The sequence below is a fragment of the Actinia tenebrosa genome, unplaced genomic scaffold (genome assembly GCF_029948245.1).
Source record: "Actinia tenebrosa isolate PJP-AT-01 unplaced genomic scaffold, QUT_ActTen_1.0 PGA_scaffold17__23_contigs__length_9995812, whole genome shotgun sequence".
NCBI classification, from domain to species: domain Eukaryota; kingdom Metazoa; phylum Cnidaria; class Anthozoa; order Actiniaria; family Actiniidae; genus Actinia; species Actinia tenebrosa.
The window spans coordinates 9,808,901-9,869,848 of NW_028292577.1; the positions used below are offsets into that span (position 1 = coordinate 9,808,901).

Consider the following 60,948-nt stretch of genomic DNA (forward strand, 5'->3'; position numbering starts at 1 on the left):
TGTCACGGGGATGTCCGTGAATTTGAACTACTCGGGAAAGAAGTTAATCCTTTGTAGTATTTGCATTGGCGCGAGCAGGTACATGCTAACGTAGGATTTCGTTTTCTGCGAACGACAACGGGAATACTGCAGCCCATGCGTACGAAAACGAATAACAGGGAGCCTACACATTTTTCCGTAGAGCCGCCAACGAGTAGCAACGAAAATCTTACGACTTGGACTTTTCACATGGTTGCTAACTGCCATGGAAAGGTAAAGCTGCAAATGCGTGTAGATGACACCGGGATCGTTTGCGTGAATAGCATAGAAGATCAAAGAGATGCGACTTATAATCACGCAACCATTAGCACCCTTACGGTGTTGAGTCTTTAAATATATGAATCCACATGTAAAGGAGGATTCGTTTTTCTTTCTTCTTGAGGAAACCTTGTCCTATGGTGATGTATGGTATGATACCGGTATACAGGTAAAGGTTGGAGGCCTTGGTATGATCATATGCACCATTAACATTAGTGCGCTTAATGACTGCAATGCTGGGTTTAGAATCGTCGATGAGAATGACCATCCATTGCTACCCTACAGAGAAAGAGATGATAATAGACATTCGACGCATTTTACGTTTGAATCTCCGCAGACGTCATTCGAGAACAAGTCGCTGGTGACTTTTCACATGATAGCCAACTGTCAACACGCGAGGCTACATATTCGCCCAAGCGATCGTATCTCTGATCGCCAACTCGGTGCGGTTGGAATGAATACTAGTTATGGGAATGATGTTAGTCCACAGGATGCTATTTGGAATCATAAGTCTATTTCTACTATGACTGCCATACCCTTGATACCAAATTATCAAGGCGGCGCGAATACTATCTTTACTTATCCCCAGTCGAGGACACCTCGGATTCCCGACGACGATAAGCCACCAGTAACGTACCCAGATAAGATTAACCCTTCATCTTCTTCAAGAGTACCACGCCAATAGCTACTACCAAGATCCAAACGTTATTCCCCACGAACTTCAATAGTTCTCCGCCGGCCCTAAGTGCCAAGGAAACAACTGAACCCAGCAGCCCAGGTAAACCGGCTGCCATCTTTTTCCTAAGGCCGTTAGTCCATTACCTAATTTTTTTACGCCTGCGCCTGTAGCCTTAAGCGCGGTCATAATAACACCTACTACGCTTGAAATAGCGACCGCGAATGCCAGTGGAATACCATACTTCAAAAGGGCTCTTTTTACCTTTTCCTTGGTGGTAAGCCCCAATTCTCTTTCCAGGTTTTCCTTTTGCGCATGTAATTCTGCAAGGCGCTCCTGAAGGGTTTCTACTTCCTTTTGGGCTGCTTCCCTTTCCTCTTCGGAGCGAGTTTGATCCGCAACTATTTCCTGCTGCCGCTCTATTTGTCCCTCCAGGTCTTCGATAGCCTGATCTCTTTGCCGGATTTGCTCTTCTTTAGTATTGATTTCAGCAACCAACTGCCGTCGTTCCTCTAAAGAGTTAGCTATGGTGGTACGTAAGTTCTTAGCTTCTTCCTTGTTTATGTCTAGGTCTTGCAAGGCAAGTTCGAAGGCCTTTTGAGCTTGGTCCCTATCACGTAGGGCTTTGTTTCTTTGTTCTCTAATTTCCATTATTCTTTGGTTTTTGTCGTCAACTTCTCTCTTTTGAGCATCAAGGAGTAGTTGGTTTTGTCGCATATAATCTGCTTCCCTTTCCTCCAACGTTTCTTGTAGTCCCTCAACACGCTTTTCTAGCGCGACCTTTTCATTCAGGGTTTCCAACCTTTCTAACATACTTCTAGTGGCACGCTGGAAGCCTTTTAATCTCGCCACGTCACCCCTAACATCACCATCTTTATCAAAAAGGGGTTGTGGTTTCGTCCAGCGGTCTTTGTCAGGATATCTCAGGTCCTGGACGCTTATGAGGACTTTGTTTCCGCGTTCTGTGAGCCTTACGTCGTCAGCATCGAAACGGGAATAACGCTCATTTAGCTCTTGCATTGCCCACTCTACAGTTTCCCGCGCGGTTGCTTCACCCATGTTTTGAAGCTCCAAGTACTCAGGGATGGGTTTGCCGTGGTGTCTTGATTGCCACATGCGATTTAAGGTGGCCTTGGCGCTTTTCCATCTACTACCATATTTATCGTGTAAGGCTGCGTCGTAGATTAAGGGGTCGGTTTCCAGGCCTTTAGTCCATGCGTCGTATTCTTCGTCGTTAATATCGACTTGACCTTCTTCAGTGGTGGGATCAAAATCTGTTCCTTCTACTTCCATTATATATGATAAGCTCAAAGTTAAACCCTAATATACTACCTAAGCAGGTTGGTGGACTGAAAGCAGAACGCACCTTTCATCGGGTTACCTTTACCCCCAGCAGCGCTAAACCTGGAGAAACGCTGTACGTAGGTGTTCCCCGACTAACAGATAACCTAGTATTAGTTCCTGGTACCTTGGCGTTAAGGTTTGATTTGACGGTGCAACCTACCGTCGCAGATGAAAGGATTATCGTTAACAATCTTGGTCGCAACATTGTTTCAAAGATGCGAGTAAAGTTTGCCGGGGAATCCCTCTTAGACTTAAACAACTATGACTTATACACCACTTACAAAGATCTGTGGTTGACTGCATTCGAAAGGGCACAAAAGATAGAGCAGGGTATTGGTAGCACAATCTTACGTAAGGTTAGGACTCCCACAAAGACACAACCTACTGACGGCAGCGGAGAAACCGCAGTGGCAGATGCAAAGGCCATTAAGACAGCCTATGGTACTAAATACGTAATACCATTGGACTTTGAGGCTATTACCAGCCACGGAGTTTATTATCCTAGACAGTTGAGTGAGTTGCAGTTTGAAGTGACCTTAGCCAACATAACTAACATCATTGGCGGGTTAAGCACTGCGTTGTCGGGAAGTATTCCTCCATATGCCATTACCAACCTGGAATTGCAGTATGAAACCATACATTCCGAAGATTTAGCACGCAGCGCTGGCATGGAATACAGCTCCGGAAAGGCTTTCTTGTACGACCACGCGGTAATGTACAAAACCTTTAGTTTCCTGGATAAGACAGACGCGGTAATTACTCAGAGCATTAATTTACCACGTCGTAGTCTTACAGGGCTGATGTTGGTATTTATCAAACCTTATGAAGCCGGTAAGCGCGACTCTGAAGCCTTTCATAACCCCAACATCACCAACGTCGGGATTAGCATCAATGGAGTTCCAAATAAGGTGTATTCGCAGGGAATGAAGCCCTCAGACATCTATAGGGAAATAAAAAGAAAGTTTGGGGATCAAGTTGCACCCGGCGAGTTCTTTACCGATAAGTATGCATTGTGGATTGACATGCGAACCACCAACGACGAGGATTTACATGGGCAGGGATTGCGTCTGGTAAATACCCAGGACGGCATTACCCTGGAAATCAAGCGTGACCCAAACACTAGTGCAGGCGACTCAGACAAGATCAACGCATACATCTTTGTGGTGTCTGACGCGCAACTGAGTGTAGAAATGAATCAACTAAAGAGTGTTGCATATTAATGCGCTGCGCTCCCTCATCCAAGAAAGGATAAAAATATCCCTTACGTATATAATGCTTCGCGTATTCAAAAACAACAACACCAAACTGCAATGCATAGTGCAAGGCGATAAACTTTACTTCAAAGCGAAGTCCGTGGCTGATGCCTTAGGATACGTAAATTCCAGAAAAGCGGTGTCCGATCACGTATCAGGGGAAAACAAGGTAACTTTGGGATCTATAAAGGGTGTAAATCTGACTGACACCCTTAATGCACAACCACATTCCGTTTACATCACTGAAATGGGTCTTTATGAGTTAATATTTGGATCTGAAAAGTCCGTAGCTAAGGAGTTCAGAAAATGGGTGTTAGGCGATGTTCTCCCTACCCTCAGGAAAACAGGTAAGTATGAAATAGAGCGTCGCTTTGACAGTCCTAATAAGTTAATATTCAAAATAGAAAATGAATTTGACCTGCATAAGAAGGTTGTAAACTACATACGTCGATTTCACCCTATCCTACTGCTGGCACCAGGTCTTGGAGAACTACAGGACTCAGCTAGAAAAAGAATAGTATGTTGGCAGAAAGGTTACCAGGCAGGTCAGCCTGACATCTTAGTTCTCAATGCACATAAAAAATATAATGGGTTATGCTTGGAGTTGAAGACACCTAAGGGTAACGGCGTATTATCCTTAAAACAAGAGGCATTACTCGCACAATACGAAGCAAATGGTTACCTAACTATGGTGTGTAACGATTACGACCTTATATGTAGGGAGATCGACCATTACGCGGAAGGCATTCGCATCCCCTGTCCTTGGTGCATTAAGGCTTTTAAGACACAGGATGCGTTAAGGACTCACCAAAGAATATTTCATAGATATAATGATAGTTGAACAGACACACTGGCGTGAATTAGTCCAAGGCATTTCATACAGAATAAAAAATTATGTTGTGTTCGAAGACATTAGCCGTTTAAGGTTGGTCTTGGAACACGACGGTAAAGAGTGCACACTGTGGGCACCGGACTGCGTGCGGTATGTCCTTCAAGGTGAGGAATTCACACACATACGCAGCTATGGTAAGGTCAGCGGTCGATGGAAGTTCGACGTTGAAAGGAAGGTAGATGCTAATCCTCTGTGTGATTAGAAGTCATCCTCATGGGCGGTTAAGTATTGGTCTGCTACGGCGGACCTCATTTTTTCTGTTATGTTGTAAGCGGATATGGTAATTAAGACACCACCTATGAAAGCTGCTGCTGCAAACATATATTAATGTAATTTCTGCTTATCCCTTAAATTCTGTTTAATGTAGCGGCGAAACGACACCATGTAGTCTTTGAATGTGCCTACGGGCTCCACTTTGGGGTACAGACACGCCCAAATGTGTTGGCCGCTACGTTGACAACCACAACGATCGCAAAGAGCCTCCCAGTACTCCTGGTTCTCCCAAGGAGTGCCTTCGTATTGGTCGAAGTTCATGAAGAGCTCGTCCACCTCTTTTTTATGTCTCGTTAGGCGCCTTGCAGTTTCCTCGGGGCAACAGCGCGATGCTACGTCACCGTGTTCCTCACAGGTAATTTCAACCAAGCGATAGGGGCGACAACGATGTACATGCCAATCGTCTTTAATGTCGCTGTCGCAGCGTGGGCAAATTCCCTTAAGACAAACACGGTGGTGGACATGGTAGTTCAAAGACTGGACACTGCTTAGGTGCTTATTACAGTTACCGCAAAGAGTGTTATCGTCTCGGGTGCGTTTGCAGACGGCATTGTCAATGTGGTACTTCAACGCCTGTGAACTGCTAAAGACCCGGCTACAAATATCGCAAATAGTGGTAGCTTTAGGGCGCCTGCAGACGTTCCTTTCGACATGGTATTGGAGTCTTTGTCGGCTACAAAAAGATCGATTGCATTCGTTACAGTTCATTATAACAAGGGAAAATAAATGCTTAATAGGCGGTCCTTAGTAATTTATAACCTTGCAAAAGAGTTTCAAACCAGATCTTAATCTTAATTATGTTTCTTTGTTGATGTTAGTCATCAGCAATAAATATTAAAGAAAATTAAGGTAGTCCTTAGAAGCACCATGTAAATATTAAAGAAAATTAAGACCATCTTACAGATTCTCTTTATGGGTGTCAGCTAAAGTTTGCTGTGCTTTAGGATTTGTGGGACACCAATGCCTGACAAAGGATCCTTCAGGGAATACCTTATTACAATGAAGGCAGGTGTATTTTTTACACGGTTTGGGTATCGGCGTTTTGGGAGGGATTATGCAGTCGGCAGGTAGTTCACATGTAATACAATCCATATATTGAAGGTCTTACAGCCAATCTAAGTGATGGTTTAACTCGCTTTGGGTTTCGAATGCTTGTCCACACTCCATGCAAATGTAATCCATATACTTACATAGGATATTGCATAAAGTCCTTAACGGACTCCTTAGCCCACGTCGCTATCGTTATCAGCGCACCAAACCGTTCTGCACGCTTCAGACTGCACATTTCATCGTACAATTCCTGCACGCGCTCTTTTAACCGGTCTATCTCCTCCCTTTGCATTTCTATGGTATCTTTTTTATCCTTTGCGTCGGCGGTAATCCTTCTTACTGCTTCCACTGGCTCCATATATATGAACCCAGATCACATACCTTGTAATGCTCTGATAGTAGGGCCCACCGGCTGTGGAAAGACCCAATTCGTCGTGGAGCAGCTATTAGGACCTTTTAGATACCGCTTTGACTACATAGTGCTGCTTTGTCCCACCTACGTGAATAACCGCACCTGGGAAGGTATAGGAGTGAAAGATGACGACTTCTTCGTAGATATTTTAGATCCTAATGAGTTATCCAGCCATTTGAAGTTCTGGCACAAGCAATTCCCTAAAGATACACAGACTTTACTCATACTGGATGACATTGCCTGCGGGGACGACGTAAAAAAGCGCACCTCCGAATTAGTGAAGCTCGCTTTCAGCGGCAGACATGATAATATTAGCGTTTGGTTGCTCTCGCAGCAGCTTACCAGTGTCTCTAAGCCCTTTAGGGAAAACATAGGCTCCCTAGTCGTATTTTATACTCCGAGCAAGTCTGACCTGGAAACCATCTTAAGCGACTACGGCGGTGAAATAAGCAAGGAACAGTTACATGGATGCATGCGGCAATTAAAGACGCATCAACATTCCAAGATGATATTCACTTTAAGGTTTCCTTATTCAATAAAGAGCTTTAACTCCTAATGTATATGGAGATCGAGAAGCTCTTAGATGAAGACCCCACACAGCTAGACGAAAGTAACCTCAAGGAACAACTCAACATCCTTGTGTCTTCGGGGAAGTGTAAAGAAATGATAGGCAAGGAACTTACCCATGAGCAAGTTAACAAGTTGTCAGAAGAGGAAGTCAAAAAGTTCCATAAGAGGTACGAGTCCGCCCTTGCAAGTAAGACCACCGACGCCGTCGCAGACTCCGCTATCCGACTTGCGACTAAATTACTTGGACTTGCACTGCCCATAGACGATGTGGAGCAACTGCGTAAGGACATAAGAGATGACTATGTTATTACCCAAGAACTTAAAATAACCTGCGGGTGGTTGTCTTTGAAGTGCGGTAAGTTAATGGCAGTAGCCTCTGCGGCTTTGCACGTAGCTCAGCACGTTGACTTGAAAGAGGTACTAGGTTCCTTTGGAACATCTTGGAAGGACTTCAAGAAGGACAGAGAAGTCGAAAAGGTCTTTCAGGCAGCACTTGCTGATAATCAAGTCACCTCAAGTACTTAGTCAAGTCATTGTCAAGTCGTCTTAAGTACTTAGTCAAGTCGTCCTTAAGTCGTCTTAAGTACTTAGTCAAGTCGTCTTAAGTCATTCTCAAGTACTTAGTCAAGTCATCGTTAAGTCGTCTTAAGTACTTAGTTAAGTCATCCTTAAGTCATTGTCAAGTCGTCCTTAAGTACTTGATCAAGTCATCCTTAAGTCATTGTCAAGTCACCGTCAAGTTACTTGTCAAGTCCTTCAAGTCCTTAGATATAAGATGAGTGACACCGAAGAACAACCTCAGGAGCAGAAGATTACCAAGCCTAAATCTGCAGGCAGAGTTGCCGCGGGAAAGAAGCTCGCGGAGATGAACAGAAAGAATAAAGCTAAAAAAGAAGAAAAGGTGGAGGACAAAAGCGAATCCTTTTGGAATCCCGGCTATGTCATCGGCGCGTTAGGAATTGCTATAGCAGCAGGCAGCTTTTACTTACAATGGCGGAATATGAAGCCAGAAGTAAAGTGGGAGGCCCCAACATATCACGCACCTGTGGAGGTCAGAAAAAACAAAATCCCTGAAATGGAATGACCTTCTCGCTTTGTAATATAATGTCGACTGCATTGTTGAAAACTGTTGAAGAGGCAGCTATCATTACTTCCATCGTTGCGGGTATTGGTTGGGTAGGTAAGAAAGTGCTCAAAGAAGACTTTACTGAAGACCCAAGCAAGAGCTTCGCTAATTTCGCTAAAATGACCGCTGCCGTTGGCGGGGCTATCTTGCTAAAGAATTACCTACGAAAGGAAAAGTACCTGCCTAACATATAATGGTTAGCTTAGTCGCAGGTGGAGTTATTGCAGCTTTAGCATTTACAGGAGCTAATTATGGCGGTAGATATCTGGATAAATTAGTTAGCGGCGATAAAAACGCAGAATCTAACGCCGAAAGAAAAAGGCACGACTTAGCGCTGGAGAAATATCAGCGAGACGTGGCGGCTTGGAATAAAAAAAGACAAGCCTACAGGGATTGGTTGGATAAGAATTACCAAGACAAAATGCAGGCGGATAAGAACTTCGAAAACACAGACTACGCCTTCAAACTTTATTCGCAGGCGCACCCAACAGTGGTGTTAAAGAAGCCTGACTTTAAGAATTACTACCAGCCTTCTAAGAAACAAAAAAATAGTGAGTTGGTCTTCGTAGGAGTCGCAGGGCTGGCAGGAGGCGTGGCCTTGACGTATCTAATATAATGATCGTCTTTTTGGAAAGCGACAAGAATGACTTTACCACTTATCTGAATCCTCCCATCCGCGCGGAAAGGGTTCGGTTGGTTAGTTGCTCTTTGTACAATTCTTGGTATAATTTAATTGATGGCTTTGTCGTTGACAATGCCGCCAAACCAAAAATACCAGATTCCCAATACACACCTATAACACTGGCTAAGGAGCTAGCAAAGCATGGATATACTCTTACCACAGGATTACCCCATGAAATGACATTTAAGAAAAATAATGGAAGCGTCAATTTAAAGGACAGTTCATTGGTAGAACTCCTGGGTCTTACTAGTACCACGATAAATAGCGGCAGTACATATGATGTAAAATGGAAAGTTGCATCCTCTTACGAAGTCTATTGCGATTTAGTCCATAGTTACAACAATGGAGAAAAGTCTTCTCTTATGTCCAAGTTTCTACCCAAAGGTAATCCATTTGACCTGGTAGAATACACTCCCATTTCTTTAAGCTATGATTTGTCTAATTTGGTAGAAAGCATAAACATCACCATTAAAGTGGACGGAAAGACGGTGGATTTTAACGGACGTAAGATCAATCTTGTTTTGGAATTCATATAATGGGCCGCGTAGAGGACAAACTTAAAAGGATTTACTATGGGCCTGAAGGCTATTGGAAAGGAGCGTCGGCCATCAAGAAACTCGCGACCGCGGCCAGGGTATCAGAAGAAACGGCTAAGAACTGGCTAAGAAAACAAACCCTCTGGCAGGTTTATCTTCCCGTGCCCAAGTACATTCCCAGGCCCAGCTTTACCGTAAATACCCCTAATGAAGTTCATCAGGCGGATTTGCTCTTCTTACCACATGACAAGGTGAGAAGAAAGACCTATAGGTACGCTTTGACCGTAGTTGATATCGCAAGCAGATACAAGGACGCCGAACCCATAATCAGCAAGGATTCTGGGGAAGTCGCAGAAGCCCTAGGTAGGATTTATAAGCGCGTCTTGAAATGGCCTAAGCTGCTGCAAGTGGATGCGGGAACGGAGTTCATGGGCGTGGTTACTAAGACCCTGAAAGACCACGACACTAAAATTAGGAGAGCCAAAGCTGAGTACCACAGGGGTCAGAGCATTGTTGAAAGATTTAATAAGACCTTGGCCGAGCGTCTCTTTGGATACCAGTATTGGAAAGAGCTGGAAGATCCCTCCAAACGCAACAGGGAATGGACTCAGAGGCTCCCCCAGGTCGTCGCGGCTTTGAACAACGAGGCGGCCAGGGCTACGGAAATAAAACCCAAGGATGCCATAAAAAAGAAGCACGTGGAACACAAGTCCTACGTCAGAAGTTCGAGGGCGGTCTTCCCCCAGGAGAAGAGATTAGGAAACGTCACGGTACGATATCTCTACGGACCGGGTGAATTAGAAGGAGGATCCAAAAGAGCTACGGATCCTAATTGGTCTTTGGAAACTTACCAGATCCGAAGTGCGCTAGCTAAGAAGGGTCAGCCCATCTTGTATTATCTTCACGATGGCCCCACACGTGGGTTCGTCATGGAAGAACTGCTTATCGTGTGATGTCCGAATGCTATCGTATGAATACCATCATCACACATCCACCTCTTACCGTCAAATGCAGACAGTGACACCTTCTCCTGCGTAACGTTATGTATCTGATGACCATAGCTGCGCAGGCTGTTCATCTTATGTCGCTGTTCCTTACGCGTACGCAGTACCTTCAAGTAGGACTCGTGCGTAATGTCCTTCTTAACCACGTATTTTTTTACGCCTTTGGCTTTCTTTTCTACACCATCCAGCTTTAGCACGCTGTACATCTTAGGTTTCAGACCCACGTATTCCACGATGGGTTTTCCTTTCATCTCATCCTTCATTTTTCCGATTACTTTCTTGTTTTTAGGGGAGTAAAGAAAGTGGTCGCGTGGGTAATCACTGGTGTCATATTCGTTGATGTCGGGAACACAGTCTTCGTAAATGTCTTCCGTCTGCACCTCTAGTATCAAGGAATCGGTGTCGGTGTATAAGAGGCGGCACTTATCACCGTATTTCGGTTTTAGCTTGTCGTAGTAAAACTCATACATAAGCAGCTTTGATAGGTCTAACACTGTAAACCCCGTGTATACGGGTTTATTCAGGAATAGATTCGCTTTCTTCATGTGAATCACGTAGAAGTTTAACATTTCTACGTATCTAACGAATCCAGGCTGTGATACGTATGCTTCTGCTTCCTCTCTGGTGCTGGCTATCTTTATGCTTACGCGCTTGCGGATGTTCTCCATTGTCTTACCAAATACGCTATTGTTCATTAGTTTAAACAGGTTCTTTTCGAAGTCATTCTTTGCCTGCGTACGCTTTTGTGTGTTAAAGTCAATATAGGAGCGCATCCATGGTTCCTGCGTAAACTTCAAAACGCGATGGATCTTCTTCACGCGTAAGCCATGGCGCACGTAGAACTGCAGGTTGCGGTAATGCACCACGTACTTTTTCTTATCCATCAGGTTCATCGTTAGCTTCCTGTAGGGTTTGTAGCCAGGGCACATTTCCCTCTGCAGCGGACTCAGCTGCTTAAATGGTATTTCTATTGCTTCTGGTGCTAAGGGGAACTCATTGTGCGCGTCGTGCAAGTGCTCTGGGTATTCCAGATCCACCTCCAGCACGTAACCTTTGTCGTCTTCTTTACCTACATTTAGGTAAAACTCTATGGGCTTTATGTTGTCCCATTCGAAGTCGCGTACAGGTAAGTACTGCGACATTGCCCAACCGTAGAGGTTGTTTGCGTCTAAGTAGAAGATGTATGTGGTTGGCTTCTCCGGGTCGTACTCCACCGTGGGATTGTTCGCGCGGGCGTATCGTCTGCTGGGCCCGCAAACACCGCCGCGGATACCGTCTTCCATAAAGCGGTACATGTCGTATTCCGTTAGGAAATCCAGTTGCGCATTTGTCTTCTTTAGAAGCGCACTCCAACTAAGCCCAGGAGCCGTGTAGAAGTTCGCTGGATCCAACCCGTAGTATTCCATTGCCATCTTTCGAAAGCTTTGGAAAACATCCGCGAGCAGCACTACGTCTGAACGTAGGTAGATGTCGTGGTAGTCTCCCATATTTTCACAGGAGTGCTTTTCCCACACATCTAACGCATGCTGGTACTCCTCGTCCTTTATACCAGACTCGTTTAGGGTGCTGTAGAATCTCTCTTTGGGTGGTAGGGGCTCTTCGAATCGCTCCCAGGAGTCCATGTATTCGTATGGGTAGACTCCTTTCCTTTCCGCGCCGTATTGACTGGAAATGGGGAACTCCGTGTTGTATTTAACCAAGTTTGCTAAGGAGTCCGCCATGAACTGCTGCGAGTCTAAGAACTTCAGCTTACCCACAGTTACGGACATGTACCTTTCTTTGTTGTTGGGTATGCACTTTACTTCGGAGCCGTCCGTTCCTTGTAAAAGTAAGTGACTGTCGTAACCCCTTAAATTATGAAAGAATACGGGTATTTCCATTTCTGGGTCTACTTTGAAGTTTATGTTGCATTTCCAATGAGCCGCTCCTCTGTATTTACCCGTGATGTGGCAGTGATCTCTAACCTTATCCACATAGAAATCCTCAACGAATGCTTTGTGGCAGTGAATGCAATGCGTGGAGGGCTTTCCCGGCTTCTCGCCCTTCTTAGCATACTTCCCGCATTTAAAATGAGCTTCTCCTAAATACTTTCCATCTTCGTCCCACGCTTTCTTGGCTCGTCTTCCAAACTGAAGAAGCGTATGTTGACAAATGTGGCATTTCTTTGCCTTGGTAAAAGCCTCCTGGTTTTCTTTGGTAAATACCATCTTCTTTGGGTGTCTTAATTGTTCTCTAATCTTCCCCTCCTCTTCTCGCAATGCTTCTAGAAACTCATTAGCTGCGTTCTTACCTCGGTAAATTACAGGAGGGTTAGCCTTACCGTCTGATCTGACTACTATGTAACCAAAGGAGCAAATCTCGTGTAATCCCACCTTATTCGTGGCACCACTTTTCTGCTCTTCCTTAGTTATCAACGCTTCAAAGTCTGCATATATCACGTAAGGCACCTGCATCTGCTTTTGATGGTCTGAGTAGGATAGGTTCTTATCTGTAGGCATCTGGATCCGTTGCGCCACTTCTTCTACTCCGCGACATATTTCATCATGATCCTTTAGAGCTTTAACGCTGGTAAAGGATAATAAGCAGCAATCGCAGAAGTATTTCTTACCTTTGTGTTTGGTGTGTCTGTAAAACAGTCTGCTAATATGTTTAACCCACGAATAATGTCCGCCGTGGTAGAAAAGGTGTATTCGTTCTCCTTTACTCTTTGACAACACTAGTGGTACTATCGTTTGGTCTCTGACTCCATAAACGTTAATTGCTAGGTCATTCTCCTGCTCAAATATGGGGATGTCTATCAACTGCATGGGAAATTCCACACCATCCCACTCTAAATCGTCTGTGGGATACTTACTTATCCTACATGGATCCTTATCTACTGGATACAGTGCGGATCGTATTGCCCACATAAAGCAGCGGTTGTCGTCATTTTTTACGTTGACTATGGCTTTCTTCCTTTCTACCCACACCGGCAGGGGCACGTAACTTCCTCCTCGTATTGGTACGTACCTTGCCATGCTAACCTCCATACCTTCTACCTCCTCCACTGTCCAACCTGATCCTTCTTTCGTGTAGTTAGACAGCGACTCCATTATTGCTTCTAAGGCTTCGCTGAGTGACCTATCCAAATTCGTGGACTCTAATATAACCAGCGACTTTGATCGCAGCATTGCTGTCGTCGTTACCTCATCTTTTGATAGACTCACTTCTACCATTATGCTTGCTTTCAGGGCTCCTAATTCTTCTATACCTTTTCGAAGCGTTCTCTTGACCTTCCTTTCTGACTGACGCCAAAACTGTCTAACATCAATCTCACCGTTACCGGGTATTGACACCGTTTCGAAATTGCTTTGGGATTCCATCTATATAATAGGAAATATCTTATACCTAATTCCAGACCCTTTTCAGATCATCGTAGTCATACTCACAATCCTGACAATGCCAAAACAATTTAACCTTAGTCTCAAACTTCTTACCACATCCACAATCATAGCTGCTCATACATTTCGACTTCATCTTCAAATGCTTCTTTAAGTCCACTTCTTTCTTAAAAGTTCTCTTACAATCTTCGCACTCCATATATAGACTAACATATCTTACATAGACGCGGGATGCGGGTAATCGCGGTACGAATCTCAGGAGGTACTTTAGGCGGGTAATCCTCCGGTGGTCGTTGCGCTGGAACCCTCAGCACGGGATGCGGGTAAAACTGGTGTAAATCTCAGGAGGTACTTTAGGCGGGTAATCCTCCGGTGGTCGTTGCGCTAGAACCCCCATCCCCTATACTACTAAAGAGTGTGTAGGGCGTAACCATAGGTGTACATGCTAATGGGAGGAGCTAAGTAGCTTACTTGTAAATTCAAAGCATACCATCATCTTTAGAAAACAGAGTAAAAATTGGCAACATCACCAGTGACTGGAAAACAGTAAATCGTGGATGTCCCCAGGGTTCTGCCTTAGGACCAGCCATGTGGAACATATTTCAAAATGACTTGTTTTATGAAAAGATAACATCACAACTCTCGATGTACGCGGATGACCATCAACTTTATACCTCACACCTTAAAGTGGAAGAAGTAATTAATACATTGGAACAAGACGGAACGACCACAGCTAAGTGGTATAGAGGGAACTATCTTGAAGGTAATTTAAGTAAATATAAAGTGATGGTGATGACGAGAAAGAAACAGGACCAGGACATAAGAGATACAGTTATAGGTAACATAAGCACAGTTCAAGAAGACAAATTCAAGTTGTTAGGAGTCATCTTGGACAAGGATATAATTTTCACTGACCATATATCAGCTATTTGCACCACAACAAGCAAGAAGGTAGGAATCCTAACGAGACTACGCAAGTTAATACCCATCCATGCAAAACTACAGATTTACAAGTCTGCAATCTTACCACACTTCAACTACTGCAGCTTGGTCTGGCACTTTTGCAAAGCCAGTGACAGAAGTAAATTAGAACGCATTAATCATAGAGGATTAAGGGCTGTTTACTGCGACTACGAATCATCCTATGAAGAACTATTGAAGAGAGCAAAGCTCACCACGCTGTACAATAGAAGGCTACAGAACATTGCAGTATTCATGTACAAGATCAAAAACAGACTGCTACCTCAAACTATGATTGATCTATTTAATTCTCCCTCTCATAAGTATAATTTAAGGAACACAGATTTTTCTATTACTAGTCATAATACAGTTAAGTATGGGAGGAATAGTCTTAGGTATTTTGGACCATACTTGTGGTCTAAGCTCAATACATCACTAAGGTCATCATCATCCCTTCAGGCTTTCAAAAAAGGTATTAGGAAGCTGGATCTGACCGATCTGACAAATAAATTTTAGTATATTATATTTATATTATATTTATATTTATATAGTCATATTTCATTCCGATAATAACATTACATTATATTCAGATAGTTATAAATTATAATTATATATATAGTCATATAGTATTTTATATTTTGTTTTATTTTATTTTATTTTATTTTATTTTATTTTATTTTATTTTATTATTATTATTATTATTATTTTTTTTTTTTTTTAATATTTTATTTTACTTTATTTATTTATTATTTATATATATATATATATATATATTTAATTCATTCAATTATTTACTTAATCATTTATTTATCTATTTCTCTATTTTTTTTTTTTTTGTCTCCCCGATTAGTAGGGCACTTGTGCCCGGCTAGAAGATTTGAGACTTTAATAAAGTTATTATTATTATTATTATTATTATTATTATATCTAAACTTGTGCGTGATGGCAGCTTTACTGAAATCTTATATCGATATTTTCAATAACTAATTGATCGTTCTTTATCTTGTTTTCATACGATAAGAAATAGTAATTAGAAAACTGATGTCTAGCTTAGTCTGTAAAAACATTAATTTTCTCTCTCATAACACTTTATAATGTATATATACATATATTTTTGGACCATATGAGAAAAGAATTTTTGCCAAATTCTGCCCTCAAAATGGTATTATTTATATGTTTTCCTGAGGAGATTAACTTTTTTTTTCTCTTTTTACATGCACCAATGATATTTTTGATCTACACAGCTATTTTACTATTCAGTATTATTACGTAATTAACACATCGCACAAAAGAGGAAAACCAAAGTTGCGATTTAAAAAGATGATTCTTTTTAAGAAAAAAAATGGGGATAAAATGGAGTGCTGATAAATGTGTGACAAGTGTAACGCAGCTTTACGAAACAGCGTGACCAACTCTACTTTTCGTTCGTTTGGTTTTCAGACAGAGAAAAATAGAAAAATCGATATTCGAAGCCTTCAAAGTATTAGAAAACTCCTTCATCGAAGAACAATAACTTATTAAATATTTCCTTTGTATAAGAATAATTTTCTTTGTCAGTAATAAACGTTCTTAAAAATTTTTTTTAGCTTATTATTGAGTTCTTCAAGAACATGTAAAACTACACGAATATTTTGTTTAATCATACTAGTTGGAAAAGCAGAATAAATAGCGAATATTTGGTGTAATATGCATTCCTATTCATATTTCATTCAACATTAAAATAAATCATTTAAATAAATATTAAAACTACCGAGTGAAAGTTTTCTTTGATTTGCCGATAGGACCCGATAGGAGGCGTACAAAACCGTGTTTTTTTCCTTCTAGAAAGTAAAAATATACAAATCTGGTTTGCTAAAAAATCACCTGAATTCCTGAAGAATACTTCTTGGTCCATATTTGACAACATAAAAATGTTTTTGCTGTGGTTCTTAGCTTTAAATTTGTCCCAAATATCGTCCCATGCAACGCGATGTGCATTTATGCATTTGTGAGTTTTTCTTTGAAATTCAGCGGGAGCCCTGTGTTAGACATCCACGTGGTATGTAAGAACGGAAGTGACGTATCAAGGCAATCGTACTAATAAAATAAATCCATGAAAAAGTTTTTGAGCCACTATTTCAGTGCTGATGCTAATCTGGAATAAAAAAGGGGTGTCTCTGGGTCGGCTTTGAGATATTCACGATGAAACATAAGCATATCAACAACTTTTGAAGAAAAAGAAATGTTTACGAAAACAATTAAAAACGTAACTGCTGTAATCAAGCTATTCATTATCAACATCACTACACCACCACCTTCAACATTATTAACATCATAATCACCAACACTATCATCACTACTACATCACTACTACGAACACCACCTACATCATTATCAAAATCATTGCCATCAACACCATCATCACTGTTATTCATCATCATCATCAACATCACTACTACTACCATCATTATCAACATCATTACCAGCAACACCATCATCACTGTTATTCATCATCATCATCCCCACTACCACCACCTTCATCATTATCAACAGCACGATCATCACTAGATCTAGACCATACCATCTTTATTGAAATACAAACACAATATTAAAATCTACATTTGGCAATTCCTATTGAATATTCCCTTATTATTGTCGTATCCTATTCAAAAAGCGAATAACATTGTTTGATATCAATGTTTAATAAACTGGCATGTCCCTTACAAGACCTTTTAAGATTATGACATGCGGGAAGGATCTTGTCATCTTCGATGCTATAAGAACTCAAATTATATTAAACAGCTTGGGCTTTTGTAATTTAGCAAAATAAAAGTAAATTTGACTGAAAATTAAATTATAAGAAATAATTCGAATAAAACAACTCGTACTGAGGAAAATACAAAAACGTAATGTTAAAAATAAGCTATCGAACGAAGGATTAAATATGAACGAATTTGAAAAAACGACAAAAGAGAAAGAATGAATGAAAGAATGAATGAATGAAAGAAAGAAAGAAAGAAAGAAAGAAAGAAAGAAAGAAAGAAAGAAAGAAAGAAAGAATGAAAGAATGAAAGAAAGGAAGAAAGAAGAGAATGACTCACCCCAACTGACCAAAAAAGCAAAAGGGCCGCCACCGAAGAAGAAGAAAACCTCCCCAGACCGCCTCCTCCGCCTCCGGCGAAGGAAAGGCACCTTGAGTAATAAATGAATAAAGAAGGCAATCAATAAAAGAAATAATGAGTCGCAAAGAAGTCCTTACGATCGTTACTTCAACCAGACAATCTGTTTTAACAGATTTTTCGAAAATTCATTAAACATAACGAAAGAAAAAAAATCTATTTGAATCAGCAGGACGTACAATCACACCAAGTGATTAAAGAAATTGATGGATCAGCAAATGGGTACCTCGTGGTCAGAGATGAATACAAAAAGGTCTTGAACATAAACCACAATTGTAAATAAAACCAAGTCATTAGAATGTTAAGCACAAACCACACATTATTTGATTCATAATTTAGGCAGCTCTCACTATTCGTTGTTTCATAACAGGAAGTAAAGAACACAGTCGGGGTTTTATTTCATTGTTTTTAAGAGGAAAAGCGCTGTATGGAATGCTTAACTAGAAATTCTATTACTTTTAGAGCGAATTCTTTCAGTCAACGATGCTAAATTGAAAAGGAGAACTTTAGATTTTTTCGATTTCTCTCAGCTGGCGACGGGTATTTAAGATCATTACGCATGTCTCTTTATCTCAATATCTTGAGAACTGGACCTATGTTTACAAATTTTCTCGCTGAGTCTACTAAGTTAATCTATATGGCCGATTCCATTTCAACGTTATTATATTCATCAATATGTATGATTCTCTCGCCACCAAAATTGACCCTCGGTTTTCGCGGTCGTATAACAGGTTCTATATTAAGTTCTAAATCTTTTTCTCCTTCCTTTGCTTCCTTAAGATATTCCATTTGGCAGATTCGCCTCCATGATTTCAGTCTTTGTCTGTTGGGTTTCCCGACACTTTCGGCATTCCAGGCTTCAGCACGTATAAGAGCAGTGTTACTCCACGGCTGCCCACGATAGAAAACCTCATCGCGCGCGTTAGGGTCATTTCTTCGTCGAAAAGCACCTGTCCTTTTTGTATAAGCGTTACGCTTTTTCTTAGTATAGTTTTTAAAGTGCTTTTTTGAGGTATTGGTATGGAATATGCAAAGTCGGCTCCGACAGGTACCGCAAGGGAGAAGCGCGAGGATGTCTTTGCAGTATCGCGAGTGAAGAAAAACAAAAATAAAAGGATTGATGGCGGAATTAGAGTACGTCAAGATATTGCAAAACACGAGAATAGTACCAAAATGTTTGTAGTGGGAACCAGACCCATAGTCGTGCCAAATCCACATGATATGGTAAGGTACCATACACAGCCCAAACACAACAACCGCAAGAACAAATATCTTGACAATTCTCATGTTTCTCTGAGCCCTTGCCTTGATAAGATGTTTTTTCCCCTGGCTTGGTACCTCGCCAATAGCTTTCCTAATGCGCTCAATGTCCTTCCAAAGCTTCGAGCTGATGGTTACATAGTTAGCAGTAATCGCAAACAAGGGCAACAGAAAAATTACAATGAATAAAGACAGCGTATAGGCCTTGGCGTAGGTGTTTTCTGGCCAGTGTTCTTGGCAATCACTCGAGTTATTAGTGTACCCAACATCGAGTATTGCGATGTACGGCGCCACTAGAAACACGCTGAATACCCATAGAATCAAAATCACGATAAACACTCTCCAGATCTTGACTTTAGGTTTAAAAGGTCGTATAATTGTCCTCCGGCGTTCTAGGCTCATGCATAGTAAAGTATAGACCGATACAGATATCAGTATAGTCTGTAGAGGATAGACCACTTTACAAAGAATGGATCCAAATGGCCAATTTCCAGTCAAAACTTCCACAAAGTCAAACGGGATGCTGATCATGCAAGTTGCTAGATCTGTAGCTGCGAGGTTCAGGATGAAGCAGTCGATGATACGAAGTCTTGAGCGCCGACGAACAGCAACACAGATTAACGTGTTTCCAATGAGCCCAAACGCGATGATAAGCGGGAAACACATGAGTTGGACAACACTTACATCGAAACTCTCCTCAGAATCTGAGGCAGTTTGGTTTAACATGGCAGTAAAATCTACTCGAGGAGGATTTGACCAGTTGGCTGTCATATTTGCTATACTTCTTGTTTTCTCTCGCGGCATGTAACTTTAAGAAAAGTCCTTCTCAAGTGTCCAGGGTTTCGTCTTTCTATTGGATTTTTAAGCTCGCACAAACCAACACACTATTATCTTATTTTGGAGGAGACCGTCTTTAGAAAACTGCGCGCTCTCATGAATTTTATGCTTGTCAAACAAATCAACACTAACCATTGCCTGGAAGAGATTGTCTTTTGAACTGCGCTCTTCGCTTGAATCTTATGCTTGTCGTACAAAACAACGTAGACCATTGCTTGAAAGAGACCGTCTTATAAAAACTGTGCTCTCCTCTTGAACTTTATGGTTGTCGCACAAATTAACATAAACCATTGGTTGGTAGAGACCGTCTTATAAAAACTCTGCTCTCCACATTACACATCACTATTAAGTCAAGAAATAATTTACCAACCATATATAGCCGCTTGATGATAATGCTAATCGCTCTGCGACGGTTTGTAATTTCATAAAAGTTAAATTTCTCTTAGAATCAGATGATCAAGATCCGTCAAGTACTTGTGCAACTGCTAGCCGCTCGAATGATAGCTGTAAATGAAAGAAAAGGAGAGAAAAACCAGTTAAAAATGTGTGGGTGGAAAAAGAACATGTTGATCAAATCAATTTTTTGTTCAGTTCTACGTCGATTAGGGTCGTCGGAACCACCAGCCCACGCAAGATAATGTCAAAAAAATATAACCAAAAATTCTTTCTTTCACATTAATTCTGAATTCTCGCCAGTCTTGAAAGTCAAGAAAGGATTTATGCCGCAGGAAACGACGGAAAAGCTTAAGTAAAAGAAATTGGTCTCGCATGCATTTGAAATTTGAGTCCACTAACTTGAAAGCAATACTTACCGCAGCTTTTACTATAAGTCTGTTTTATTTATCTCGAGAATTGGAACCGCACGCGCTTTTATATTTCCAGGACAAATATCTAATGTTTATTTCTCAATTAGTTTTCTCTTTACAATTTCGCTTGAAGAAACCGTGACTGGAATTTAATCATTTTCGATAAAAAGAGGCGCTAAAACAATGATTCAGAAAACGAAAAGCGCCGAACGATGATAAGATTGAAATATGGAGAGGGGAGGGGGGCTATTGTTGAAAAGATCAAGTCCTTTTCATTAAAACTACATGTTTTAAGACGCTACAAAATGTAATCTGTTTAAAACCTCATTTTCTCTTCACCTTCAAATTTTTCTAACCAGAGTATGCCCCCAGGCTTGATACTCAGGTTAAAATTTCTCCATCTCCCAATAATTGTACAAGTAAGATTTCTGTCTCAACTTTCTCTGATTACCTTCATCTGTTGTGTTAGAGTCTAAAACGTCTATCAAGTCATTTTAGAGTACAAAGGAACGAGTCACCGAAAGAAGTCTTAAGGAAATCCGAAACTTAACAGTTATTCTTTCTTTTTTTTTTGTTTTGAATAGGATTTAAAACTGCCTGTCACATTTAGTTGGGGTGTAATCAAAGGTTGTTGTACTACTACAATTGCAATTATAAGTTGGAAACTGAGTACTTTAATGACTTAGTCGTTTGATCAATGGGAGTTATCATCAGAATGAACAGAAATTGGCCTGTTGTTTAAAAGGAATTTTTAATTTTCAACTGTACCACATATTCTCTTTAAGAATGAATTTCCTTGGCTCGTAAAAAAGTTAATAGACAATGGTTTCGTTGGTTTTTTTTTTTTTTGATGTACCTTGACGTACTGTAAGTCACTGATGAGCCTATATCAGATAACTTTAGATGAGTAAAACAGACAAATAATTGGTCGCTTTCAATCACGTGACTTTTTTGGAGTTGACTGGGGGGCAAACAAGCGGTTGACTGAGGGGCAACTAGCGGATATTAAGTCGGAACATGTCAAAATAAGTCCTCAAACTATTGTATTTGACTATTTCTACGACAGGAAACCAGAAAAAAAGAGATCAAAACAACCTCCAAGATTCTACAAGCCATTATAAATACAGCTCTTACCGTAGTTGGAAAGAGAATGTTAAAATTAGTTGAACTGTGAAGTTTGGAATAAGTAAGTTCAAAACTCGTTAGTTAAGATATGGTCTTTGAAAAGTGTGAATGTTTTTGCTGGTATGCATTATATCTTGCCTACCAACGAATGTTTTTCATATAAAATTTCGATATTTGAAAAATCATATCTTTATCTCACTTAGGGACGGACCATTAGACAATTGAGGAGGGGGTTGCGTAAATCCCCAAAAATATATCGAGCAAGAACTTCACCTACTAAAAAAATATCGCGCAACCTCTCCTTTCCGAGTAAAGAAATATCGAGCAAACACAAAACAAAATTGCTTGCAGGGGTTGTTACAAAAAAAAATCGTGCAACATAAATTCCTGCAACCTCCCCCTCGATTATCTAATGGACCATCCCTTGCTCTTACGAAGGACTAACGTCCGAACGTCAGTTTCACAAAGCTTTTTACGGTTATCCAATTCATCTACAAGTTCCTACTGTCATATCTTTATAGTACTGTTTTTCGATTTGGACCAGGAAGTCGTTTTCGCCTACGACTGACTTCCACTACCTTAGTACTATTACAGGGATCTGATCAATGTCCTCCCTGACCATTCAAAATCGTAAGAACAAAACAAGTCAATATCGCCCACGTCCCCTCTTCCCTAACTAGCTATATCAGCGCGATACCACTCATACCATCTCAAAAACTCACCTACTTATAAATTGTATTTACTGCAATTAATATTTTTTTTGTGGGCGAACGTTTCTTTACTTATAGTACACTAAACAAAATTACTCGACTCTGATTGGTCGAGAGGAGTACAATTATAGCGTTAATTGTACTCCGTACGAGTACCGAATTAAGTCGCTATGGCAACACGGCCAAAACAATGTCAAAACAATTATTTTCTATCATTTTGTACTTAAAAAACATAAATAAAATTTTAAGCCGTAAGAACTAATCTTTTTTATGCATTTCAGTTGCGCGATGGACTGAAAATCGGCCGCCAAATAGACAAAGGTGAACGGCGTCGCTTCGCATTTTTTGCTGAAATTTTGTTGAGTGAACTATAAACAAAAAATCGCACGATCTTCTCGAGATCGTGCGATTTCCTATACAAATACAAATTATTGAATAAAATTTGTTTGTATGCAACTTCATATATAAATCAAACGATCACCGGCACCACAGTACAACATTTTGTTGCCAAGCAACCAAAAATCAGCTTATTTCTTGAAATTTTAACTCCTAGAAAATGTGATAAGCCTCCTCCCACAAAATATCTGGGCCAAACTGATTAATCCGTGAAACACTAATTACTAAATAGTACAAAATAGTGCTAATTAAACAATAGAAAACAATGGAGTTTGCATGAAATTGTGCTGCTTAGTATTACTAAAGTTTCACGGTTATATTGTTCGCTCTCTATTTGTGTTTACTTTTTTGTAAATAGTAGATATTAGATAAAATGTGTTTGTACACAGCCTTTATAAATGAAAAACATCAAAGGAAACCGCCAGGAACAAAAAAGATTTTTTCTCAGCAACCAAAAATTTAATTAATAAATGGTTTTATTTCAATTTTTTTATTTTGGGATCTTTATTTTTTTAGAAAATGTGACCTGGTTGGGTCCAAGTTCAAGCTAACTAACAAATCAAATTGGAAAGTTAAAGTTAAGAAAATATTTTGGAATCTTTAATTTTTTAGACAATATGACCTGGTTGGGTCCAAGTTCAAGCTAACTAAAAAATCAAATTGGAAAGTTAAAGTTAAGAAAATATATATAAATAATATTTCGGTCTCGAAAATTAGCGTTAAATTAAACTAGGACTGGTCTTAAGCTTTGTACGGTTTTTTTTTTTTGGGTTTGTTTTATTGAAAAGCATGGCTTTAAAAGAGGTAATAAAGACTTAGGTGTAAAAACATTAAGACAAATTAGGTCTAAAATAATAAGACTGTTATATATCCTTAATCTCTTAAAATAAAAAGAGAAAAAAATTCCACCTTAAACGGTAATAATAACGACTGAAAACATCTGCTTCGGAAAGGTAGTGTATTTTATACTACGTATGCGCATGCTCCGCTCTAAAAAGCACAAAGAGTAAATGTACATGTTGAAAATACGGCTGGTCTTAAAGAGAATATAAAACCGGATCGCAGTAAAATGAAGATATGGAGAGACTAGGCAGGAGAGAGAAAGGAAGGAAGAAAGAAAGAAAGAAAGAGAGAGAGAGAGAGAGAGAGAGTGAGTGAGTGAGTGATACTTTATTTATACTCGAAAAAAATTCTATCAATATAAAAATTGCTTTACAAGAATGTCGAGTTAAATAAGAATACAATTTAGACAGCTAAAAAAGTTTATGAGAGTCCAACAGAAGAAAGCTTTCTTTTAAATTCCCTTATACTTCTAGCTGACTTAATATCTGAAGGCAAAGAGTTCCATGCTTTTGCACCTTCATAGGAGAACGCACGTTTGAGGTACTCAGTGTTTGGTTTCGATAATTTTAAACACTTTTCTCCCTTCCGCAAATTATATTTTGTAGTTTGATACTCAAAGCGGTCTCTTAAACTTTGAGGTGCAAGAGCATTCAAAGTCTTGTACATTATTGTGGCTTTATGTTTCTTCCGCCTGTTTTGAAGATTTTCCCATCCTAGAGACATTAAAATGTCGCGCGACCTAGTTTCATAATTACTCTTAGTTATAATTCGGCCTGCGCGATTTTGCATTTTTTGGAGTCTGTCAGCTGATGTTTTTGGTAAATTATCCCAAACCACATCGCAGTAGTCAAACCAAGGAGTTATCAGCGAATTATATATTGCAATCGCCGTCTCCTGGGGGACGTAATCACGAACCTGTCTAAGGCCAGCCAGGCCTGATGAAACTTTTTTACATATATGATCGACATGGTCAGCCCAGGACAGGCGTTGGTCGATTACAACCCCCAGGGTTTTGGCTGTTTGGACACGTGCGATTTGTTTACCTTCAAGGTAAACATGTGGTTTGGAACTTATTTGACGTAATTTGTCGTCAGACCCAATAAACATATATTCAGTCTTTGTTGAATTAAGGCTTAATCTATTTGCCATCAACCAGTTGGATATGCTAATAATATCAGAATTGATCTGCTCAGATAAAGATTTTACGGAAGTATTACAAGCCGTGAGGCTTGTGTCGTCCGCGTACATTCTTGTACTTGAAAAATGTACACTATTTGGTAAATCATTAATATACAATATGAATAATAATGGACCTAGGATTGACCCTTGGGGAATTCCACAAAGGGTTTGTTTTATAGTAGATAATGTATTATTCACGTTGCATCTCTGTCTTCGCTCAGTTAGAGAGAGAGAGAGAGAGAGAGAGAGAGAGAGAGAGAGAGAGAGAGAGAGAGAGAGAGAGAGAGAGAGAGAGAGAGAATGAATGAATGAATGAATGAATGAATGCACCTTTATTTGAGGACGATAGTTTCATAAGTGTCATACACTTCTTTACATGAAAGTCGTACTTCATAAGAAAGAGATTTACATATAATATGTGATATATTTAAAAATGAATTAAATAATATGAACTATATATATAGCTATTAAAATGCGTATAAATGATAAATATAAAGTGACTAGGTACTATCCGACTGCCAATTAGACAAATTCTTATTAAAAACTAACCTAGAGGATGAAGTTCGGATATGTGAAGGAATAGAATTCCATAATTTAGCTCCTCTGTAAGAGAAACTTTTTTTAAGGAATTCAGTCCTTGGAATGGTTTGAATTTCTAATTTATCTTCGATATTTCTCAATTTAGATTTATAAGCATTTGAATCCTTACTTTTTGAGAAAAGATCTTGTAAATAAGATGGAGTATTGTCATGCAAAATATCATACATCATGAGAGAAAGGCGCTTTTCGCGTCTTATAGCCAAGCGGTCCCAATTCAATTGTTGCAAGATGTCTGCTGACCTTATGTCATAGCCCTGAAAGGTTATGATTCGGGCAGCTCTGTTCTGCAACTTTTGAAGTCGGTCTGCTTGGCCTTTGTTTAAATTACTCCAAACAAGATCACAGTAATCAAATAACGGTTGAATAAGAGCCTTATACATAAGTATTAAGGTATCAAGAGGGACAAAATCTCTGGCTTGTTTTAAACCATTAATGGAAGAGCCAGTTTTCTTACATAAGTTTTCAATATGAACATCCCAAGTTAGGTTTTGATCTAAATATACACCAAGGTGTTTTGAAGAGGTTACCCTCTTTACCTCTTGATCCTTAATCATGATATGCGAAGAAATTCCCAAATTTGAAAGCTGAAAATTTGATCCAATTAACATATATTCAGATTTTACTACATTCAAACTCAGCTTATTAGCCAATAGCCAGTCACTGACACACAGTAAATCTAAATTCACTTTATCATAGAGTTCAGTAGTTGAGAGAGAGAGAGAGAGAGAGATCGCCGATTATATTAGCCACCAAGTCCGTTTGGAGGGATGCGATCTTTTTAGTCTAAAGTTTGACAATACTAAAGTTCCAGTATAGTGATAAGATTTCGAAATCTAGATTTCAGTCTATGAGCGATGGCAACGAATTTCCGAGTCAGAATCGTAAGAAAGACACTCGGGAAAGGAGGACAAAAGCGACAAGTGATAATATCAAAATAGGAAATAACACCGTTCGAGGAAAAAAGAAACAGGCGCATTTGATTATGGTGGTTTAATGCTAAGTGGGTACTGAGCATGAGTGGTATTAAGGCCCCGTCCACACGTATCCGGAAATTTTTGTATCCGCAAATTATTTTTTGCGGATACGAAAATGTTTGCGTCCACACGCAGCGTATTCGAATCATTTTCACCGTCCACACGTATCCGTTTTCGTAAAATTTGCGGATACGGACACAAAAATTTGCGGACACGTGTGGACGCAACCCGTATCCGCAAAAAATAAAAAAATAAAAAAATAAAAATTGCGGATACAAAAATTTCCGGATCCGTGTGGACGGGGCCTAAACCACTTTCGTCAAATGCAAGTAGTATTTTTCATCGATTCTTCGAGAACAATGGTAGTATGTCACATTATTAATACATCTATATACCGCATCGATATAAAATACGAGTTTCTGAAGTGAAAAATTGATCCATCTTTTCATTTGAAACTACGACACAAGGTATGAAGTTCCCGGATGTGTGCTGTTAATACTCCAGTTTCGAGTTCTCTTTGCTCAGCCTTAGTCTCGGATCGAACCCTAAAACGACCTCTGGGCTGATCTAAGTCTGGGCACGGCTATCTCACAGATCAAACCCTGAAACAACCTCTGGGCTAATCTAAGTCAGGGCATGGCTATCTCACAGATCAAACCCTGAAACAACCTCTGGGCTGATCAAAGTTACGGCATTGCTAACTCACAGATAGAACCCTGAAACAACCTCTGGGCTGATCTAAGTCAGGGCACAGCTAAATCGCAGATCAAACCCTAAAACAATCTCTGGGCTGATCTAAGTCAGGGCATGGCTATCTCACAGATAGAACCATGCAACAACCTCTGGGCAGATCAAAGTCAGGGCATGGCTAACTCACAAATCAAACCCTGAAACAACCTCTGGGCTGATCTACGTCAGGACACGGCTAACTCACAGATCGAGCACTAGGTATTAATTTCACATTTAATGACTGTGAAAAGGATCTTGAACAAAACATACTTTTAATAAATTACCAAAGAAAGATGAGTGAAGACACAAAGCGGACCACAGACTTCCGACTGAGAGAGAAAGATAATGAAGAGTTAAGAGCGACATTAGATTGAGTGGCGTCTTTTTGGAGTCTACTTTCCTGCTGTTAAAAATAGCAATTGATTCAGCAAAAGTTCTAGAAATTAGCAGAATTTAGTAGAATTTGAATTTAGTTTATAAAATAATTGGGATACTACGCGCGCTATGATTGGTCGAAAACCATGTTTGATGAGAGTATCAAAACACGCTATCGTCATTTTTAATCTATCGCGAGCACTCATTGGTCAGTTTGAATAAGACGGCACGTAGGGAGAATTTACTTAGACTTTGCTCTTTTTCGATCTTTTCGCGCGTTTGTTATTTTATAAAACAAATCAAAAACAGTTTTCTGTGTTTGATACTCTGATCAAAACACTTGGGATGTTGGGAGAACACTCGAGAAGCTGGAAACCACTCCGCTACGCGTCGTGGTTTCCTACGCTCCTCTCGTGTTCTCCCAACATCCCGCGTGTTTTGATCAGAGTATCAAACACGGAAAACTGTTTTTGATCTGTTAATTAAAACATGTTTATAGACGTCTGCCATATTTATGATGATTTTAAAAGGGAGTGAAATTTTTGGCCATAAAGTCAGTCGTCATCACTTTAAAATAAATAAGCAAAATAATAATCATGACATTTTATCAGATACTTTTGAATTAGTTAAACAAAAAAACAAAAAAAACAACAAACAAGCAAAAAACAAACAAAAAAAAAACAAAAACCAAAAAAAAATACCATAGCTAGAAAGAACACGCTAAAATTAATGAGAAATGTGAAGTTTGAAGGAAAAAATTTCAACACTTGTGAAGATAAGATTTTTGAAAATTGTGAATTTTCTAAGAAAATATTTGCTGGTAGTGCTCTGCTTCCATTTCGATTTTTTGAAAATTTACAACTTCGATATTTCAGTTAAACTTACTTCTTTCAAACTTCACAGTTTTACTAATTTGAACATACTGTTTCCACTCCATGGTAAGTTCAGTTAAACGCAAAACATTCAAACAAGCAAAATTAAAAATTAAAAAAACAAAAACAAAAAAAACAAAAAACAAAACCAACAACAACAACAACACACACACACACACACAAAATGAATCCCACAAATTGTCGAAATGTTTCCAAAAAAGCAATATCACCGAGATAATACTGATCATATACTAATTATCTACTAATGATCGGTAAAATAATTCTGTCTTCTAACCGTTTCGTTCTACATTCTTCAAGTTCATTTTCATTGTCGCCATGCTGAATTCTTTGGTTACCTTCACTATGTCCTCCAACATGGCGGCCATGGATTTCAAGGATAAAAAACACTTGGTACAGATTACGAACCATGATAAATTTTATTTACAAAGCAAGAAAGCTCGATCAGCAAAAGCTGAATAAGAGACTATCAAAAAAGTCAAAATAAGCGCTTAGTCATGGGTTCAACGAAGAGTTTTGAAGAGCAGAATAAATATTGAGCCGGATACTACGCTATTAGAGCTGATTTTAAATCAGTTCTTGATGGAGTTTGATATATGTTATCTTGTTTGAGTGGATTTTGTGTCCGCAAGAAAAAAATCATGAATTTCTGCTTCATTTAAAAAATAAATATTTACAGAAAAAAAGATAAACTCTGAAAATGAGTACAAACAAATAAATATGATAAAAAATGATAAAGACTATCTTATATTCCCTGAAGGAATTTTATCTTAACTTAAGAGAAAATTAAAAAAAGAATTAAAAAAAAAAGGTATTCTTAATTTTGTTTGTTTTGTTTTGATACTTCATAAAATGAATTTATAAAAATGTTTAAATATTTATTCACAGAACTTCTTAGCCGGCCTAAATATTACTTAACTGTCGTATCCTTTCACAATAACAAACATTAGAATATTCAAAAAACAAATACTTTTTTCTATTAACAAATATGTGCAAAACAATTTTTTTAATCGTATTTCTAGCCAACTAATGTTCGGCATCTTCAAACGGCCCTTCTTTAGAAATGAAACTAAATTTTTACCGAGTTTTTTTGAATAAAATATTTTTCAAGATTGAAGGAATTGGGTTATATCCGATATATGATTTATGATTTATTTTTATGATTTTAATTTTCAAATAGATAGCGATGTATATAAGAAGAGATAAACAGCTAACAACTAACAGCTAACCTCTTTTACTCCGACGAAGGACTAGCGTCCGAAACGTCAGTACGTTTTTTCATCTTTTCACGGTGTATAATGTACCTTTTCATCATTACTGTTTCATTAGAAACACCGACGCAGCTCACACTAGTTTTTAGCTAGTTATATCCTTTTAGCTAACAACTAGTGTGAGCTGCGTCGGTGTTTCTAATGAAACAGTAATGATAAAAGGGTAAATTATACACCGTGAAAAGATGAAAAAACTTACTGACGTTTCGGACGCTAGTCGATCCTTCGTTGGAGTAAATATATACTCAGTATTATATACTGAAATATATACTATTATATACTGTGAGAACAAGACAAAAGAAACCAATGAGAATAAGGTGGGCAAGAAAACAAAAGAAACGATCAAAAGACAAAAGAGTGGGTTAGTTAAAAGCAGAGCGTTAGTTAATCCCGTTGGGACTAAGAGTGTCCAATAGGTGAATAAGAGATGTACATAGTTATGATACGAGGCAAAGAAACAACTTTCATTTGAAGAAAGTAATGGAAAAAAAACCAGGATTAAGCAGACATTTAACTGTCACTCCCTCAAGGACTTTAATGGTCTATCGCACGCCATAAAGTTATATGACTCGATCAGTAATTTTAGAGTTTATTATATAATTACCAATGAAATATCTATTTTTCTCTATTTCGAAAAATTGATATCTTCACACGTGAAAATAACATGTTATTTTCACGTGTGAAAATAACACCATTGCGATGGCTATTCAAAAATACACGGAAAGAATTGTTTGAAAAAGCCAAAACATACTTCATTGATAATTATATAATAAACAGAATATTACATGGGCGCTTGGAGATACGAAATTTATCTTCTCGTGTTGAAAATCTCTCACTCGTTCGCTGCGCTCACTTGTGAGAGATCTTTTCAACACTCGAAGATAAATTTCGTATCTCCGCACGCCCATGTAATATCCTCTATATATTTTAGACCTTTTTTTTAAATATAATTTTTATATGTTGTTGTTATATTGTTGTTTTTTATATTTATTATATGTTGTATATCTTTATTTTTTCAATTAAATAGTATTTTTATCACTATTTTTCATCAGCATTTTAGCGCATATATTTGTATTTTAATTGACGTAATAAGCAGGACCCCTTTGAAAAACTCCACGGACATACTAGCACCCTGAATAGATATCAGTATTGTTTATTATTTTCTTAGTTAGAGAAAATAATAAACATGAATTCAATAATATAGGTCACCAGAGAGGACAAATAATAGCGATTTTCTAGGTCAAATATACTGGAAAGATGCGTAAGTTCAGTTTAAGCATTAATTTGAAAGCATGAGTTGAGTCTGAGTAAAAGATTGAAATATAAAAGTGATAATACCCATGATACGCATCGGTCATCTTACATCTTTTGCTTTAAAAGACTGGAAACAGCTTTTTTTTGTAAAGAAATTTTTGGTTATGAAAAATAATAAAGAAACTAGCTGGTACCTTAGGTTAAGGACTTGATCTTTTGTTCAAGGATAAGGCAGCGCGTTCATTTAGCTCCAACTGTCATCAGCAACAAAATATTTAAAGTCATTATACCTCGACTGTGCATGCGCAATTTGCCACGCATGCGTAGTGAAACAAACTAAAACCCACAACACTTAGTTGGCTTCCTGCTTTCACTCATTGGTTCGTAATTAGTAATCAGAAAAGTGATACAGTTAGGCAGTATGGTATGTCGTTAGAAAGCCAGATCAAATTAGTCTGGAGATCTTTTCGTCTTCTCAAATGAGAATTCACAAGTTTTATCCAACCACCTTCCGAATTCTCCTCCTTCTTTAGCTTGTACTTGACCTTGTTAGTAAAACAGCACTAGAACTTAAATTGTCTAGAATGAAAATACGAAATTTATATCTTATAGAAAAATTCTGTACTAGCACACTTTGAAGTATATATTAACTAAAAGACACTGAACGCATGAAGGAAGGAAGGAAAGAAATTAATTAAGAAATTAAGAATAAGATTCTTCGTTTGAGTTGTTCCATATATATTTTTTAAGTATCTGTCTACTCATGCGCAACAGTAAACAAAGAAATGATACTCATGGGAATGACACGTGGCATGAAAATATCTCACCACGGCGAATAAGATCCATTCCAGGGTTTTTCTCAGGTTTCTCCGGTTTTCCTCCCTCCGCCTAACCCTACATGATAAATTCAATTCAATCAGTGAGATAGTCGTGTAATGGCTTGAAGAAATTGTTTCAGGATTCGATTTAAACAAACAAATAAATAACAATTAAAGTAATACATGTACTGAGCTTTTGTCAGCCAAAGAAGTGCCCTCGAGATTTTTTCTTAATCATAAAATCTTTTTCATCCGGTCAGAAACCTTATTATTGGTCAAGATTAAACACAATTTCTACCTTAAATATGCACAATCTAGTACGATTTATGGTATTTTCAATGCTTATCTTTTGGGGTTAAAAAATATTCAATCAACCTCAATCTCACAAAATAAAACTGGTTCACGAAAGTAGTTAGGGCTAACCCTTCATAAAATTAAAATAAAAGGTATATCATATCAAAAACATATAGTGATATGCATCCATCACCGAGCCAAAATAGGAATCTTACATGAAGTAGTAATCGGAAGAATACTTGATTACGACCTCGATTACCGAGCCGAATGAGAATCGTGATAGTCGTTCGCCCTGACAACATCATACAATCTTCTATTACAGGAAAGGCAAAATGAAAAAGATAGATAAAATAACTGAGAAATATAAAAAAGTCTATTCATTCCGCACCGCAAAGGCTCCGCATATTTGGCAGGAAACAAAGACAGTAATTACATTCAAGATGTGTCGTCTGATAGCGATCAACTTGGAAATTAACCTTATCTATTTTAGGAATGCAAGGTCTTTTCTTACCGAAAGCGTGCGTCGGTTAATGTCTCCCTTTGTTATGCTATATGTTGGTTTGCTTTTCTTTTAATCATCTGTTCCGAGGTTGGGTTTGGGCTGAGTTGGTAATAGAGGCGACTAACTGAGTCGACATTGATAAGTGAGAGAGAGATAAAGAGAGAGAGAGAGAGAGAGAGAGAGAGAGAGAGAGAGAGAGAGAGAGAGAGAGAGAGAGAGAGAGAGAGAGAGAGACACGCAAATGCCATGTCAACAACAACAACAACAACAACAATGACAACAACAAAAGCAGCAGCAGCAACATTAACTCTACTTACATTTAATGGCAAGTCCAGGAATCAAACCGAGAAACCAGAGGTGAGAGGCAAGTGTGCTACTGGTACGCCATTAAATGATTTCCAGATAGTAGTATTTCCAGATAGTAATACACGACAAACAGCAGTTGAGGTCTATAATAAAGAGTAATCCATATAATGCAATCCACACTATACCACATTTCATCATTCATATCAATATTAAATGCCTCAAGGTAACAACTAAAAGCGAGTCTAGCTAAGCCTTAGTTGCACAATAATTTCTATCAAAACTTTGTGTAGGAGTACTAGTTAGATAGACGAGCGATTACCAGTCAGGTTTTTCCACTATGTTAATTATAATTCAGAATTGATCATTGATCATATGCAGACGCCTTCATCTCATTATCTGAGCAGTTTCAAGCAACAAAAAAAAGATTCCGTGATCTTTCTAGACAAAAACAAACAGGATAGTATGCGCATATAATATGTGGGGTTCTTCAAAGCTTTATATTCGGCCCACTCACCAAATTTTATCGGATAAGATCCATGTTTGCCTCCTTGGCTAGTATCTTCAAAATCATATTTCAATTTCTAAATCGATCTGTGAGTTACCCGTGCCCTGACTTTGATCAGCCCAGAGGTTGTTTATGGCATGAATAAAATGATGCTTGGTTTAGTCATTGCCGGAAACTTCAAATCCAATCAAACAGGTCGAATAAAGAAAACGGCAAATGTTTCAAAAAGCCTATATCTTGTAATATCTATAATCACACAAAAATTATCGTTCCCATCGATGTACTTTGCATAATGAAAAATAATTCCTTCCGCAGATGCTGGTTCCAAACCTTCTTTACCTTCTCTGCCGCCCACTGAAATCAATATCTACTGGAGCAGATGAAGTGTGCGACTCCTAGTAAAATACTTAAAACATAAGAAAGCGCTGGCGAGCTTTGTTCTCACCATATTTATTCAGGATTGTGTTTTTCCTTCTGGGATTCTCTCAACAATTTCATGAAAAGAATATTTTCCTATTTTATCGATCACCGAGCTGATCATTTACAGTCTGGGCATGGCTAACTCAAAGAAAGAATTGGAATTTAGCGTGCTAGAGTAGGCGGAGGGTGGAAAACTGGTGAGAACCCGAAAAAAAGACCTCAAATCAAAGGATTTCTGTCGCAATTAGCTTGTGCTTTTAACTAGGTAAATGTCTTTAACTTTATGTATTATTGTAAATTATGGCAAAAAGATGAGTTGATAAACCTAACAAATTATACTCACGTGATACCGGGTCCATGACTCGAATCCGAGACCCCAGAGGTGAGAGACGAACGCATTACTGCTACGCCACGCTTGATGCGCATTTTTAAGTTTTATAGCACAAGAACCGCAAAGATTACACCTTTTGCCGTTCATTAACAGAAAATGTACATTCATTTGTGCCAATAGTTGTATCAATAACGTGTAATGTACTTTCATCAACACCACAAGTAACATCATTAGCGCGAATCAGCATTCGATAACGATATTTGAATATGCGTGTACATTCATAGGCATCAATGGACAATCAATAGCTCGTTTGTACATTCATATGCGCGGAATGTATTTTCTTGTGCGCGAAATTCAACTTCAATAACACCAAATGACAAACAATTGCATTTATGGACAATCATTTACCCAAAAGTGAAAATTCATTAGTGCTATTAGCATAATCATTGACAATCTATAACGCGTTTGGACAATCATGAGGGTCAACGTTATATTCTATAGCGTGGTTCGACAAACATTTGCATGATTCGAATGAACAATAAGAGAAATAAAACAATCATTAGCGATTTAAAAAAAAACTATTTTAGCCTTCAATTTCTTCGCCATTTATACATCGTGGCAAATACGTTTGCATATATCTGAAAAACTAATCCCATTTAGCGATAGTGATGGTTGCCACATTTCTCTGGAACCCTTCCATTAGCAACTGCTTTCTGTAGAGACCTAGAGCAATCCCTTGTCGTCTTGCCTCAGCCCGATCGTTCGTATGTTGTTGGATCTCTGGACGGCTGAGGTCGGCTTTGATTGCTGCTTTAAGTGAGCTATTAGAGAGTTTTAGATTTACGTTCACGGCAAACGTGAAACGTCAGTTGACCAGTAAAAATATTCTTTCAAATGACTGAAAAAGAATCGCAAAAAAGTCCAAGTAGTAGAAAAACAAAAGAGTATTTGCGCTTGGTGAGAAGGTTTGTAAAAAGTAAAGTAAAATACAGGAAAACGATGAAAACGTGGTCACGTTTGCCGTTTGCGGGGAGAAAAAAAAGTCAATCTAAAACTCTCTAATTGCTATTCTCCTACGCAGCCGCTATTATGGAGGCACTTTCCGCTAATGATTGTTTTATTTCTCTTATTGTTCATTCGAACCATGCAAATGTTTGTCGAACCACGCTATAGAATATAACGTTGACCCTCATGATTGTCCAAACGCGTTATAGATTGTCAATGATTATGCTAATAGCACTAATGAATTTTCACTTTTGGGTAAATGATTGTCCATAAATGCAATTGTTTGTCATTTGGTGTCAGTTGAAGTTGAATTTCGCGCACAAGAAAATACATTCCGCGCATATGAATGTACAAACGCGCTATTGATTGTCCATTGATGCCTATGAATGTACACGCATATTCAATTGTCGTTATTGAAAGTTGATCCGCGCTAATGATGTTACTTGTGGTGTTGATGAAAGTACATTACACGTTATTGATACAACTATTGGCACAAATGAATGTACATTTTTTGTTAATGAACAGCAAAAGGTGTACCTCGGATGCGAAATTCAAGAATCTTCTTCGCAGACGAAAATATGAAACCACGAAAATGAACTTAGATAACTGGGGTTTTTGTGGCTACACTACGTGCTCCAATTAAGGGTATACAAGATGTGTTTCGTGCGGATGTAATGTAAATGTGGATGTAGATATTTAACCGGATGATGAATTTAAGCCTATTTTGATTCTGATATGCAATAAATTGAAAAGGCCGTCAAATCATCGAAAATGAGACCGAGGGGTATTCTGTCTAGAAAATATTATGCAATAATAATAATAATAATAATAATAATAATAATGATAATGATAATAATAATGATAATATAATAATAATAATGATAATGATAATAATAATGATAATATAATAATAATAATGATAATGATAATAATAATGATAATATAATAATAATAATTATAATAATGATAATAATTTTACAGTATTTTAGCGGCACACTTTGTTCCCTTAAAACAGTCCCACAATTCAGCGCGCGTCCTAATCGTTACCAGTCTTCTTGCTGCCTCGGAAGGCCAATATTAACTACCGATAGCCGTTATGTATATGCCCTGCCAACCAGAACACTATAGTAGGTGGACTTTAAGGCCTCACTTAAGGTTAACACATGTAGGCGTGGTATACATATGATATACCATAACTTGGTTTGTTTTCACATGTTTGCACTTTGAGAGGACGCGTGCGCAAATTCATAGAAAAACATTCACAGAAAACTACGACTTACCTTCTTTTACTGTACGTTTCCTTTTTTTATCGCTTGCTCTTTGTGTATCACTTATCTATGAACTAAAGTAAACTCAGAATCATTGAAAACACCAAATAAGTCGTGCGCTACACAATAATAAAATGAAACAATGACGACAACAACAAACCATATAAAACTCCGACCAGAACAATTATTGTGGCATGGCAAGTTGACTTACAAAATAAATAAAAAACAATTTCAACAACCCCAAAGAATATAAAATCCCGCCGACAGTTGGTCAACGACCAGAACGATTATTGTGGCATGATAAGCTGACTTACAAAATAAATAAAAAGCAATTTTAACAATACCACAGAATATAAAATCCCGCCGACAGTTGGTCAACGACCAGAACGATTATTGTGGCATGATAAGCTGACTTACAAAATAAATAAAAAGCAATTTTAACAATACCAAAGAATATAAAATCCCGCCGACAGTAGGTCAACGACCAGAACAATTATTGTGGCATGATAAGCTGACTTACAAAATAACACCAAAGAATATAAAACTGATCCCGACAGTAGGTCAACGATCAGAACAATTATTGTGGCATGATAAGCTGACTTACAAAATAACACCAAAGAATATAAAACTGATCCCGACAGTAGGTCACCGACTAGAACAATTATTGTGGCATGATAGGTTGACTTACAAAATAAATAAAAAACAATTTCAACAACACCAAAGAATATAAAATCCCGCCGACAGTTGGTCAACGACCAGAACAATTATTGTGGCATGATAAGTTGACTTACAAAATAAATAAAAAACAATTTCAACAACATCAAAGAATATAAAATCCCGCCGACAGTTGGTCAACGACCAGAACAATTATTGTGGCATGATAAGCCGACTTACAAAATAACACCAAAGAATATAAAACTGATCCCGACAGTAGGTCAACGACCAGAACAATTATTGTGGCATGGTAGGTTGACTTACGAAATGAAATGAAAAACAATTCCAACAACACCCCCCGGGGGGTGGGATTCCCTTATAAAAGGGGGCGGGGATCCTCGTCGGAAATTCCGAAAATGACCCCTAAAAGGGACCTGTATTTTGGGATGATGGGCGTGACAGTGATGAAATTTCACCCCTAAGAGGGACCAATCAATAACGCATTTTTTACTTTGGTTTCTCGATTTTATTTGCATCAAACGCCGTCTGCTCTAACGAATTTATGACGACATCATCATATACAAATCGCTTGCCTTTTTGTAGATCTTATACTCTGCGCATTCCCGTCGTTATCGCCCTAAGCGGGACCAAAACCCTGATTTCAAACCCTAAAAGGAACGAGGATCCCCGCCCCCTTTCATAAGGGAGTCCCCCCCCGACAACACCAAAGAATATAAAATCCCGACAGTCAGTCAACGACCAGAAAAATTATTGTGGTATGGTATAGGTTGACTTACAAAATAAATAACAAACGATGACAACAATACCAAAAATTAGAAAACCTTCACAATCAGTTACCGAACACAAAACAATGAATGTGATGATAAGTTGGCTTAGACAGTAAAAATACAAAACAGCAACTTAAAATCTCCAACAACAATTGGAACAATTGCTTAATTTAGTGATTATTGAAGTGACTTTGGACAAAGTATTTTTTATATGAAAAGCAGAAACTAACCTTGCTATCAAATAGTGCACTTTATTTCTGTTAAGCAGCGTATTTCCATCAGCTTAGCAGCCAGACGAGGGCTAAGTCTTCCAAGAAGTGTGGAGTAGAACTACTCGCTCGTCTTGAACGAATGGACTTGTGCTTTAAACTGAGTGCCTCTGAATCTTCACAGCATATTTACCAGGCCAAGACTTTGATAATACTTCATGAATTTCCTTACACAGCTTTTTCTTACATTACTCAGATTAATTATAATTATTAAATGATAAATTCATGTGGAATCATTCAGTTAAGGACTCCGCGACGTTAACAAAGTTTCTTTTTGAAATACTGAATATTTATTACGAGATGTTTTCTTTCTTATATAGTTTAAAGAGACCGGTCTTGAATAAAACATTAGGTGGTTCACCAGTTACAAAGTAGTTACAAATGAAGACCACAAAATGGTCGTAAAAGTCGTTCTTAGTCTTAATGGTTAGGCAAACAAAATACCAAAGACAAAATATAATTAGAAAAAAGCGAGAAGCGACAGCAACGAAAGAAGAAAGGAAGGAAGAAAGGAAGGAAGGAAGGAAGGATGGAAGGAAGGGAGGATGGAAGGAAGGGAGGAAGAAACTCTAAAATATTCCTTAACATAATCATTAATCAACATTAAGAGATACCCTGTATTTCGGTGATTTAAATTTAATCATTTATTAGATAATAAGAAAAAGTGATCAAAAATGGTACCTTAAAAGGTGGCAAGTTGGCTGTGCACGCACCTGCAATGGTTAACTTAAAAGCCTTTTATTTGCACCCTTACATCGACATTGTCCTGTCAAGTAAAAATCTATATACTTAATTATTAGGTGAAAAATTACACTAGATAATCGAAATATCTACATTACTTGAGCATGCTATTAAATAGATTTTGGAGTCGCATAGACTTTAGCGCCTCGCTCTTTGCGCCCAACACCAATAATAAGTTTGCAAAGAAATCTCGTTTTCTTACTACTCGTCGTGCTTCTCCTAACACTTCTCTGGTGTTCTGCCAACCCCCGCGTGCTTTATGACCGCACACAGCACGCGCGCGCGTTTTCTATTTCTTCATTATATGATTTGAGTGATGCATCTTGAAGATATTGAGGTTCATACTTTTGATATGTTAAGAATGTTGGTGTCATTATAGGAATTTGTGTTTAAATTTGTCATGATTTGTAAATTGAAACACTTATTATTATGAGAAAACAAATTTGCAATAAACTTTCTATAAACCCTGAGTAAGACAATGATGTTTTATACAGGATATTTTACTGAATTTTGTGGTATAAGCACTTTAAGTTCAAGCCCTGCAAGTAAACTTAAGTAAAAATTTTAATAGTCTAGTTATTGAGAAGATTCTATTAGATTTCTCAGCGCTACACTATCTTGTAAGCTAGGGTTTCTAAACCAAGGCTTTATAAGCAGTGATCTGGGATCCTCTTCCCAGTAACGAACCATCTCCAGCACTTCATTCATACTTGATTCAGATCCTCCATGCTTGAGACATTCCAAGATACCATCACGATCACTGACATGAATCTCAAGAACGCGCACTGTAAATCCAAACAAGCAGGCCAGTTTGATGTAAAAAGCGTACTGCCATGTCTGCGCATGACAATCATCAACGACAACCAGGGAAGCTGAGCTGTTCAAGGCCTCAAGAAACCCGTTCCTGCAGTAGGCTTCCGCGATGTTCAGCTCAGACTGATTCATTTTAGAATTTCCGGCTCTGTAAAACAACTGCTTCGGACTACAGATGGTTAAATATGGTAGCGTGTTATTTTCGGAACAGTTTTCCACGAGATAGGTTTTCCCCGATCCAGGAATTCCGCGTAGAATTACGACTAACTTCCTCGGATCTTTAGAAACAGCTGCTTCTAGAGCTGAAAATACTTCGTCGATCTCTATAGGGACTTTAGATTCAACACAGGCGTTCACCTTCTGTTTTAATTCAACGCTAATCTTTTCAGAATCGTACAAATCTTCCACATACTTCACGATCTTCTTCTCAAGTGTAGGCAACACAGAGAGAAGAGAGTTTTTTATTGTCAAAACTGTCTTGTGAAAACCATCCGATTCCTTTGGATCAAACCGCGAAAATAACCCAATTTCACTGATGCCTTGATTTCCAAACTCTACATCATTGTATGCAGACTCGAAGGATGAAAATGCTTCTCGACTTGTTGCGCGTGACATTTTTGAAGTAGCTGGTGCCCTTACAACGGTCATATGTGGTGAAAAGGTTTCTCTGTTCCCGTCTAAATTAGCCCCGACGTTACGAAGCTGACGCCTCAAAATATCGACAAACTTTTCAAAACTTGGTTCCTTCTCAACTCTTAGGTACAAAACGCGGTCATTGAAGGAACCAATACCTTTGAATTTCAGCTTCCTAGACAGAGGAAGAATCGAAGGCAGGACGTGATGGAGACCTTTTAAGGCGTCTTTAACGAGGTTCAGTTGGTCGTCATTTCGAATGGTCAGCACTAGAAGTGTAACGTATAAATTCTGCGGTGACACAATCCCTTCACTCATGCCTTTTTCTCTTAGTAAAAATTCCTTATGTAACTAAAAGTGAAATACGAATTAGAACTACTGTGTGTTGAGAATATTATTTCTCTGTCTTTCAAGAAACAGAAATTAGCTAAAAATCAGCTAAAAGCCTCTTCATGTACCAAGAAAATCCCATATTTTAATTAGCATTAATTTAGTTAGTGCACTTATGTATTTAATGTGGTAGTATTAACATTGTTAGTTAGGTCTCAAGGGTTTTCTCCAGGTTCTCTGGTTTTCCTCCCTCAGGAAAACCTAACCCACTAAGTTCGGATTTGATCATCAGTTAGATATGCCCTGACTTTTATCAGCCCAGAAGGTGTTTCAGGAGTTTCAATAAAATTTGAAGATTTGATTATAAAAAAATATGGTAAACATAGTTTCATCAACAATAAGTATTTCTAAAACTCACAAAAAATATCATGTTAAACACATACCTCTTCTACGTTTTCCAATACTCCTGGATCTTGTACTTTGAATGCAATGAAGTAGTTTGGACCACTGTCATTTCTTGTACTAGATGAAGTTATCACAGATTCACAAGCTATATTCTCATCTTTATCTTCATTTTCATTTTCCTTCCTTTCTTCAGATCCCTCTTCCCTTTCCTCTCCTTTATTTCCATTTTCCAATACTTCTAGTATAGTACAACCACTCCCTGTAGACCCAAAGATTTTGTCAATCCTCTCACGTTTGTCCCATACTATATCTCCATTGTATTTAAAGTACTGTATCCTGTGTTTGGGAATGGAGAGTACGTCATAGTCCACAGAGGCAATATCTTCCCAGCTGAAGTCAGTAAATTCCCTCTCCATAATTCCAATGAATCTATCAAGATATCCGATAGTAAAATCCTTAGGGTCAAGTTTGTCGTCCCACAAGATTCTTGAAATAACATCTGTTGCAGTTTTCATTGGTGCCTTCTTCGTTGGTCTTTCCTCCCTATCATTGCCTGAGTTGATTACATTTTTGCTCAATTTGTTATTTTCACTTTCCCTTACAAGTCTCTCCTGGTTCTTGTTCTCACATTCAGGAGTTTCTTCATCTGTTTTTTTTCTAGCAAGTTGATGACTGTTAATGCATCTGTCACCAAATCGGCATCTCCCTTCAAGGAAAAACTTGCAAACAGACGCAGCAGTTTCTTCCTTATTTAGGTCTCGCTCCTGCAACTTCATCTCTCTTGTCCATTTGTTTGCCTCTTCTATAAGACTGTGAACCATTACTTCTCCACAAAGATTCTTTGACGTTATCTTCAAGAAATTTTCTACCTCAACTAAGTTCTTTCCACATTTTTGGACACTTATTCTTGGGGCACACTTTGGATATTCATCTTTTAAGTATAAAATAAAAATAATAGTATTTTTTTTGAACTTAAAAGTAAAACGCTTATAGTGTAGCAACACGTTAGTAGTTATAGTGAGCCCTTGTGTTATCTACCCCCCCCCCCCCCCAAATGTTCAAGCTTACAGCACGACAGACGAAAAAAGTGTTACTTGTAACGTACTTTAGTTTAGATAATATGAGCGACGACAAGTTATTACGCCTACCTGAAACAATTATAGTTAATACAGCACCGATATCCTTCAATTCAGTCTCAAAAGACACTGTTTTCTCACCTTTCTCATCTGGTATTATTCTCAACTCGTCTTCATAAATCGCCAACAAGGCCTCGACTTCCATAATATATAATAATAATAATATAATATGATTTATATAGCGCCTATACAAGTCGGCTCTAAGCGCTGTAAAATATATATAAATTATAATTCAAAAGCTAGTTTAAACAAATGAGTCTTAAGGTCTTTCTTAAAAGTTTTTAGACATGAAGTGTTTCTAAGAGGAGACGGTAGTGAATTCCATAGAACAGGAGCAGACACAGAAAAACAACGATAACCATAAGATTTAAGATTGTACGGACAAGTAACAAGAAGCAATTCCTTGGATGAGCGGAGAGTTCTTTTAGGTTTATACACAGTTATGAGATCAGACAAGTAGACAGGAGCCAGACCATGAAGTGCTTTGAAAGTGAGGAGTAGAATCTTGAAATTGATGCGATGTTTCACAGGAAGCCAATGCAGAGAACAAAGGACAGGAGTGATGTGATTATACTTCTTGGAGAGAGTTACAAGACGAGCAGCAGAGTTCAAAACATATTGTAATTTATCAATTTGAGCATTAGGTAATAATCGCCCTTTCTTCGTCAGCAGCACTTGAAACCTCCATATTTCAGGGTCTGAGTTGTCTTAAGTTTCCTAAACTACTTATAAACTCCCGAAAATGAATGTATGTTAGCTCTGGCCGGACTTTTAATAGTTTTAATGAATGTTTCTGATGGTGGTGCAATGACTTACGTTACGTTTTGTTATGGAAACACTATTTTCGACAGGCGTTCCTACAAGGACAGGAGAGCAACTGGACTCTAGTCATCTGTTTCCTCTCGACTTTTATTATGTAAAGGAAGCCCGCTTTAAAATGTGATCTTATTTTTTCTCTCAAACAAAACTCACACATAAAAGTGTATAACATTATAAATGTGATCTTTTTTTTCCATCTCAAACAAAGATTACACAAAAAATGTCTCATTGACTATTATATGGAAAACATAAATTACTAGATCTTTCCGCTCCGAAAAATTGAACCCCATGCTTGGAACTGTGAAGTAGACAAAATTCATATAGAAGCCCCTGTGCAAATGTTCCCATCCCCTCCCCCTGGAAAAATCAAACTGAATGAGTTCCTGGAGCTATAAAACTACTCTCTCTTTTCCTTTCTATTTCTCTATGAATACAGCAACGTCAATGACTAATATTAAATTCTTGTGCCTGGTAATATGATTTTCTTTGCACTTCCAGCTGAGCCGTGAACACAGCACAAAAACCATGAGTGGACAAAATGACTGACCCTAAGCATTTTTGGAGCTTGAAAGAACGATGCAAAAATGGTAGTAAAGGGAAATTGTTTTCATTCTTCCTTTCTGTATTTCTGCTTCTTGTAGGCACATATATCACATTGTAGTCAAAAGAAAACAAAAAAATATGCAAAAGTTGGGCTACAGTATCCTGGGAAGACAGCCAGCCACAAAACAGCTAAACCTGCTGTGATTGCTCAACCGTTTGGAAATTGTACAAAAGCAAGCGGACAAGAGCATAAAGTAAACCCTCTGTGAAAGACAGTGATTTTACTTGAACCCTAAGCATAATACATACCAGCAGACACTACTTCCATTTTTTCTTTTGTTTTACTTTGATTATTACTCAGTAATAAGGAGAACTCCTGGAGATTCTTGAGGACCAAGAGAACATTTTACAAATTCCTAAGCTATAAAGGAAGTTCAAGTTGAAGAAGTTTGCTCAGATACCAGAGCATTCTTTGATCCCAGACCCCTCATGAAAACCCTGTTTTTTCAAATTTCCATGAGTACACCAAACAACTTTGCCCACCGTCAGCACTTCACATTGATACAATAAGTACAGTACATTGTGTAAGACATGGTTAGTACAGAGTTGTACAATTTTGAACAACACAATTAAAGGTACAATTGTGCTTACTTTGAAGTTAGTCTTAATTTTCTTATTTTTCACTAAAACTGTCCTCATGACAGCATCGTTTGAATACTACATCTACCAGAATGCTTTGCAAATTTGCTTCCTTACCGGAAGTTTTAACATTTTTTTTCTTTTAGTAACCATGAAGACTCAGAACTAGGAGGATCTTTACCCCAGCTCCAAGTCAAACATCACTGCCACAATGGAGCAATAATCAGTCCAATATTACATAGTTTTTGAAATTTTGTGAACCATTTCATATATCTATTGATAACTGAGGGCATTGAGAACGAAGACCATACAACATGTTGTCAAGATTATTATGCAAACTCATTGATAAATTTTTCAAAGAAGATCATAATTTATTAAAACTAAATATTGGCACAGTGTACCTATCCACGGCCTCCTCCACAAAAATACTAACCTTAGAAAAGTGACTCAAGAGGCTAGAAAAATCATGCCTTTGTGCTTATTTTTCTAAAAAAATAGGTTGGCTTTTTATCCAGCTGGATGTAACAGCTCAGTAAAGTATTTGGAGTGACTCAAGAGGCTGGAAAAATCATCCGTTTGTGCTTATTTTTCTAAAGAACAAATAGTTGACTTGATATCCAGCTAGTTCTAACAGTAAAGTAAAGTAGAGTAAAGTAGAGTAAAGTAACATAAAGTATTTGGAGTATCCCATTTCTATGAAATCTTACTAAAAGGAATGCAGCAACCAATGTAATCAAAAACTACAAATACATCATTACTAACAAGGCTTCAATATGTAAATAACTCTATGTACAAGTAGGAGTAAATGATTATCAAGTGCACTTAGATGCAGAGTGGACTAAATGTTAATCGTCTTTAGGATTGCTGTAGACTTGTTATGCTTTAGGTACAAAATGGGCTGCTTGGGAACGTATCCGCTTTTCATAATCAGCTCGGTTTTGACTAAACAAACAAACAAACAAGAGGGTTTAACAGTTGCATAATGATATTTATGAACAAACAAAATAACAAACAAACAAATAAACAGACAGACAAACAAACAAACAAACAGATTTATAAATATCTTTGAATGAGATGGAAACATCCTTCATCCAAGTCATGGCGAAGGTCTAACCATCTGCAGATATTTTTAGAGCAAAAGCAGCACCTTCTACAGTGTACTTAGATATATTATGACCCTGAGTGTTGGTCAGGCTGAGGTTTGAACCACAAACTCCTGCACAATAGTCTGGTGCCCAGTAAACTGGGCCAGCTAGGTTATATTATTCCAGTGTTGCAGTATCTCAGATACAGCATTAAGGGATCATCATCATCATCATCATCATCATCAGGATTACTATCATTAATCCAGGGACAAGTAGTACTCACATATAGTAGTGGGTTCTGGAATAGTCCAGTTTTGAGTTCCAAATTACAGCTGTGTTCCTAGATCACAGACTCATTTACTCAGGCTTAGCCTCGAATCAGTGTCTAATTACTCGCAAATACCAACAGTAAAGTAAAGAATGCACAACTTCAACAATACAAGCATTTTGAAACTTGACGGACCTTGACTGGAACATGTGAATATTCTTCACAAAATCGAGGCTAAGCCTAAGTAAATGAGTCTGGTATCAAGAAACACAGCAGTAATTTGGAACTCGAAAAGAGTCTATTAAACCCCAACTAAAGATAGTGTGTCAGCAATACATACAAAACCACCTCAAAAATGTACCAAAAGCAATGCATGAATCTATGATGTACTTAGGATAGTCCCTTATCATCATCAACTTACCAATAGGATGTATACGCTTCTGCTTGGGCTGGATCCTTCACATTTGGATCATTTAGTAAGTCTTGTATGCCTAAAAGTATCTAAAAAAGGTAATATATTAGCCATCATAATAAAGAAAAAAAACTTGTCACTGCTAATCACCACTGCAAGTACTGACAGCAGTGGCACAGCTCAACACTGTCAAATTGAAGGTGTGTCAAGGGGCCTCTGGCAGCCCCGATACAGTCCACGTATGACCGTGGAGAACAGTTCTAACCAGTTTGAATTAGCAGGGTTTGAAATTTGTTTTTTCAAAATCATAAACTAAAAAAAGGCTGGTAAAACTAGTTGGTGAAAATACTTTTCATTTTCACTTTTTGGTTGAGGTTGGAATGGCTTTAATTTTATCCATTAGAAACGTAGAAACAATGTACTTATGACATGTACATTATGTAGTCAAAGTCAGGTCTCTATGTTGTTAGTTAGAAAATTTTTACATGCTCAGTTTCTGACTGGCTAATCCAAGATACTTAAAATGCATCCAAATACGACGAGAGGGAAAAGGCACCAAATGAAACAAACTCATAACATGTGCATTTGACGTTGCCACAGAGACACAACATAGCCTTACTTGTTTTATAGTAACAGCAGGTCTCCAGTCTTTGTCTTCATCTAATAAAGACAGACATACTGTACCAGATGGATAGACATTCGGGTGAAATATAGGAGGGTCAAATTTACCTAAAACATTTAAAAAAAAATCCATTAACTTTCGCTACATATTTCTGTAGAGAGCAGGTCAGTTTATTTTCACGAGAATTAAGTCTTCATTTCAGCCTTTTTGCAAGTTCATCCCAAAGTGCTTGGATGAAGGCTAGTGAGGCAAATATATTTTTGTCAGGCCTTCAGGCTAGTCCTCCGTACGCAGGGCCAATAATATGAAAAAAAAGTGTTATAAACTTTTTCCTTGGGAAAGTAAGAACAACCTTTTGATAAATTAAAAAGCACACTTATATCAAAATAATAGCATTGATCAATACTGATCAAAATACGAGAAACTAAATCTGGCATTATTTGCTTGAGCCTTACATTTTGGTGGAGTAGAAGGATAGTCATCTTTGAATATCATTTTCAGTTTATACAGCCCTCCTTCCCAAGGTGTCTGGAACGAAGAAATAATTTCATTTATCAGAAATTATGATCAAAAAGTGAGCACTTACAATGTGAAGAAGGACACTGTAATACCCAATGTGCACGAGCATGTATCTCCAGTACAAAGCATGATGGGAAAACAAGTACTACACACATTAGAAGGAAATCAATAGAATTTTCAGGAAAAAATTATTGTCATTTTCGTCTGTTGAAATACTTACAGTTTCATAAAAAATGTTGAAGGAAGAATCGTCAAAGGGATTTTTAGAGGAGTTGAAAAACCGTAAGTACTTGGTTTCACATCATGCTCTGTGTTAGAGATTTGTGCTCAAGCACGTTGGCTATTCTAAGGTAGGCAGCAACTGAGGAGGGAAAGTGGGGGAGGGGGGAGAGGAGGGGGGTGTTAAAGATCCACGTAATACCTATACCTCCACAACAGATCTTCTAGGGTGGGCATGTACTGTGGGTGCAAGAAAATCTAATACACCTGTATCTTAAATACATGTAAGAATTTTTTAATCATTTTATCAAATCAATGACCAACCAATCCAGCATTAGAGGTCAGTCTAGAGAAGCTGTGAAACTTTGAGAAAAAGGTAAGACCTAATATAGGTTGGACTTAATATGTTAAATACACTTACTGTACTTAACAGTCATTAATAATTCATGAGAAAAAACAATAGAAATCAGCCCATGAAGAGTTGTATAATTCTGACATGGAATCATGTTCATTTGCATAAACTTTAACTTGGATTTTTCCTGCTAGATTCACTTTTATCTTGAAAATTTTAGTAAAACACAAGAACTAGCCTAAAAGTTTAATAAGCAATATAAAATATGGGTGGTGGCGTTGTATGCAATATACAAACTTAGGCCTACCACTCAAGTTTGTATATCGTATACAACACAGCCGCTCGTATCATATATATATATATATTACATATTGATCAAGTCAAGCCTTAATGTGAATCTATTGTTTTGAATCTATGATTCAAACAAATTTGTGAAAGGTCTACTGCAGCAAATGAACTTCCTCTGTCATAAAAAATTCAGAATGTGCAATATTTTGACACTCTGAATATTTTCATCCATTAAATAAATAAACCCACCTCTGGAATAGTAAATATCTCTAATACTCTACATTCCAGCAATACTATTTCTCTTTAAACTATTTTTATAACCTAGCACAACCTCTTAATTACACAAAAAATTCATTGCAGCATGAAAACTCAATGTCATATAAACATTTACGTGGTTCACTAGCTTATTCAACCCCCCCTCCCCTCCCACCAAAGTAAAAATTACTAAGTAGTTTTCAAGAAATATAAGCAGTATAAATTAACAAGAAAATCTTCTTGCCCACACATTCTAACTGGCTTGATAATGATGAACGTGGATAAAAAGGTTTTTAAATGTCTAGAACTTCGTTCACTTACCCCTTTTTTCCCGGGAATAGCTGTTAAGAACAATAACATTTGGTTAGATAAAAACATAATAAAATATATATTTCGTATATTGAATGACTGTTATCGTTCTGGGAGTGAATTATATTGAAATAATTTCGTTAATGGGGAAAGAGTAAAAGTATTTAAAGTCAAAATTGAATGAAACATTTATCGAGTACAAAAGACAGCTCATCGTCGACAAACTCTTTGACAAAAGCCATAAACCTTACCGCAGTCCCACTGCATTAGGTTCAATGTCCCGTCGGAGTTTTTATACGGCTTAGCCACAAAGCCCTAAAGAATAGAAAGGTATTCAACAAAGCTATCTTTTTTCCAAAAGAACAAATAGTTTTGTATAAAGAATGAAGATCAATCAAGCACATGGAGTAGTGATCTCCACTCTTTCAAACTCACGAATGGATGGTCTTTTCGCCAGGCTTTTCTTTCCTCAGATAACCGTCCTAGAGCTATACCAGACATTTTCAAAGTGAAGTTGAATGCTTTGCGTGTCTCTCGTGTTAGTTAAAAGGTAAACAATAACGCTAAAAGACTGAATTTTGACCGATTTTGTTTGCCATTCTTCAGAATGTGAGACTCAAATCGGTCAACAGAGCGCTTTACTGCGCATGCACTCGTCCCAGGTTATACCCGAAAGTACAAAAACGATAAGGGCTGGGTCATAAGTGGGGTAGGGTAGGGGCAGATCTCGTCTTTTTTTTCTCTTATTTTATTCTGTATAATTTATTCTTATCAAGAGTATCAAGAGCTGTTTGTATTGGGAGAGACCATGAAGAGAAAGATACGGGTTCAAGTGCGACTGCAGTGCTACTTTGATCAATGCAAAAACGTTCAAGCTGTCGACCATAACCGCTTCTAGATCAGTATAAAACCTTTATTAATAGAGGAGATACAGTAATAAAGTAAAATGAAGACTTATCTGGTAAAGAAAAGGAAAAAAAGAAGGGAAAAGAAAAAAAGCAAAGAAAAGGAAAGGAAAGAAAAGAAAAGAAACGAAAAGAAACGAAAAGAAACGAAAAGAAACGAAAAGAAACGAAAAGAAACGAAAAGAAACGAAAAGAAACGAAAAGAAACGAAAAGAAACGAAAAGAAACGAAAAGAAACGAAAAGAAACGAAAAGAAAAAAAAGGAAAGGAAAGGAAAGAAAAGAAAAGAAAAGATAAGAAGATAAAAGAGAAGAAAAGGAAAGGAAAGGAAAGAAAAGAAAAGAAAAGAAAAGAAAAGAAAAGAAAAGAAAAGAAAAGAAAAGAAAAGAAAAGAAAAGAAAAGAAAAGAAAAGAAAGATTTCATCCAAAAGCCAGCGGACTTGACGCATGCGTACACCTGTTTTAGTCAAAAGCCCAACTTGACGACTTCACGAAGAAAAACAACTTCACAAATTGTAATTATTTTACCCAGATGAACTAAAACCATCTACCCCCGACCCTCATGGAAACTAAAGAGGTATTTATAAATCATCATCTGTTTTATTGTTTCTAATTCTTGGTTATTTGCGTCAAAAATGCACAGTTTTCTAACCTTGGTTTTTTGGTATAAACACCGGCCGGTCAACAACCAAATGTGTCGTAATAAGATTTTAGACAAGTTTTACTCTCCTCAAATTATTATACCAGTTCTTTTTTAGTTGTAATATCATTCCTGCCTATTGTTGTATTTCTCTGTTTGCTTGACTTGAAATATTTTGAACCTGAGCAAAGCGAAAGGTATATTTTCATTTCAGTAGCAAACAGCATCATTAAAATATAAACTTACATTGAATAATCAAAACAATCGGTGTCATATATAGCAAATATCTAAAACTAAAAGTCACCTGATTTCTAAACTAGGACTCTCGGGATATTCTACATACCATAGGAAAACAATTACCTTCGAATTAATGTGTTTAGTATCTTAAATAGAAGAAATTTTGGCTGCTATACGAGTTAGGTCATGAATATGTTCTGTCATGCACAACAAATAATGAAATTTTTAATTAGCTCTTATCTTTAATTTTATCATATCCCCATGCTTTTTAGACACCCAAAGTTAAAACTAACTCCGATATACTGGCTTATAAACTTCATATGCTTAGTTTTAGAATGCTTTAGAATCCCCCTCGTCCCCGAATTTTACAAAAATATAAGCTTAATTTTTCTTGTCTGAGACTTAATCCAGCTGTGTTGTTTCGTTCTGATTTTTTTAATTTTTCTATTTATAGAAGAATTAGCTAATTATTTCCCAGGAAATAACTGTATGTTTAATGAATATCATAGAGTTTAGGAGTAATCTTAGTATATATTAGTTATTTTTACCATGATGTACATTAGTACGATGTTGTTAATGATTCATATAGAGTATAATATGTTAGGTATCATTATAATAGGCAAAGGTCAATAGGTTATTCACTAAACATTATAATAACGATAGAAGAAGATCATGAACTGCTGAAGAGTCCTGAGGACCAAGTAAAGGTGTTACAAATTACTAAGCTGTTAATGGTAGTTTAAATTGGAGAATTATAAGGGAGCATTATCTCATCCCTGACCCTTAATAAAAACCCTGCTTTTATAAAATATTTTGAACAAATGTGTAATTCCAGAAATTATTCATACCCTCACAGAGGAATTTGGAATTTGAAAAAAATTGAAAAAATTGAATTTGAAAAAATCTCTTCATGGAGTTGGGGGGAGGGAGGTGGGAGGGTTTCTGAAACTACACAACAATAACAAAAACAATTATAGCAACTACTACTATTGCAATTTACAATAAGAACTAAACCTACAGCTTTTCCAGAACATTTGTGTTATCAATCTTTACAATAAATAATATTATTTTTGATTGAACACATATGGTCATGCAACAATAGGAAGATGTTAACGATTAAAACACCCTTTCCCATGCTCCATTGAGTAAGAAAGAGTACAGGATGTTATTTAGCATGAAAGAAGTGTGAAGAGAAGCATGCACCGTTGGCAAGTGCTTTTCACACTTCTTGAATGCTTTTAGAAAAGTCATCTTACAATAAATAGTTCCATTGGTTTTTATACTCATGGGATTCCTGTGGGACTCTTCTCATCAATATGCATGTACGTGCCCCTAAACTTTGCCATTTTCACTATGGCATTGTAACTTATATCTTTCTTTATAGCCAATGTCTTCAGAATCGCCAGCTTCACCAACCACAAATGAAGTCAAACCAATACTAAAGAAAAAAAGACCTGAAGATTTTAAATTTGGGAAAATCCTTGGAGAAGGGTCCTATTCGACTGTAAGTTACTTGTTGTTGCGATTCTTTGCAGAATGTATCAGGAATCAAATAGGGTGTGTGGCTTTATTTTAGTGCCTGATTTGAACATTCTACTTTGTAAAAATTGGGCCCATATGAAAAAAAATTGGAAACAATGCTACAGATTTTGTGAATCAACTCAGCTCTAAACTACAGACACAAATTGTTTCCTGATACATTCTGGTGAAGAAACTTGCCAACAAATCATAGTGAGTATCCTGCTTAAAATAAATCTAATGGAAATGTTAACCCAAAAGATGTTGAGTATGGGTGCTACAAGTGCATGCTATTATTGTGCTACATTTCACTGCTGTGGCTCTGGTCATGACTTTTCTGATGTACACTATGTGTTTTCCATAAATTTACATGCATATCTTTTATCAAAGTGAGTTTTTCCGAGATGAAAGTCTAGCCCTCCACCTACCCCCCCTCCCCCCGGCCCCCCACCTATTATACAAGTATTATGATTATGCTAGGTCTTAATTTTCTATAATAATTATGGTGTATAAATGATTACTTCTTTTAGGTTTATGTGGCTCTGGAAAAAGCAACTGGGAAAGAATATGCAAGTAAGCTATGATACCTTTAGTCTGTGATGGATCTAGGATAATGTCAAGGATGTAAGGGGTAGAGGGCTGTGTCAAGGGGTTATCCATCATGGGAGGGGAAGAGGAAGAAGAGGCTGTTAAGAATATAAGTATATGGTTTAATCTTTAGGCATTGCATTAGAGTGAAGGCATTTAACCTGTGAAATAAAAATTATTAGTCAACGTCTAATAGTCAAACAGTAATGATGAAAAAGTAAATTATACACCGTGAAAAGATGAAAAAACTTACTGACGTTTCGGACGCTAGTCCTTCGTCGGAGTAAAAGAGCAAATAGTCAAATCAAGACAAAAGAAAACGATGAAATTAGGGTCTACTAAAGTGTGTTAGTCTAATGCTGCTGCTTATTTTTTAGTCTTAAAACTCAAGGGGGGGGGGGGGGGGATGTTTGTAGCCTCCCATTCTACTCTCTGGATACACCTAATATACCTTTATTTATGTACCCATGCATTAGAGATAAAATTATAACTACCCCAGTAAATTTATTTCTTAAACTGCAGTTAAGGTGCTGGAGAAGCGACATATGATCAGAGAGAAGAAAGTCCCACAAGTACAAAGAGAAAAAGAAGTCCTAAGCAAACTCAACCATCCCTTCTTTGTCAAACTTTACTTCACTTTCCAAGACAAAGAAAAACTCTGTATCCTTGCTTTGCACATGATTCAATTGTGCAATAAAATTTTAGATGCCACCCATTCATGTGCTGATCATTATTAATGAATTAAGCTTGGCAAAAGAGCAATATCTCAGAATCAATATGGTATGGACACTACAATTGGGTTTAAATGATATTTATAATTTTATTAGTTTATTTATAATATAGATATATAGGGAGGTCCACAAGTTCATCAATCTGTGACTGTAATGGGTTTAACCTCGTTAAATAAAGTTATTATTATTATTATTATCATCATTATGTTGCCACAATTTGCAATATTGGTCAAGGAATGAAAGTGGATGATTCATTATAATGGGAAGTTCTTATATATATATAGCGTATTTCACATTGTCTCAATGAGCTTTGCAACAAAAGTTTGTAAGAATAACATGTAAATTCTGAAGTTCCTCCACAGTCAAACTTACATGTACATTGTACTGTACATGAAGTTGTATCAACTTCAGCTCATGAGAAGAGTATCATCTGGATTGTGCCTTATTCATTGTATTCTCATCTGTCTTTAGTCTGTTGTTGATGTATGTGACTTCCTTAATGTATTTTTTTAAGACTTTGGTCTCAGCTATGCAAAAAAGGGAGAATTACTACCATACATCAATAAGGTGGGTAGAAATATTCCAGCACTATAGACACTATGAGGCAAATGAAGTATTTGCCTTGGTATATTGTCACTAATGTCTCTTAATACTCTATTAAATCGCATTTCCAAGGGACTCAATTTCAATTTTGGGGGGGGGGGGGAGGGGAGGGGGCATGCCCTGAACCCCCTTAGTTTCTTCCCCCTAGTTTCTCCCCCCTTCATTTCGCTTCTTTTTTGCCTTGGTAAATATTTTGGTCTGGCTACGGCCCTACATTCTGATTCAATGATGCCAACTACTGGCACCCAGTTTGCTCAGTTAGAAGAGCATTAGGCTGTTATGTGGGAGATTGTGGGTTAAATCCCTGGCAGGACCAACATTCATGGCCTTAAAATATTTGAGGACAAGGTGCTGCCTTTGTAATGACAACTACAAATGGTTAGACCTTCACATGGCTCCACACTACCTCACCTGCATCTGACAGCCATAAAAGAACCACTGAGGACATAAAGAAACCCTTGAACACCCTCAGTGTTTGGCCATTACTAATACAACTGTAGTTTCTTAATGGGTTGATTGTGGGATGGGTTTGGGAATTTTAGGTCAGCCTCTGGCCATTAATAATAATTTAATGGGTTTGTGTATGTACCTTTAAGGTGAACCTGTTTCTTGTTGTGCAGCACCAGCCTGTGAACAAAATATTAAAAATAACTAATAAAAATAGAATAAATAAATAACTAACACTACAACCCCTCTTCCTCCTTTGAAAAATATATAATAATTAGGATAAGGAGCTCATTACTGCAACCTCACAGTTTTTTTGATAATATTAACAACCAATAATATTCTAATCCATTCAAACTTACTCCTTTGGCTATCCTTTCAGCTTGGTGCATTTGACGAGACTTGTACACAGTTCTACTCAGCAGAGATTATCAGTGCACTGGAACATTTACATAGCCTACATATTATTCACAGGTATGCATAGATACTATCTAAACCAACTTAAAAAAGCACTTATATTATTTTGCCCTGAGACAACTTCTGAGAAGATCTTGGCTAACTCACAGATTGAATTTAGTGGGTTTGGTTTTTTGGAGGAATGAAAAATTCCAGAAAAACTGGAAAAAACCTCTAAAATCAAGGGAGAGACACAACAAACTCTCCTCACATGTAATATCTATGAGTATAGAGTATATCGATAGAATAGAGACCCCAGAGGTGTGGAGCAAGTGAACACACAATGTTCAATGTTGTCCAGTCTTAAACAATATATTTTTCATGTAATTTTTGAGTCAATGTCATTTTGACTTTTGGGACAAATAGATACATACATACAGTAGATAAGACTTAAGAGTGTCATCCATTTTTTTTGTTTAATATAAAGTTTCTTTTCTTTTCTTTCAGAGACCTTAAACCAGAAAATATACTTCTAGATGAAAAGATGCATATTCAAATAACAGATTTTGGCACAGCAAAAATACTGAATGATAATGATAAAGGTATTGATAGCTTGAATGTTAAACTAGTTTTAGCATGGCTATTTGATATTAATATATAGTGACGTGTATAGCAGCTGTCACACACATCTACAACTGACAGAATAGGACAGATGAACAGTGTTAATAGTGGATCAATGGCTGTATGATAACCATGTAGAGTGCAAACAATTAATCCGTGAAACTCTAATTAATAAATAGTACAAAATAGTGCTAATTAAACAATAGAAAACAATGGAATTTGCATGAAATTGTGCTATTTAGTATTACTAAGCTTTCACGGATTTACTGTGGTCACTCTAAGTGTTAATAGCACAAAAACTAAATAACACTAAACTCATCTATTTCTTTTGTTTTCAATTGTTTCATTGGTGCTATTTTGTACTAAATTAGTTAGTACTATGTCACAAATATATAGTTGCACTCTTTCGTCATTGATGCTGTTTTGTCCTCTTTTTTTCAGGACGTAATTCATTTGTAGGAACTGCTCAATATGTCTCACCTGAGCTGCTTACTGACAAACGTGCTTGTAAAAGGTACAAGAAAACAAAGAAAATTTGAGTAAAAACAGACTTTTTATGGTTTCCTTTTTATTATAAAGCAGAGTGAAAACTTTATGTTCGAAAAAATGTGGTATTTCTCACTCAGCATCCCATCACAATGTCAGAGTGATATAAAAACACTCAGGGATGTTAGAACATGTTTTTCCTAATGTCATTTCATTTTATTTTGATTTTAGTTCAGATATTTGGGCTCTTGGTTGTATAATATATCAGTTACTGTCAGGATTACCACCTTTTAGAGCAGGGTAAGAATTAATATATGTGCCATCAGTGTTGAAGCATAAGGAGGCAACATCACCTCAGCCTTTGGCTAGCCCTCATAACATATCTATCTTATGCTTCACAATACAAGACAAAGCAATACGAACAGTGAAAAGTGAAGGGCTTAAATCAAACATTAATGCATAATAGTTTACATAGAATGAGACTAAATTGCAGATTTTTTCCTTTCTGCTTTTATATTACTAAACAATTATTCGCTGAAGGTGAAGTGAATATTGGGGAATATTTACCCAGACGCAAGTCTCGAGCAGCGAGGTAAATATTCCCCAATATTCACTTCACCTTCAGCAAATAATTGTTTAGTATAAGTACACAGGTGATTCTTTCAAAAAAAGAAAAAAAAGAAGATAAAAGACATTTTTTCCGGTTACAGCAACAAAGTGGCTGGCCGCCATTTTGGATTATCGCTGGAGGTGATTATCGTGTGATAGTGTGAGTTTCTCAACCAATCAGCGTGCGAGATTTTCAATAATCACCTGTGTATTTTTACTAAATGTTAATAATCCATTTGTGATGGTGTACCCCACAGTTACAGTATCTAATATGATATCCTCTCTTGTGTTTATATCTTCAGAAATGAATATCAAATTTTTCAGAAAATTATAAAACTAGAGTATGATTTTCCCAGTGGATTTCCTTCTGTTCCAAAGGACTTAGTAGAGGAGATTTTGGTGAGTAAACAAAATGCCTGGGTTATATTCCCAGGAAATTACTGTTCCTCTCCCCAGATGAGGAGAACAGTGTCCTAAGACTGTTGAGGCAAATTGCATGTTGGCTTGTACTTCTAGCAAATTTCCATTCTTTCCTCAATGAGGGGAGATGAGATTCTCCAAGGACTGTGGAACATCAGAATGGGTAAAGTTAGAGTCTAGGCGAGAAAAAGAGTAAATTCAAGGACCTTCTTGGTGGGGCATGAAGTTGCTCGTCTTCATCGGCAAGATATGGATATTTCAAGTAACCAGTTGTTGCACAAAAATGTTACTTGTACACTTGTACTGTAGTCATTTTCAAAGTGTATTGAGATCACCACCAACAAGTCATTAAGGGTCTCTATCAGTGAGTTTGTAAGTCTACTTAAACTAGGTATCCATTTTTAGTAACCTTTAGTTTTACTTTCATGTTTTAGCATCTCGATCCTACCAAGAGACTTGGTTGTGAGGAATGTGGGGGGTTTGAAGCTCTCAGAAGTCACCCTTTCTATGAAGGTACCTAATGAATGTCAGTATAAATGATTGCAGAATATGAAACCTGAAGTATATAGTATAGTGCCACTCTGCAGTGCATCATGGGAAACCTTGGGAACCATGTTTATTGAATTTGAAAGTATATAGTACATACAGTATAGTTTCCTACTGAAGTGCATCATGGGGAATCTTGGGGACCTTGTCGATTGAATTGAAAAGTATGTAGCACATACAGTATAATGTCTTACTGAAGTGCATCTTGGGGAACCTTGGGGCCATGTTGATTGAATTGGAAAGTATATAGTACATATGGTGTCCTACTGCAGTGCATCTTGGGGAACCTTGGGGCCATGTTGATTGAATTGGACAAAGGATTCTGCCAATGATGTCATGGTTAAGTCAGAATATGTTTAATGTATTTTGTACTAGGTATTGATTGGGAAGAGTTACCCAACACTAGTCCACCTGAGTTACTACCGTACTTACCTGCTACAAGTAGTGACGATGAAGAGCACAGAAGTAAATATAAGGTGAATACAAGAAATGCTAACAACGTAGCCTTCTGAAGTATTTCATACTGCACTTTATAACCCTGGGGTGCAGAACGTTAGAACCACCCAAAACGAGTAGAGTAGCAGAGTAGAACTCGATAGACCTCTTTATCTTGGGGGTAATGTTTTCCCATTTCAGATCACGTGTCATTCTCTTGGTGATTATGATATTTTTTAGTAGTCTCTTTATGTGAGACCGTTAAACAAAGAAATGATACTCTAGGGAATGACACATGGCCTGAAATAGGCAAAAAATTATGCCCAAACTAAACATATTAGTTTATGTTCCAAAGGCTTCTGTCAACCATTGTCATCATCACCTCCACCACCACTACCATCATGACAACCATCACCATTACAACCATCACCATCATAATTATTGTCAGCATCAAGCCTCTTTGTTGCAAGTATTTGTTATTGTCATATAAGCTAGTGTAATTATATTATCATTGTTATTGTTATTGACAATTGTCATATTTCTCTAGTCCGATTTCATAGACAACGGTGTCGATGAATTCGATGACACGCTGTTGGCCAGATTTGGATTATCTGATGAAAACTTACATAACAAACCAAAGGAAAAGAATTTCTTAGGTCTCACTACCACAGAGGTTGAAGAACGACTACAGAAACAAGCACGTGAATCACCATGGTAATGTCAATAGGCACGGTTGCCATAGCAACTTACTGATTGAATTGCTCTTTGATTACCTAGCGACAGTATCACATTTTCACGTGATCTTTTATCCTGCATGGTGAGCTACTGTTTTCATGCAATCTCTCTTTTGTTTTAGGCATCCTTACGTAGAAAACAATCTAATAATCAAAACCGCAATATTAGATAAACGAAAGGTAAGTAAAAACTATTGCTGGGTTTCACTCAGCTGATAAAAGTCTTTACATCTCATTTTCTGCTGCAAATGGTGGTTAATCACTGACTAGTTGGCATTGCAATGTATTGTGGGACTGTTTTAGGACGCATATTGCCAAGATGGCGTCCGGCAAACACAACTCGACCCAGTCTTTTATTTAACCTCGAAATAGATAATATAATGGTGTTTTTCCCCAGGGTCTATTCGCAAAAAGAAGACAGATGATCCTCACAGAGGGACCTCATTTATACTACGTCGATACATCAGCTATGGTGCTTAAAGGACAGATACCCTGGTGAGCAGGCAAACACGATGAAAGAAAAAAAAAAATGGCAGCAAAGGCCAAATTATCATCATTATTATCATCATAATTATCATTATTAATTTATTTCACTTGTTTCCTTCTTTCTCAAGGACCAAAGAGCTGAGAGCAGAGGCCAAGAGTTTCAAAGTTTTTTTTGTTCACACTGTAAGTTGAAATCCTGAAAAACCACCAAAAACTATCTTTCGCAACTACACGATTCATATTAATATTGAGTAGTATCGCAATTCACTAAATAATTTCTTATACTTTAGTAATTAGATTATACACTCATTTCAATAAAGTTAGTCACCTGAAAAGCTACAAAGCTGAGACCGGCAAGGATTATGGGTAGATACATTTTACATGTTTCAACTGCTTGATAACTGTTGACGGATTTTAGATCTTCTACCAGTTACAAGTTAACCTCCTCTGAGCATCCTCAACTGCTGCAGTTTGTGTCATAAGCTTTACTTGTTGGATATGAAATATTTCCCCATGATTCTCAGTAATCACAGCTTTATAGCTTTTTGGTGACTAACTTTATTGAAATAAGTATACAATTTTAGTCTTGAATATAGAGTTTCGCGCGATATGATTGGTCGAGCGAACAGTGATTATGTGAGAAGCGAGGTAAATATTCCCCATAATCATTGAGCCTGAGGGGAATGATTGTTTTAGTATAATTTTAGGCTTGAATATCAGAGAAAAAAACGAAATTCAGGGTAAAACATCGTTTTGATATTACTTTCGCTGACGAATTTTGGAAAAACCTCATAATCACTGCTCGTGCAGTGATTATCGTCTCACAATCACTGGTCGCTTGATCACAGTGTGCGAAACCCCGGGGGGGGGGGGGGTACTCCGCCAGAATTTTGGTAGGGGTGTTCCGCTGGGATTCTGAAAGGGGTACCCTGTTTATGACAAAAAAACTCAAATTTGTAGACCCTGTTTATGACAAAAGATATAATTAATTGCACTGAGTTCCTGTTTCAATTATCATGTCATCTCGCGTATCGTTTTTTTTACAACCATAATAACCAGTTTCGGTCAATACGAAAGTAGAAACCCTGAATATGACAGGAAGCTCAGGGAGAACTTAGAACTTGAGTGAAATTGCATACCCTGTTTATGACAAGAAGCTGGAAAAACCATACCCTGTTCAGCAGATCATCCCCGTATAGTCCATATATGGGAGTAGTCCCCCCCCGGTGCGAAACTCTTATTCAAGCCTTAAATTATAATAATAATAATATATATAATCGTTTGTTTTATCTTCACAGCCAGTAAAAACTTACTATCTTGAAGATTTTAAGGGATTTGCCGTGGACTGGGTCAAGAAGATCCACGAAGTTCATGAATATTACTTCGGCGCATCGAGCTGTCAATCACCGTCAAACAAAAGAAATAACAGCAACTCCTAGAGGACTATACGATACATAACATGGTTAGAAGAGCGTAAAAATTCCTTGGCTTTGCCAATCTGTTACCGACGATTAATTTTCTTTTTGATTTCCAAGATGTAGAAATGTTCTCAAGGACTTATGCTTCTGTAAATTTACGAATATTTTAGCTGGGGAAGATTCTGCAAAGGATACTGGACGATGTACATGTACACATGCGTACTAAGTTGAAATCACTCACTTGAGTCACGTGACAAGTCACGTTGTCACATTATTCAATAAGCCATATTTGATATCTTGAAATTCAAAATTGCGAGGGTTTAGTCGTATGGTACTTCATGTTTGTAAAACACACTGATCACCAAATACATTTATTGCCAGGAATAAAATAATGTACCATACATTTGAGCAATATTACGAAATTTTTGATAGAAATGCTAGTCAGTTCACCACTCAACAAAGTTATAATAGAATCTACAACACTATATCTACTGATCCATTTGAGGTTTAATTTTAAGCATTTTATTCCGGAGAGCCTCAGTGTCGTGATAGAATTTCAATACATCGAAAGTGGCGTATTCGTAAAACACTGTTAAGGCCGGTTTAGACGGTACGATTTTCGCCTACAATTATCGTATACAACACGCTCGCGCCATCCTACAACTCGAGTCGTAGCGTGTAAATCAAGCCTACAACTCGCCTACGACAGACGCGAGCGTGT

The 60,948-nt window shown here is 37.6% G+C and overlaps 4 protein-coding genes across 6 annotated transcripts; 1 reads left to right on the forward strand and 3 right to left on the reverse strand.

Annotated features, from left to right (window-relative positions):
* Nucleotides 1-17,639: 17,639 nt before the first annotated feature.
* LOC116298895 (QRFP-like peptide receptor) lies at nt 17,640-38,287 on the reverse strand. 3 transcript variants are annotated; one of them, XM_031707474.2, is made up of 4 exons: nt 37,984-38,287; nt 36,324-36,385; nt 32,794-32,925; nt 17,640-20,214 (listed from the first exon to the last, which is right to left on the reverse strand). In XM_031707474.2, exon 4 carries the CDS (start codon nt 19,675-19,677, stop codon nt 18,247-18,249), a length of 1,431 nt encoding a protein of 476 aa, XP_031563334.2. In that variant the 5' UTR covers nt 19,678-20,214; nt 32,794-32,925; nt 36,324-36,385; nt 37,984-38,287; the 3' UTR covers nt 17,640-18,246. The 3 variants fall into 3 exon arrangements, with proteins under 3 accessions (XP_031563334.2, XP_031563335.2, XP_031563337.2); XM_031707475.2 differs by lacking the exon at nt 32,794-32,925; XM_031707477.2 differs by lacking the exons at nt 32,794-32,925; nt 36,324-36,385; nt 37,984-38,287 and adding an exon at nt 34,051-34,273.
* Nucleotides 38,288-38,642: 355 nt separating this feature from the next.
* On the reverse strand, nt 38,643-42,896 carry LOC116298894 (uncharacterized). The gene is made up of 3 exons (XM_031707473.2): nt 42,093-42,896; nt 40,983-41,875; nt 38,643-40,560 (listed from the first exon to the last, which is right to left on the reverse strand). The coding sequence occupies exons 1-3, from the start codon at nt 42,223-42,225 to the stop codon at nt 39,340-39,342; spliced, it is 2,247 nt and encodes a 748-aa protein (XP_031563333.2). The 5' UTR covers nt 42,226-42,896; the 3' UTR covers nt 38,643-39,339.
* A 1,531-nt stretch (nt 42,897-44,427) lies between these two features.
* LOC116298902 (SUMO-conjugating enzyme UBC9-B) lies at nt 44,428-49,046 on the reverse strand. The gene is made up of 7 exons (XM_031707483.2): nt 48,846-49,046; nt 48,662-48,725; nt 48,423-48,442; nt 46,924-46,996; nt 46,466-46,575; nt 45,856-45,935; nt 44,428-45,023 (listed from the first exon to the last, which is right to left on the reverse strand). Exons 1-7 carry the CDS (start codon nt 48,909-48,911, stop codon nt 44,957-44,959), a joined length of 480 nt encoding a protein of 159 aa, XP_031563343.1. The 5' UTR covers nt 48,912-49,046; the 3' UTR covers nt 44,428-44,956.
* Nucleotides 49,047-49,775: 729 nt separating this feature from the next.
* Nucleotides 49,776-60,628, forward strand: LOC116298865 (3-phosphoinositide-dependent protein kinase 1). The gene is made up of 17 exons (XM_031707439.2): nt 49,776-49,892; nt 51,577-51,696; nt 52,241-52,283; nt 52,821-52,958; nt 53,544-53,596; nt 54,459-54,550; nt 54,980-55,074; nt 55,535-55,607; nt 55,811-55,879; nt 56,491-56,587; nt 57,043-57,121; nt 57,530-57,630; nt 58,137-58,303; nt 58,446-58,503; nt 58,721-58,818; nt 58,938-58,992; nt 60,108-60,628. Exons 1-17 carry the CDS (start codon nt 49,878-49,880, stop codon nt 60,246-60,248), a joined length of 1,494 nt encoding a protein of 497 aa, XP_031563299.1. The 5' UTR covers nt 49,776-49,877; the 3' UTR covers nt 60,249-60,628.
* Nucleotides 60,629-60,948: the final 320 nt, after the last annotated feature.

Coding starts and splice junctions, on each gene's coding strand:
- LOC116298895 (XM_031707475.2), bottom strand. CDS start 19,677: ATGCCGCGAGAGAAAACAAGAAGTATAGCAAATATGACAGCCAACTGG.
- LOC116298894 (XM_031707473.2), bottom strand. CDS start 42,225: ATGGAAGTCGAGGCCTTGTTGGCGATTTATGAAGACGAGTTGAGAATA. Junction 41,876..42,092: donor ATTAACTATAATTGTTTCAG/GTAGGCGTAATA, acceptor TATACTTAAAAG/ATGAATATCCAAAGTGTGCC. Junction 40,561..40,982: donor TATTGGAAAACGTAGAAGAG/GTATGTGTTTAA, acceptor TTTCACTTTTAG/TTACATAAGGAATTTTTACT.
- LOC116298902 (XM_031707483.2), bottom strand. CDS start 48,911: ATGTCTGGTATAGCTCTAGGACGGTTATCTGAGGAAAGAAAAGCCTGG. Junction 48,443..48,661: donor CCTAATGCAGTGGGACTGCG/GTAAGGTTTATG, acceptor TGTTCTTAACAG/CTATTCCCGGGAAAAAAGGG. Junction 46,576..46,923: donor TCCTTCTACTCCACCAAAAT/GTAAGGCTCAAG, acceptor TAAATGTTTTAG/GTAAATTTGACCCTCCTATA.
- LOC116298865 (XM_031707439.2), top strand. Junction 58,304..58,445: donor CAAGCACGTGAATCACCATG/GTAATGTCAATA, acceptor CTTTTGTTTTAG/GCATCCTTACGTAGAAAACA. Junction 58,504..58,720: donor CAATATTAGATAAACGAAAG/GTAAGTAAAAAC, acceptor GTTTTTCCCCAG/GGTCTATTCGCAAAAAGAAG.